Source organism: Malus sylvestris, chromosome 15, assembly GCF_916048215.2.
Source record: "Malus sylvestris chromosome 15, drMalSylv7.2, whole genome shotgun sequence".
Classification (NCBI taxonomy): domain Eukaryota; kingdom Viridiplantae; phylum Streptophyta; class Magnoliopsida; order Rosales; family Rosaceae; genus Malus; species Malus sylvestris.
This window is the reverse complement of record NC_062274.1, coordinates 15,514,172-15,576,191: the sequence shown is the minus strand read 5'-3', so window position 1 is coordinate 15,576,191 and position 62,020 is coordinate 15,514,172. Positions and strand designations below refer to the sequence as shown.

General features: G+C 37.4%; 3 protein-coding genes, 2 long non-coding RNA genes and 2 pseudogenes across 9 annotated transcripts; 3 read left to right on the top strand and 4 right to left on the bottom strand.

Annotated features, from left to right (window-relative positions):
* Window positions 1-4,820: 4,820 nt before the first annotated feature.
* On the top strand, window positions 4,821-5,588 carry LOC126605612 (kinesin-like protein KIN-14Q). Its single transcript, XM_050273035.1, has 3 exons — window positions 4,821-4,936; window positions 5,043-5,141; window positions 5,230-5,588. The coding sequence occupies exons 1-3, from the start codon at window positions 4,840-4,842 to the stop codon at window positions 5,448-5,450; spliced, it is 417 nt and encodes a 138-aa protein (XP_050128992.1). The 5' UTR covers window positions 4,821-4,839; the 3' UTR covers window positions 5,451-5,588.
* A 2,604-nt stretch (window positions 5,589-8,192) lies between these two features.
* LOC126605602 (arginine--tRNA ligase, chloroplastic/mitochondrial-like) lies at window positions 8,193-16,901 on the bottom strand. 5 transcript variants are annotated; one of them, XM_050273011.1, is made up of 17 exons: window positions 16,779-16,901; window positions 16,354-16,424; window positions 16,021-16,157; window positions 15,786-15,861; window positions 15,572-15,673; window positions 15,231-15,446; window positions 14,793-14,873; window positions 14,549-14,632; window positions 14,305-14,409; window positions 13,565-13,597; window positions 11,101-11,246; window positions 10,820-10,904; window positions 10,425-10,611; window positions 9,052-10,270; window positions 8,659-8,728; window positions 8,438-8,527; window positions 8,193-8,333 (listed from the first exon to the last, which is right to left on the bottom strand). In XM_050273011.1, exons 1-14 carry the CDS (start codon window positions 16,870-16,872, stop codon window positions 10,140-10,142), a joined length of 1,548 nt encoding a protein of 515 aa, XP_050128968.1. In that variant the 5' UTR covers window positions 16,873-16,901; the 3' UTR covers window positions 8,193-8,333; window positions 8,438-8,527; window positions 8,659-8,728; window positions 9,052-10,139. The 5 variants fall into 5 exon arrangements, with proteins under 5 accessions (XP_050128968.1, XP_050128971.1, XP_050128970.1 ...); XM_050273014.1 differs by having other exon boundaries at window positions 16,354-16,428; window positions 16,779-16,900; XM_050273013.1 differs by lacking the exon at window positions 9,052-10,270.
* A 6,852-nt stretch (window positions 16,902-23,753) lies between these two features.
* Window positions 23,754-24,812, top strand: LOC126605614 (uncharacterized; annotated as a pseudogene).
* A 1,085-nt stretch (window positions 24,813-25,897) lies between these two features.
* On the top strand, window positions 25,898-26,556 carry LOC126605610 (protein OXIDATIVE STRESS 3-like; annotated as a pseudogene).
* Window positions 26,557-27,152: 596 nt separating this feature from the next.
* LOC126605619 (uncharacterized) lies at window positions 27,153-30,925 on the bottom strand. Its single transcript, XR_007617015.1, has 4 exons — window positions 30,498-30,925; window positions 27,946-28,120; window positions 27,699-27,834; window positions 27,153-27,521 (listed from the first exon to the last, which is right to left on the bottom strand). It is a non-coding gene; the product is annotated as an uncharacterized LOC126605619 (long non-coding RNA).
* A 9,025-nt stretch (window positions 30,926-39,950) lies between these two features.
* Window positions 39,951-44,456, bottom strand: LOC126602715 (uncharacterized). The gene is made up of 7 exons (XM_050269609.1): window positions 43,714-44,456; window positions 43,555-43,641; window positions 43,398-43,472; window positions 43,133-43,217; window positions 41,801-41,895; window positions 40,237-40,281; window positions 39,951-40,009 (listed from the first exon to the last, which is right to left on the bottom strand). The coding sequence occupies exons 2-7, from the start codon at window positions 43,637-43,639 to the stop codon at window positions 39,951-39,953; spliced, it is 444 nt and encodes a 147-aa protein (XP_050125566.1). The 5' UTR covers window positions 43,640-43,641; window positions 43,714-44,456.
* A 6,710-nt stretch (window positions 44,457-51,166) lies between these two features.
* LOC126605617 (uncharacterized) lies at window positions 51,167-52,550 on the bottom strand. The gene is made up of 3 exons (XR_007617014.1): window positions 52,341-52,550; window positions 52,082-52,123; window positions 51,167-51,384 (listed from the first exon to the last, which is right to left on the bottom strand). It is a non-coding gene; the product is annotated as an uncharacterized LOC126605617 (long non-coding RNA).
* Window positions 52,551-62,020: the final 9,470 nt, after the last annotated feature.

Here is a 62,020-nt window from a genome sequence, read left to right as displayed (position 1 = left end):
GGGAAATATTCGTTTTTCTTTTGCTGGAGAAGAAAGGTGAAAGAACTGCTGCATGCACGTGATGCTTAAAGGCTCACGATCCATGAATGGTTTTCTTTCTTCACGTACGGCCATCACTTCTTTACAAAGCTTGGCCAATATAATTGGGTTTGGTTTTGTTTTATTTTGATGGATTTGATGGGACATTGGAACCCATTGATGTGCAAAGATGACATGAAAGGGCTGTTTCCCCTTCGTGCGACCGTGCGTGCATGCCGTATTTTCTGCACGTATACATTGATTATGCATGTTTGCTTCGTTATACTTTATATATGTTGCTTCATAAAAATCAGAGTTTATGCGTTTGCTTAATATTTTCATTACCATTTAGCGGTCAAATATGATCAATTATTCTCTCTTTTTGGTTGCATATTTAACTGTTAAATAGTAAAAATATTAAGTAAATACATATAGCATAGTTTAACCAGTCCCCATAGTCATATTTTCAATAGAATTTACGGACCTAAATGAAGCACCTAAATTCCTTGTTTTCAGGACTGATTGGGCAAGGTGATCAATCGGTAAAATCACCCGTGTTTCCGTCACAACTAAAAATTTCTTATCATGTTAATGGCCTGTTAAATGTAAGGACACGTGTCGAAATATTAGATAAGGAGACATAAATGGGACATGCATTAATTTCTGAACAGCAGACCCGTAGCCGGCGAGGCATGTGATTCAACAGCTCAGGAGATCCTATAATTACTAATATTTTAAATCTAGGGAGTGAAAAAAGGAGTTTGTAGCATTAATTACTAATATTTTTAATATAAACTCTATTTTTATTGGTCCATTATCATTCCGACTCCCTAAATTAGAGTATGATCGCAACAGACTTTTCTTAGGAATCTCATAAAATAATTTTTTTTGTCTTTTTATTTTTGGGAATCTCCTAAAACTCAATATTTCATGATTAAATTAAATCCCAAAAACTTATATTTGGACCCTACATTTCATGATTAAATTCAATTAAACCTCAACTAAAATGCCTCAATTAATCATGTTGAACTTGTACTCATTCTTTCATTCGGTTGGAAATGGCCTTAGGATTCCATTACATATTGTCCTCATGCAATAAGTTTCCTTCATGGTAAGCAGAAAGCACTGCATACACAACTCACAATCGCGTTTGGAATCACTTTCCCAACAGTTGATTAGGGAGAAGTTTGAGAAGCACCATTCCATTTTTGGTTCTACACATCACATGCACCCTAAAGCTAATCTAAACAAAAGGATAAAAAAAAGTACTAGAGATAAAAACTAAAAAATATATGATTCTCACAAACCAATTTCAAAATCATTGAATTCACAAACAATTGAAAGAGGCAACTCACCTAACATTCAAACGAGCTCTCCTAGCTTGGATAATTGAGGTGAAAAACAAGAGTTCAAAAGATATACACTCATCCTTGTGGTGCTCAGGCTTCCATCTCTAATAAATTATTTTATTTCTTATGTCAAGAAAAAAAAAACCCAAATTATTTACCCCAAAAATAAAGAACCAAGATTTATTTATATATTACATTTTACTATCTCTTAACTTTGGTTCATATAACAAACTCGTTCACCATTTTTAAAATTACAAGATCAACTTAGGTCATATAATTCAATGTTTGAGAAGAGAACCAAGCAACTTGGGATTCCATTCCATCCATGTTGGCCCTCATGCCATAACTTTTATTTTTTTATTATTTATTTTCCAGTAATCAACAAGCACCACATGATACCGTGGGCAACACACACGGAATCACTTTTCAGATTTTGCACGAGAATCTTCAATGGTTTTCCTAAATATATAAGGTTCTAACTAATTTTATAGAGAACTTGGAATGGTGCCTCTGACCCCAACAAGATACCTTTGTTATCACTAAAATTTGTATCTTATTCTAACCCAAGGAATCCAATATAAATGTGTATTAATTAATTAGAGTATTTGATATGTAACTACAATAAAATAAACATTACTTAGTTCATGTTTGGCTTAGAAAGAAAGAAAACTATGGATCACCAAGAATTTGTTTTCAATCAATGAGGTTGGGATTCAAATCCAAAGCTTTTTTTTTTAACACTAAACGTCGAATAAAGAAGCATCGGAAGATCTAAAATATGTAGAAAACTAAATTTGAAATAAAAATTATATCAATGTTAGACATGCGTAAGGCCTAAAATATATGTCAACAACTAATATTTGAGGGCCTAAAATATATGTGAACAACCAATATTCCCCACCCCCGCCCCCCAAAAAAAATATCATTAAAGAGGGCAAGTAAATTCACTTCTGTTACAGTCCTTTTTATTGATCATTTTTTGAGTTAATTACACAAACATCCTCTGAGGTTTATTCTGTTTTCACAAAATCCCTTCACATTTGATAAGTAACATTAACACCCCTTGAGGTTTTAAAATCGGTCATTAAAAAGACAAATTTACCCTTTTAATTAATTACTTAACAAAATAAAAACTATTGGAATCCAAACATCTAACCTATGTTTTTCCACCACTAACATCAACATGCACTCGACCCACAAACCCATTCTCGTCACTTCTAGCAACCCCCTCCCGATCTTCTTCTTGGTTGAATAATCCCAAAAGCTTTGAACAAAAGAGATGGCGAGGTGGACGAGAAGATTTTCTGGAAAGTATGAAACTAAGATAGTAGAGCGAGAGAGATGGTGATATCAACAAGAAAATTTCAGAATGAAAGAGTTGGCGATGTCTTTAATGGCATTAAAAAGAACATGAACGGAGGAGGTAGCGGAGAACTGGTCGTGATATCCAGTTTCATGAAGAAAATCGGTCCTTTTTCGTCTTCTTCTAGTGTAATTAACCCATATATGTATGCTGACTTTAGTTCCAACCCCTGGTAATTTTAATGAAAGCCATGAGATGATGAGAGTGCTCGGATCTCCTGCACTAAAACCATTAATAGGTTAATAGTTGTAGCCCATATCATTCATTATTAATTCTCAACAAATAAACTCTCTGTGGCATCATAATAATTATTCCCAATTGAATTGATTTATGAAAGTTTTTTATTTTATTTTTCAAGTAGTTAATTATAGGGGTAAATACATCATTAAGGAGTGATGTGAAAACAGAATAAACTTTAGGGGGTGTTTGTATAATTAACCCCTCAATTTTCGTTTCTTGATTCATCACTTTGTATAATGTTGTATACGTTTCTTTTCTCTGCTTTTCTACTTTTCACAATTAATTCCATTATCTGCTTTGATAAATTCTGAGAGAGAAGCAATGAGAATAGGCTCAGTAATGCTCATGAGTTATGGCTAGCAAAGTGGATCTGACCATAAAATTTAGAGTTGTTAGCTAGTATATTAAATTCAGTATACATATTCATGGAATAATGATCCTTGTTCCTATATATGCATAAGGGAAATTTTATTAGAACTCACATAACCTATCTCCACATCCAACTTAGTATATTAAATTCAATTACATATTCATGGAATAATGATCATTGTTACTATATATGCATAAGGGAAATTTTATTAGAACCCACATAACCTATCTCTACATCCAACTTAAATTGTAAATGGAAATTGTCTTTTTTACCCTGTCACATAATTACCATCAAGTACAAAATGAAATTAACACTAAAATTTTATGAAACCCCACACCTATTAATCATACCCCTACCATACAAAATCACCATTTTTAGAAAACACTATCAATAGCGACAGTAAACTTAGACAAAAACACTGAAAAGGAGGAGAAGTTGAAGAGAGAGATGTTTGTGAATGTTGCAGAGAAATAGATGCATCATTTTTGGATCATGGCTATGTGGTCTCGAGGAGAAGCAATTTGATCGGGCCTCTTGAGCTTCGAATTGTGAAGAATGGGACTTTCAAGAAAATTTTGGAACATTTCATAAGAAATGGGTCTGCAATGAGTCAATTTAAGACCCCTAGTTGCACTAGCAACAAGGAGCTCTTGAGCATTCTCAGTTTTTGCACTGTTAAAAGGGTTTACAACACTGCTTATGCTAAATAGCACGTAATTGTATTTGGCAAAAATGCATGTGGCGAGTCAATCTCTCATGAATCAGTAAATGTACGTATAGAATTCAAAACCAACACTTCAGATCGATGTTCAATAAAGTTCAACAAATTCTCGAATGTCATACTTGTAATTTTAGGGTTCCTGTGGATGTGCTGTATCGATAGATATACCTTCAAGTGAAAAATTGAACTGATCAGTTCTTCAAATTATTAACGTTCAATAAGCCAATAACATATAGATCATTTTCTGATGTACCCAAATTCAAGCTAGTTAGCCATGAGCGATTTTCGTTTTTTCTTTTAGATCCAATTCAATTTGAGATTTTATTTTATAAATGGGTGCAAAGATAACTTTACATTTTGAATTGGGTTTGGGAGGGTAGTTTAGGTAATAAATTTGGGTTTTAAAGAGATGTTAATTCTTTAATTAAAAATAATATGGGTGTAGAAAATAAGTTGGGTGTAGAAAGAGGTTATATGAGTTCAAATAAACTTTTCCTATGCATAATTTAATTACGATACATATGTTCAGAGTTAGGCCAAATCGGATAAATGATCTATGTGATCATAAGGTATTCGGAAGATAGCTCATGTGCTAACAAAACTCGGATTTAAACCCATGTGGTGCACTCCGTTAGCAAATTTAGTCCAAAAGTGATTTTTCCGTTAACTGTCCGTTAATTCATGGGTAAAATTGTACTAAGTTGTAAATAACAAGATGCCTTTTGACTACACTAGATATGATTGCAGTGGTTTGAACTCTTTGATCATTAAACAGATCATGGAGATGGACCACATCAAGCTATCAGAGGAGGCACGGGCATATAAGAAGTGCCTTGAAGATATGAATGAAATGAGGTTTACCATTCATTCCACTTGTAAGTTAGACATGCTAAACGCTTTCCAGGTGACGACATTTTTGAATTTCAAGATAAGATATTTGTTTTTCTTTATCTGATCCTGGCTGTTTTATTTTTGCAATAGTAAATCAGCAAGTAAATTTGCATAATGATCTGAAGACTAAGTTTATTGAAGGGGCCAAAGAACGGAAAGAGCTCTACAACAAGGTGTTAGAGTTGAAAGGTTAGGAATTTGCTATTTTTGATTTGAAGAGGGCCAAAAGGGTATCAGACAGAAGGGCGTTTCTAACATTAATTTTTCTCTCTTGTAGGAAACATACGGGTCTTTTGCCGGTGCAGGCCTCTAAACAATGATGAAGTTGCAGCAGGAGCTTCAATGGCTATTGATTTTGAATCTGCTAAAGATGGTGAGCTCACTGTCAAATCAAATGGGGTCACCAGAAAGACCTTCAAGTTTGATGCTGTATTTGGTCCTCAAGCAGAACAAGGTATGCAGACAATGATAGATGAGCTTTTTGTTTGGACAGTATAAAGACGAGGAAGAAGAAGGTGCACACGTCAAAGTACAATTTCACCCATGTATTAACAGATAGTTAACGGAAAAATCACTTTTGTACTAAATTTGCTAACGGAGTACACCACAGGGGTTTAAATCCGAGTTTTTTTAGCACATGGGCTATCTTCCGAATACCTTATGGGTGTAGAGAATAAGTTAGGTGTAGAAAAAAGTTATATGGGTTCAAATAAAATTTTCCTATTTATAATTTAATTACGATACATATGTTCAGAGTTATGCCCTAAATTCTAATTTATGTAATAACTCAATATTAATTAATTAATTAATAAAAGAGTAATTTTTATTCATTTATAAGTTTAGTTTTATATTATAGAGATATTATACCACGAATGAGTCCATAAGACTTAAGATATGGAAGCAATCTTGAGGAGTTTGCTGGTGGCGTTTTCTCTTGATGTTTTGATTTCAAATTTCAATAATAAAAAATGCACAAATGAAGCTTACCCAAATGGTGATTGGTCCTCTCAACGAGGGTTTTGTGGTAAAGGTCGAGGACGCTGGCCATATACGCAACCTTATCGCCGGTGATCTTGTCATTGGCTTTGGGCTCCATCACGGCAAGGCACATGGTCTGCACGTTCAACCGAGCACTATCTATTTCTCCTGGTTGCCTTTGTGGTCAACGACAAATTTTTCGATGAGATCGCAGTCGGCGGTTCTGGATACGACCAGAGATAGAGGCTTCCCAACCACAACCAAATTTGTAATGTTGAAAGAGCAAACGATCGAGAGTTAGACAAGCTGCAACACAATGGAAGGGAGAGTTTGGAGAGAGAGTGGGTCCCGTGCACAGCACGTTAGTAACAGACAACTTGACATACATGGAGGCGAAGGTATGACAATGCAACGCATTTGTAAGTTGATGTATAGGCCATCTTCAATCGATGGCTGGCCAGATGGCTTGTTTTAGCCTTCTGGCCCTCCAAGATCCTCCAAGATATTAATATTTTAACGAACAGTACAGGGCCATATTTGCCTCCGTCTCCAACCGAGGGGCAGAGGGCCAGAGGGCTCGTTTTAGCCCTGTCACAAAAAACCGTCTCCAACCGAGGGCCAGAGGGCCATAAGGCCAAACATAATTTATTATTTAAAAACTACAACTTAAAATAAAATGAAACAAATTTTGTGAAATAGAAGTTAGAGGAAAAAATGGAATTTAAAAAAATATATATGAAACAAATTTTGTAAAATAAAAGTTATAGGAAAAAATAGAAGTTATATGAAAAATTTTGTAAATAAAAAACAATAATAAAACGTAAAAAAATCAAATCAAATCAAATCAAATCAAATCAAATGCAACGGCTAGTCAACTAGCCGTTGCATTTGAATTTTTTCTTAAGAAATCTTGTCAGTTATAACCGACAGCAATACATTTATATTATTTAGTATAAATGTATTACTGTCGGTTATAACCTACAGTAATACATTTATATTAAGTAATAGAATGTATTCCTGTCGGCTATAACCGACAGAAATAACAAAACATCAAAAAAAAAAAATGGCCAGCCCTCCGACCCTCTCCGATTCCGTGGGGCCCTCTCAGATTCCAGAGCCCTCTGGCCTAGTCCTCGGTTGGAAACGATTTTCCGGCTATTTTCGGCCCTCTGGAGCCTTCGGTTGGAGATGACCTAACATTACAATGTTCAAAAGATGAGATGAGTTGTTATGTGACCTAAAATTGAGGTGGTAAAATATAATCTACCTGTTTATTTATTGTTGTTTGTGGGTGCGTGGAGGTTTTTGATTGGTTAGAGGCAATCCAATAAGAACAACCAAATGTCGTATTTACGCTTCGTTTAGAACTGCTTCTTTAAAACACTTTTGTTTAGAAGCACTTTCAGTAAAAGCACTTCTATTAGAAGCAAATTTGTAAAAATTAAAGTGCTCTTGAAAAGCTTCTTAGAAGAAGCAAATAATTTGCTCCCGAAAGTTCATCTCTTTTTCTCCCAAACATGGTTAGTAGTGCTTGTGATGATCTAAGAGCGCTTAGTTTAATTTAAAAGAACAAAATTGTACTTGGGCTATAAGCATAAACAAAAACACAACTGAATTTGTGCTTTTCAGGACAATTTAGCTGTATGATTTGTGGCTGTTTTTTGGATGAGGAAGAAGAGTGTGGGAAATGCAAAGCAACAGTTGGCGAAACTGTTAATAGTCCCCGACGAGCAAGATGTCGTGCCAGTGATTGCTGCTTCAACTGGGAAGTTTGGCGATTATCAATGTTATAGGCAATCGTGAGTTGATAGCATTGAATAATGACCGGTGTTTCATTTTATAGGCAATCGTGAAAAATCTTCCTGGTAGGTTTAAAAGTAATATTCATGCTCTCTTTTTTAATCTTACACTCTTTATTTTTACAGTTTTTAAATTGAATAAATTAAATAAAAATAGAACGACACAAATACTAAGAGGAATGCAACAGAAACAATTGGAAGCGTGAAACATGCTGCTTAAGTTTAATTATGGGAGCCGCATGATTCCCCTGTTTGCCAAATCATAGCCTTCAATTTTTATCTACTTTTTGTCTATTTGTTGATACGAAATTACAAATTATGTCGTTTCACTGTAATTTTTTTGTGAGATGCAAAACGTGAGAAGAAAATTCAATTCAACACTTGGTCCTTTTTCTTTTCATATTTTTAACACACTGAAATTTGGAAGGATAGAAATGTAATTTAAAGAAAATAACAATAACACTTTTCACCAAAAATGTTATCAACTGAAGATCTGATTACAATTTTACAGCGCATACGGAAAACAAGCATTCAAATATCCCCGTCTACTAAGATGGCTACAACACTATTTTTGTCCATCATGATCCAACACGATTTCCCCCGTCTGTTTCAAATAAAAATAAAATTAGACCTCATCCACCAATTTCCAGTGGCGCATAGGAATAAATAAGCGCAGATAACAATGTGGAAAAATGCAGCTGAACTTACTTGTTTCAATTCTTCTATGTTTTTGCCAGATTTCCTTATTATGGAACAGAGCCGAGCATGAGCATAGAGTAAGTAAACAGCAGCGTTTCCCTGCTCAGGTAGTTTCCGAACCGTAGGACAGAAAGCATTAGTAACATAGTTTAATACATATAGGACAAGTAATTAGAACAAGTCAGGAACAATCTTAATGCAAAGCCTTCGCCAAATACTAGTTGACGCACCTTATCACTTAGCATTTGATCAAAATCAAACGTGTAATTGGTTAATCTATTGTTCTTCAGATCAGCATACCTGTCCAAACATTAAGAATATAAAAGAATTATGTCCCATTCTAGGAACAATCTACAGGCTGGACTAAGTATGAAATTATTCATATACATTCTCTCTAACTGTTTTTGTAAATGGATACCATGGAGTTTTTAACCATTCCTAAGGTTCTTCAAGAAATACTACATTGATATATCCATTCACGTTCAGGATGCAGAAAATCTGGGGCAGTAGTCACAGTTTATACTTTATCGTAAAATTTACCTAGGCTATCCCACCCCAATCCACTATGAAGATGATAATTACAACATAACCAGGACAAACTTAAAAAAGTTTAGGGAGCTTACTTAAGGTACCGTTTGGTACGCAGACGGGACGGGACGGGACGGAACGAAATGGAGGTTCGTGTTATGTTTGGTATGCATAGGACGGAACGGTTCGGATTTCGTGTTAAATGACTAACTTAGCCTTGTTTGTACAATTTCTGCAGCGTCGTCGTTTTCCTTCATTTTCTCGGCAACCAATCAGACCCCCAAACAATTTCTTTCTCTTCAAATCAAACACAGAAAAATCCCAAAATTCATTTCAATCAATTTCTACAGCTTCGTCATCGTCCTCCCTGCAGCGTCGTCATCATCCTCCGTGCAGCATCCACCTTCTTCCCTCTGACCCACCAAACTGTTTCACTCTCTCTCTCCCCAACCTCCCTCTCCAAATCGGGCGACTCCGTCCTAATCCAATGGTCTGGCATCAACTCGCCCTCCCGACTCGACTGGCTCGGCATCTACTCGCCCCTTTCCTCCCACCACGACAACTTTATAGGATACAGTTCCTCTCCTCCGCCCCCACATGGAAATCTGGGTCGGGCTCCATTTCCCTCCCTCTGGTCAATCTTCGATTCAACTACTCCTTCCGGATTTTCCGCTGGAACGGGTCCGAGGTCAACCCCAACCTCCTCGACCAAGACCACAACCCCCTCCCCGGCACCGCCCACCTACTCGCCACCTCAGATGACGAGCTTAGCTTCGAATCGGGTCGTGTTCCGGATCAGATCCACCTCGCTTACATGGACGGAGATGACGAGATGCGGGTCATGTTCGTGACGCCAGACGACGCCGGAGAAGAAGAGGGTTTGCTATGGTGACGTTGTCGTCGTCGTCGTCGGATGGGTTTGCTGGGATTGGGTTAGCAGTTGGGTTGCTGGGTTTGTGGTGGAGGAAGAGGAGGGCTACGGGAGAGACATGGGTAGAAGAGAGGGGGGTTACGGGAGAGAAAGGGAGGTAGACAATGTAATTAATGAAAAATAAGAGGGGTATTGTTGTCCAAAAAAATATAATTTTGTGTCCCATGGGATGGAAAAACCCGTTCCAGGGGGCGGAGGGGGAACCAAAATCTAACCCATTTTCGTTCCGTGGGACGCGCGTTCCACATAATTTTAGCGCACCAAACGTGGGACGGAACGCATCCGTCCCACTCTGTTCCGTCCCATCCCACGTACCAAACACACCCTAACAGCACCGTAACCAACAGACTCAGCAATTTGATTAAGCTCCTGCTCAGTCCAGCCTGAATTTTAAAACATAATTACCCACTTCAGAAGATTTAGAGGTTAGGAGATACGGAATACTAATCTATGCTAAGATGATAAATACAATTCCCTTCAGGATATGTTCTACATCCCTTCAGAATATGTTCGAACATAGGTCATAGGATATCATACCACGTTCAACAAGAACCTTTTTGCTACGATCCTTGGCTTCATCAAGCAAATCAACCAATCGGACAACCTCACTAGAGCGAGTACGAAAGCGTTTTCCGTCTTCTCCAAGAACAAGACCAAAACCAACATAGGCAACCTTTGGTTTTAAGGCGCCATCAGTTGGGAGCCAACCTGCACATTTAGCTGCCTGAAACAAAACATCAAATTATGTCCAACCATATAATTGCATCGTATTACTATTACCGTAAGCCTTAGAAGTGAGAACATGAACTTGAAACCACATAAGAGGATTTATGCTACGCTATAAATAATTACAACAATAACATAGACCAGAAAATGGACGAAACACCACAAATCAGGGTATGCAGAGACAGGTCACAGTTTTAGCAACGTACCTCAAAAAACATATTAAAATGCTGCTGCTGGCCAACATCAGTAACATATATGATCCAATCCGCTTTCTCCTCATTAAGGCGATACCTATACAACCCATTGCAGGTAGAAACGTCAGTAAGAAACTAAGAATGACAACTTATTCTCAAAGGGGCACAGTATGAAGATCAAGAAGAACTATAGTCAAGAAACACGGCTAAATGACTGGCCATAACATAATAGCTTTGACTCATAAAATCCATGAAAATTATCAAAAAAAAAAAAAAAAAAAAACAAACCATACCAAAGAGCTGCTAAATCAGTTGAAGCATAGTTGAAACCACCATCGCTCTTGACAACAATAAGAGGGATGTTAAACCCTTCCAGAAAGATTACACGAGCACCCTGGCTTTCCTCAATTAAGCCTTTATCACTCAATTCTTTTAAAACCTCAGGAATATATGGGTTATAAAAACTCTCTCCCTGTCAAAAACGAAAAGTAAAAACGAACATATATGACTTTACTGCTTACTCTCAGCAACTAAAGATGCAAAATTAAATCCAACAAATATTCTATACTATATACAGTTATTACAAACAAAAATAATCCATGTTGCATTTCAACCACATTTCAATATAAATGATTCCAATGTTTTAAATAATTCAGGGCACAAAAGTAAACATTAAGATCACAGGCCACAAAAGTAAAAACATTATATCACAAGTAGATTGTATACAATAGCAGAAGCAATGCACACTTTATAATCAACATTGCATCTGCAAATGCACAGCACAGGGCAAACTTTAAAATATTATTCTCATCACAGCTATTGGCCGATCAAAATATAAACGAAATTCATCTTTAGTGTCTTGCAATAATAATGTTTCAATATGGCATCATCTTGTTGTAACTTGAAATCACGTAGTACTACAAGTACCAACCAACTTGATGGACCAAACCAGGTTTTCCTGTAGTGCACAATCTAGGAGGAAAGCAATAGTACTTAATCTTCAAATGTCTCACTCATAAGAAAAGCTTACGTGCAAAAGATGAAGTGCTATTATAAAAGCTTCTGTATGAAAAGGACAGACATGGCCGTCTCATATTTTTTACTTTGCATCTAATTTCAGTAAACCTGTTGTTTCTTATTCAAAGGGATACAAGAATATCAATAGCCTGCCATAAGAATATCCAGCGAAGTTAGAACATACATTTTCCTCTAAATGAACTCCAAGGCGTTCATAGACCTTGTGAAATTCTTTACGGCCGATTTCGCAGATTTTCAGCCATGCATTTCTGTACTTGGGTTCTCCACCCTGCAAATTGAGTTGAATAACAACCAAGTTATGAAGAGAAACACAAAACACATTCTCCCATACTTTTGAATTTTTACTAACATCATGGATAGAGAGATCAACCTCGTGTTCTTTGTACATCTAAAAATGCATAACTCACCTGAAGGGAAACCACTGCCCGTTGTGCTCTCTCCTTAAAAGCAGGATCATCATCAAATCTCTGTTTTGATGCTTTATAGAATGCCTAACAAAACACCATTCATTTAAAGCCACTAACAATCATTTTCACTTTATTTTCTGATTCATCATGCCAAAGGAAGTTTACCCAACAAGAATGCACATGATAAAATTTACCTAGGCTATCCCACCCCATCTATTATGAAGATAATAATTACAACATAACCAAGAGAAACTTAAAAAAGTTTAGGCAGCTTACTTAACAGCACCATAACCAACAGCCTCAGCAATTTGATTAAGCTCCTGCTCAGTCCAGCCTGAATTTTAAAACATAATTACCCACTTCAGAAGATTTAGAGGTTAGGAGATACGGAATACTAATCTATGCTAAGATGATAAATACAATTCCCTTCAGGATATGTTCTACATCCCTTCAGAATATGTTTGAACATAGGTCATAGGATATCATACCACATTCAACAAGAACTTTTTGCTACGATCCTTGGCTTCATCAAGCAAATCAACCAATCGGACCACCTCACTAGAGCGAGTACGAAAGCGTTTTCCGTCTTCTCCAAGAACAAGACCAAAACCAACATGGGCAACCTTTGGTTTTAAGGCGCCATCAGTTGGGAGCCAACCTGCACGTTTAGCTGCCTGAAACAAAACATCAAATTATGTCCAACCATATAATTGCATCGTATTACTATTACCGTAAGCCTTCGAAGCGTGAACATGAACTTGAAACCACATAAGAGGATTTATGCTACGCGATAAATAATTACAACAATAACATAGACCAGAAAATGAACGAAACACCACAAATCAGGGTATGCAGAGACAGGTCACAGTTTTAGCAACGTACCTCAAAAAACATATTAAAATGCTGCTGCTGGCCAACATCAGTAACATATATGATCCAATCCGCTTTCTCCTCATTAAGGCGATACCTATACAACACATTGCAGGTAGAAACGTCAGTAAGAAACTAAGAATGACAACTTACTCTCAAAGGGCCACAGTATGAAGACCACGAAGAACTATAGCAAAGAAACAAGGCTAAATGACTGGCCATAACGTAATAGCTTTGACTCATAAAATCCATGAAAATTATCAAAAAAAAAAAAAAAAAAAAAAACAAACCATACCAAAGAGCTGCTAAATCAGTTGAAGCATAGTTGAAACCACCATCGCTCTTGACAACAATAAGAGGGATGTTAAACCCTTCCAGAAAGATTACACGAGCACCCTTGGCTTTCCTCAATTAAGCCTTTATCACTCAATTCTTTTAAAACCCCAGGAATATATGGGTTATAAAAACTCTCTCCCTGTCAAAAACGAAAAGTAAAAACGAACATATATGACTTTACTGCATACTCTCAGCAACTAAAGATGCAAATTAAATCCAACAAATATTCTATACTATATACAGTTATTACAAACAAAAATAATCCATGTTGCATTTCAACCATATTTCAATATAAATGATTCCAATGTTTTCAATAATTCAGGGCACAAAAGTAAACATTATATCACAAGTAGATTGTATACAATAGCAGAAGCAATGCACACTTTATAATCAACGTTGCATCTGCAAATGCACAGCTAAGGGCAAACTTTAAAATATTATTAAATATTATTCTCATCACAGCTATTGGCCAATCAAAATATAAACGAAATTCATCTTTAGTGTCTTGCAATAATATGTTTCAATATGGCATCATCTTGTTGTAACTTGAAATCACGTAGTACTACAAGTACCAACCAACTTACTGGACCAAACCAGGTTTTCCTGTAGTGCACAATCTAGGAGGAAAGCAATAGTACTTAATCTTCAAATGTCTCACTCATTAGAAAAGCTTACGTGCAAAAGATGAAGTGCTATTATAAAAGCTTCTGTATGCAAATTACAGACATGGCCGTCTCATATTTTTTACTTTGCATCTAATTTCAGTAAACTTGTTGTTTCTTATTCAAAGGGATACAAGAATATCAATAGCCTGCCATAAGAATATCCTGCGAAGTTAGAACATACCTTTTCCTCTAAATGAACTCCAAGGCGTTCATAGACCTTGTGGAATTCTTTACGGCTGATTTCGCAGATTTTCAGCCATGCATTTCTGTACTTGGGTTCTCCACCCTGCAAATTGAGTTGAACCACAACCAAGTTATGAAGAGAAACACAAAACACATTCTCAAATACTTTTGAATTTTTACTAACATCATGGATATAGAGATCAATCTCGTGTTCTTTGTACATCTAAAAATGCATAACTCACCTGAAGGGAAACCACTGCCCGTTGTGCTCTCTCCTTAAAAGCAGGATCATCATCAAATCTCTGTTTTGATGCTTTATAGAATGCCTAACAAAACACCATTCGTTTAAAGTCACTAACAATCATTTTCACTTTATTTTCTGATTCATCATGCCAAAGGAAGTTTACCAAACAAGAATGCACATGATAAAATAATACAATATAAGCATTTAAATGACTAAAATGTAAGGAGAAAACTTTCACTCACCTGTAGATCACCAATAGCCGATTCATTAACATCTTCTATGATTGGGAACTTTTCAAAAAGGAACTCAATCAACATACCGAACTGCAATAGACACAGAACTTACTTGAGCCACATCTTAGTGATGGAAAAAACGAGTGCTTCTCTACCAAGCATATTGAACAATGAGCTAGAAAGACATAATAATATCTACCTAATGGCTGTATTCCCAGCTTCAGAAGGTTGTGATAGTTACACTAATGAAGGGTATAAAAACACCTAGATGCGTGTATGTGAACATAACATGTGTCTGTGAGCCTGGGTGTGTATATAGAAAAGGCAAGTGCCAAATGTTAGATGGTGGGGAAACTTGAAATGTCCAAGTTTAGCAATTTTTTTCTCTTGGAATCTGAATTAGTTACATATGCTATCAAACTGCATTACCTAAAATGAATACATCACCTGTGTCCCCCAGTCACCAACATGATTTCGTCGAAGAACTTCTACATTTGAAAACTCGAGAATACGGGATAGCGTATCCCCAATAATAGTTGACCTTAGGTGACCCACATGCATTTCTTTAGCTATATTAGGCGAGGAAAAGTCAACCACAGCCCTTTTGATCGGTAGCTGTGGCGCCCATTTCTCGATACCATCAATAAGCATCTTTTGTATTCTCTGCACCAACAATTATTCACAGTTAAGTCCAATAAAGTAAGAACTTTATATCCGCCCACACCAAAAATATTGAATAAATAAGTTATTTAGTATAATTTACAGTCACATAAAAGTTCAAACAATACCTTAGCCAACCATTTCTTTGACAAGACAACATTCACAAATCCAGGTCCTGCTACAGAACAAGATTCTATGACCTCCGAATCAGGAAGATTTTTCATGATTGCCTATAAAATGAAACCCCAGCCATTATTCAATGCTATCAACTCAAAGCCTAAATAGAAACCCTAACTATCTAAGTTCAATGTAGAGAAGTAAAGGAAAGGTGAACGTTAGTACCTGCCCAACAGATGGAGGACCCCTGAACTCACTCCCCTTTCCTTTTATTTTAGACCATAGACCCATGGCATTGTTACTGCACCAAAGAAGGACTTACCCATCAAATAGAAGTAGGTATAAAGCATGACTTACAAATTGAAATATCTTTCAAGTGACAGAAACAAATAATATAGATTATTTACAGTTGAAAAATAAATCTAATGTTTACAATTTAGAATTAAAGACTATAATGTACCATTGATAATCGCCAAACTTCCCAGTTGAAGCAGCAATCACTGGCGCGACATCTTGCTCATCAGGGACTATTCTCCTGAGCGACACTTCAAACAGTTTTGCCAACTGTTGCTTTGCATTTCCCACATTCTCTTCTTCCTGAGCCAAAAAACAGCCACAAATCAGATACAAGTATACAGCTAAATTGTCCCGAAAATTCGATTACTGCTCAAAACATAATAGCGGCACCACAAGCTACACATTGCAAGAATATTCTCACAGACAAACACACACACAAAAATGCTAAAGCAAAATTGGTAAAAAGTAAATGTTATGAGTAAAAAGAATAACTTACAGTTGCCATTGTCGATACTGAGTGGGACTTTGCTGCAAAAATAAGCTCTCTAGATGCTACCTTCAATAAGTCTGTCTAGTTTCACAATGACCACATCAAATTACAACAAAAGCTATGAATTTCGAACTTCTCATATCAAATTAATGAAAACCCAAAAAACACCAAAGAAAAATTGGGTTAATTAAAAACATTAAAAGCATAAATCTTGTGATAAGCACAAAACTGGGTTCAGCATTCATGAACTTATGAAAGAGTAGAATAAACAAAAAGCATCAATCTTTTCATATACCTATATATATATATATATATATATATATATATATATATATATATATATATATATATTTATTTATACGCACAGACATATATTGTCAGTGCCCGCATACGTAGAAACAAGAGAGAGAGAGAGAGAGAAGAGGTCTCACCGGTGGCGGGGAGGGAAGGAGAGGGGTGGTGACAAGAGAGTCGACAGAAGGAAGGAGAAATCGGCGCAATCAGGTTTAAGTGGGTACCAAACATATTACTCCTTTTTCTTCTTTTTCTTTTTGTTTTCCCTCGAATATTTTCTGTGTTACTGTTTATATATTCGTCTTTTTTGTTGCCTAATTTTTACAAGTTGGGAGAAAATGTCCCTTTGCTTGGCCAATGGGACGCTGCCAAGTCAGTAAACAGTAGATTATGGTCCCACACGTTGAATGGGCTTTGGCAAGTAAAGCTGCTTGGTCTGAAATTTAGAGTGTGGACTTTGAAATTGGACTTGGAGTACACTGCAATCCTAGAAAAGCCCAAGTTCAGATGTATTTTTGTTTATGCTTGTAGCCCAAGTACAATTTCTGGTTTTTTTAATAAACTTAAGCACTTTTAGATCATCACAAGCATTTCCACCCATGTTTGGGAGAACAAGTTAGATGTACTTTTGGGGGTAAACTTATTATTGCTTCTTCTAATAAGCATTTCAAGAGCACTTTAATTTTTACGAATTTACGTCTAATAGAAGCGCTTTTACTGAAAGTGCTTACAAACAATTTTTTTTTTTTTTAAAGAAGCAGTTTCAAATGAAGCGTAAATACAACATTTAGTTGTCCTTATCTGATTGTCTCTAACCAATAAAAAACCTCCACGCACCTCAATTTTGGGTCACATAACAAACTCATATATCGTCTTTTGAACATTGTAATGTCATACATCAACTTTTGAATTCGTTGCATTGTCATACCTCCTCCTCCTTATATGTCAATTTATCTATTAACTGCTAACGTGATAGGTGCATGACCCACTCTCTCTCCAAACTCTTCCCTTCTCCTGTGTTGCAGCTCGTCTAACTCTTGATCGTTTGCTTTTTCAACATTACAAATTTGATTGTGGTTAGAGAGCCTCCGCCTCCAGTTATAACCAGCACCGCCGACTGCGATCTAACTCTTTCTCCAAACTCTCCCCTCCTCATCTGTATTGCAACTCGTCTAACTCTTGATCATTTGCTCTTTCAACATTACAAATTTGGTTGTGGTTGGGGAGCCTCTGCTTCCGGTTGTAATCAGCACCGTTGATTAGGATCTGATCGAAAAATTTGTCGAATACCACAAAGGCAGCCAAGAGAAACAGATGGTGCACTCATACACGTATATGGTGGGCTAGCCCCACTAACTTCGTATATGTATGAGTGCAGGCATGCATGAATGAGCTTAATTAATGATTACGTAGTGCATAGTAGAATTATCGAAGTTTGATAATGGCTTCAGTTTTCTGGTCAACGGTTGAAATGATCTTGCTCAGTTTCTTTGGAAATTTGGTTTGTCTCTAGATTGGAGGTAGAGTGCATGGGACATGCAGGGCTTTTGTGCAACCAAAAATGGAATGCTTCCTTCCTCCTCGAACAACTCCCTAATATATATATCTGAACTCTCATTCAAACTTTTATATGGTAATTAATCCAAATTTTTCTTCTTCTCTTCCTAACACATGATATTCATATTGTTGAGTTTTGGTTTCAATATTTGTTGTATATTTCATTATGAAGATTACAAGAGAATGAATGCAACTCTTATAGAGAGCCAAAAGAAAGCTACAATAGATTGTAGGATAACTACACAAACACAATCCCTAAAATCTGCCCTAACAAGTGGAAAAGCAAAAACCAAATTACAAGTAAAGAAGCTTTTACAAGCAACTAAGAAAGGTTGATGTAAGGTGAATGACAAGCTATGGAAAGTGATTAGTGAATGACAAGCTATGGAGAAACGGTTGATGTAAGGTGAATGACAAGCTATGGAAAGTGACTGGTGAATGACAAGTTATAGTGAGGATGACAACTCATACATACAACCCATCCATACAAACCGGTTTCAATACACCCCCTCAAGCTGGATCAAGGGGATTGATTGATCCAAGCTTGTACAACAAACGCTGAAACTGAGTAGAGTCTAGTGCTTTTGTGAATAAATCAACAAGTTGATCGTGGCTGGGTGTGAACACGGTGTCTATCACATTGGATTGAACTTGAGCACAATTATAATGGCAGTCAACTTCAATATGTTTGGTCCTTTCATGGAATACTGGATTGGAGACAATGTGCATGGCAGCTTGGTTATCACAATACAAGGACATATGTGCCATGCTTGTGAATTCGAGCTCGGAAAGAAGACCTTTCAACCATATGAGTTCACATGTTGTTGCTGCCATAACCCTATAATCAGCTTCGGCACTAGATCGAGCAATAACAGTTTGTTTCTTGCTCTTCCAAGTGACAAGGTTCCCTCCAACAAATGTGCAAAAACCTATTGTGGATTTTCGATCAAGGGCATTTCTAGCCCAGTCAGCATCTGTGTAGGCCAAGATGTGATTTGACCCATTGTTCTTCATAATTATCCCCCTTCCTACTGAGCCCTTGAGATATCGAAGTATTCTCTTGACGATTTCTCAATGAACTAGAGTATGAGAGTGCATGAACTGATTGGCTAGGCTAACTGAATATGAGATATCAGGCCTAGTAATGGTGAGATAAATAGGTTTCACAACCATTCGCTGATAAACACTAGGGTCCGAGAGAAGTTCACCTTTTTCATGCCACTGAAGTTTGCTAGCTAGGGGTGTCCGAGCTGGTTTACATTCCATCATGTTAGCTTCATCTAGAAGATCGAGAACATACTTTCTTTGATTTAAGAACAATCCATTTGAAGAGGTAGCCACCTCAATTCCAAGAAAGTATTTCAAGAGCCCCAAGTCTTTAATGGCAAATTTTTTGGTGAAGTGACTGCTTAAGCGTCTTGATTTCACTTATATTGTCACCTGTAATAATTAGGTCGTCAACATATATAAGCACAACCAATTTGCTAGCAATACTACTTCGAACAAACAAAGAAGAGTCAGCATGACTCATTTTGAACCCTGCAGCTTCAAAGACTAAACTAAGCTTCGAATACCAAGCTTGAGCAGACTGTTTGAGACCATATATGGCTTTGTGAAGTCTGCAGACCTTGTTGGGTTCATTTTCTTTTGGATGACCAGGAGGCAACTTCATGTACACTTCTTCTTCAAGATCCCCATGAAGAAATGCATTCTTCACATCCATTTGGAATAAGGGCCATGCATTATTGACTGCCACATACAACAATACCCTCACTGTGTTCATTTTGGCAACATGAGCAAAGGTCTCCTTATAGTCAATGCCATAGGTTTGAGTAAAGCCTTGAGCTACTAACCGTGCTTTGTGTCTTTCAATGCTTCCATTGGAGTTGAATTTGGTCTTATATATCCACCTACTTCCCACGACCTTCTTGCCATTTGGAAGATTCACCACACTCCATGTCTGGTTGTCATTCAGAGCTTGAAGCTCTTTAGTCATAGCATTTTTCCACTCAAGCATGCATGTGGCTTCATGAAAATTCCTTGGTTCGAAAGTGTGGGACAATTTGTTAAGGAAAGAAGTATGAGAAGATGAGAATCTGTGATAAGAAATGGCTGCAGAGATAGGATGCCTTGCAGTGTAAGTAACATACTTTTGTAACCTCACTGGTGGATGTCTATCTCGTGTAGGATTTCTTCTTGGTGCACTTATAACTTGCTGATTTGGTTGAGCTTTTGATGGTCCAGAGGAGCTTGGCACTGCATCAATTACACTTTCAGTGAGTTGAGAATTATCAGTACTGTTATGAGCAGAAGTGACTTCATGAATTTCTGCTAGAATAGGTAGTGGAAGTAGGTCCATAAGATCTTCCATATTAGCATTAGTCTCCAACCCTTTGTGGAAATAAGGTGAATATTCATCAAATCGCACATCTCTAGAGACTGCCAGCTTCCCTGTGTTAGGGTTGTACACTTTGTAACCCTTTTGAGAACTGGCGTATCCCATAAACACACATTTGGCAGCTCGAGGATTGAGTTTGTCCCGATGGAGAGCTTAAATGTGCACATAACAAGTACAACCAAAGGTCATGAGGTGAGACAAGTTTATAGGCCTGCCCTTCATGACTTCAAAAGAAGATTTAGTATTCAACACCCGAGTTGGCAGTCTATTAATGATGTACGTGGCAGTGAGTAGAGCTTGAGACCAAAATTTCTAGGAACATTCATTTGGATCATAAGTGATCGAGTCTTCTCCAATAAGTCTCGATTCTTTCTCTTTGCCACACCATTTTGTTGTGGTGTACCAACACAGCTATTTTGATGCAAAATGCCATGATTGCTCAAGTAATTACTCATGTTATTGGAAGTGTACTCGGTACTATTATCTGATCTTAACATATATAACTTAGATGAAAATTGATTGGTGATTAGGTTGTGAAAGTAGCATCAAACAAATCACTTTTAAGTTTTAAAAGATACAACCAGGTTACTCTAGAATAGTCATAAAAAATGTAACATAATATCTATACCCATCAAAGGATTCTACACGAGAAGGACCCCAAATATCAGAGTAAACAAGCTCAAAAAGTTTACTAGTTCTAGAATTAGAGGAAACAAAATGAAGTCTAGTGGCTTTTGACATTTGACAAGTTTCACACTCCAGTGTGTTTTTACAAAAAAAGGGAAACAACTTGGTCATCACATGTTCTGAGGGATGGGCAAGGCGTTGATGCCAGAGTTGGTGTTCCTGAACTTGACTTAAGTTGACATTGAGCTTTTTGACAAAATTGGACTCATTTGAGAGATAGTAGAGTCCATTCAAGAAGAACCCTTCACCAATCTTCTTCTGAGTAACTCGGTCCTGAAACATAACATTGTGAGGGGAAAATATGGCAAGACAGTCTAAGGTTTTTGTGATTTTTCCTATTGACAAGAGTTGAAAAGGAAAAGAAGGTACATAGAGAGCAGTGGAATCAGTATGCTCACTTAGCAATCTAATATTTCCTTTCCCTAGAATAGGTTCCCCTTTCCCATTTGCAATAGATACATGAATTGGATCAATAGTTCTTTGAAAATCGTGGAGACTAAAGGGTTTATTAGTTATATGATCAGTGGCACCAGAGTTAATAATCCAAAAATCATGTGTAACATTTGCATTAAGAGCAGTGGAAATGGCACTGATAATACCTGGAATATTACCTTTCGATGTGTTCTCTGAGTCAGCCAAGAATCCAGCAAATTTCCTTAGCATTGCAGTAGGGTTTTCAGGTGTCATTTCATCAGGTTCAGTGCTTCCTTGCTTCTTTTAAAGAAAAACAGCAAACTCGTTCATCAAGGACACATGATTTGTTGAGAAATTGGTCATCCCATCAGTTGAGGAACAAGCTGAATGAAATGCTTTTGGAGTGACTCCACCCTTCCCATCTTTGATCATCCTGCATTCCCTATCAAACTTAGGCTTTAACTTCGGATGAAGAATCCAACATTTTTCTCTCAAATGTCCTTTCATGTTGCAATAAGAACATTTCCAGTCTGCTTTCTTGCCAAGCACCCTATCACCAGTTGCTTTGTGATTTGTTGTGAAAACCCTAGCTTCAGAGGTGGATTTGGGCTCAACGTTCATCACCCTTCATCGAGTTTCCTCTCTTTGGACTGCATGACACGCACTGGTAAAAGAGGGCAGTTCTTGAGTCATTAACAAGTGACTACGCAGGTCTTCATATTCCGCTCCCAAGCTTGCTAAAAGTTGAAACACCTTGTCTTCATCAGCCCTCTTCAGTAGCATAGCGGAATCAGTCGTGTGTTGATGATACATATCGAGTTCATTCCACATGGATTTCATACTTCCAAGGTGTTGAACAAAGGAGTGATCACCTTGCTTTAAACTAGCCACACTCTTCTTCAATTGAAAGATGCGAACGAGTTGTTTTGGCTGCCATACATGTCTTTGACAGACTCCCATAGGAGAAGGGAAGACTCTGAGTAGCTGAAAAGCTCAGACAGTTTTGGCTCCATGAAATTAAGTAACCAGGACATGATCAGCTGATCAGTAGCATGTCATGCATTGTAAGTTGGTGAAGTGGATTCTGGGGGCTCAGAGCTTCCATTGATAAACCCTAGCTTCGATCTTCCTTCTAGAGCAAGTGACACATCTCTTGACCAAGGAAGGTAGTTGAACTCGTTCAGTAGCACCGAGCAGAGTCGTTGATTTGGATTGTTCTCAACCCCTTGGGTTAACTTTGGGGAGGAGGATGAGGCACTGTCGGCACTAGACACATTTTCTTCTGCCATCTCTATCGATGATGAGCAAATGAAGAAGTAAAAAAAAAATGAACAGAGTCAGGACCCTATGGTTCCTGCTCTGATACCATGTTGAGTTTTGGTTTCAATATTTGTTGTATATTTCATTATGAAGATTACAAGAGAGTGAAGGCAACTCTTATAGAGAGCCAAAAGAAAGCTATAATAGATTGTAGGATAACTACACAAATACAATCCCTAAAATCTGCCCTAACAAGTGGAAAAACAAAAACCAAATTACAAGTAAAGAAGCTTTTACAAGCAACTAAAAAATGTTGATGTAAGGTGAATGACAAGCTATGGAAAGTGATTGGTGAATGACAAGCTATGGAGAAGGTTGATGTAAGGTGAATGACAAGCTATAGAAAGCGACTGGTGAATGACAAGCTATAGTGAAGATGACAACTCATACATACAACCCATCCATACAAACCGGTTTCAATACATATATCACATTACATTGACACACACACACACACAGAGTCTCTCTCTCAATTGCTCTCTCTCTCCCTCTCTTATTGTTCTCTCTATTGTTCTCTCGTCCTCTCTATGTCGACATCCGAAATTCAAGTTGTCGATCCAACTTTGGATCCCCTTTTCAATTTTGTTGATCAAGTGGCTGCTACATCAATTAACTTAATGAAAGAGATGAAGAACAATGTAAGCTGTAGCTAGTGTTTTTTAAGTCCTTTGTATCTTCACTTGAATTACTTATTTTCCGTGGTTTGATTTTCTAAATACTGAATACTTTTGTGTGTTTTGGGCAGGTGCTTATCAATGATAAGTTTAGCAGTAATGTGCTAAAAAAGGAATTCCTTGACCTTGCCAAGGATTTCATTGCCACCTCAAAGTTTTCAATAGCTAAGGTTGCAGAGGAGACTCATACCTTATATGAACCGGACCTTGCATCAGCAAAGCACCACACAAAGGTGCTATTAAAAGCATCCAATAATTTAGGTGCCGAGGCAATGGTGCAATACTCTAGCAGCAGAATGGGTAACATGGATGGTGCCCATGAAGCTTTGAAAATTTTAATAGAACAATATGATCTTCTAAACGTATCCCTGCTCCGATATTTTGCGGTGATAAGTTAATTTGACACATTTCAATTGCTAACCAATATGTTATGCTTTTAATTATTCCATTTTTGTTGTGAATATATGTGATTCTAACTAACCATTTCTATGCAGCTGGAAAAGGAGGACCTAAATTTCAGCAGCGAGCAGCACATATGCATGGACGCATACAAAAATTGTATTCAAAGTCAAATAGGACTCCGATGGACGAAGAATCAATTGGTTGCTAAAGCTATTGAGAGAGAGAGGCAAGGTAGGCAACCTCATTGGAGCAGCAAGCAGAAGCTGAAGCACAAGAAGCAGAAGCTGCATCACAAGCAGAAGCAGAGGCTAAAATGGTTAGAAAAGCCAAAGAAAACAATAACTCAACAAGCTGAAGCTGCTGCCGCAGCACAGCATCCGACGTGTCGTTCATTTGAGGCTGAAAGGGTCCGTAAGGTGGCCACTGCTGACGGCCCATCTGCAGATCCAAGGAGAAAGTCATTTGGGGGAGGCGCATCTACTGCACTCTTTTGACCGACTGTTTTGCTCACCAATAATATTATGTGAATTTCATGCAAAGTCTGAAAAGTGATTCCTTGTGTGTTGCCCATGTTGTCATCTGGTGCTTGTTGATTACTTGAAAAAAAAAATTATTGCTTGAGGACCAACATGGATGGAATCCAGTTACTTGGTTCTCTTCTCATACGTTGAATTATATGACCTTAAGTTGATATTGTAATTTTAAAAATGGTGAACGAGTTTGTTATATGGCTCAAAATTAAAATGGTAAAATGTAATATATAAATAAATCTTGGTTATTTATTTTTTGGGTAAATAATTAGGGTTTTTTTCCTTGACATAAGAAAGAAAATAATTTATTAGAGATGAAAGCCTCAGTAGCACAAGGACAAGTGTATATCTTTTGGCCTCTTTCAGTGTTTTTGAATTCAATGATTTTGAATTTGTTTTGTGAGAATCATATACTTTTTTAGTTTTTACCTCTAGTACTTTTTTTTTTATCCCTTTGCTTAGATTAGCTTTAGGGTGCCTGGGATGTGTAGAACCAAAATAGAATGGTGCTCCTCAAACTTCTCCCTAATCAAGTGTTGGGAAAGTGATTCCATGCGCGATTGTGAGTTGTGTATGCAGTTACCATGAAAGAAACCGACTTCACTTACCGAGATAAAGCTTCATTATTGTATGAAAGTTTGTGTTCAGAGATAAATTTAATAAATTAATATAAGTAGCGTAGAGAGAATGTTGGTTGCATGTAAAAGAAACAAGTATTGGGTCAAATAAAGTTTTCCTAATGGAAAATTGAATAACAAGTACTATACGTGCATGTTTGTGCTGATTTTCCTGTCAATATTCTGGCTGTTTAAGTTAAGGAGATGTTATTTCGCACACGGTAAAGTCTATGAAGATTCAATGATGTTGAAATTGGTCAATGAAATGATTTTACCTTTGGTGCAAGTTTTTTACCCTTTTACGTAGATTAGAGGTAGAGTACATGGGACATGCAGGGGTTTTGTGCAACCAAAAATGGAAGGTTTCCTTCCTCCTCAAGGATGTGATGACAAAATCTGGTATAAAGCCTTATATTTAATTAAAATTAATACAAAAATATAACTAGAACAGTCAGTGTTATCCATCTCCTCATTAATAAACGCAACACCGCCAAGTATTTTATGGAAGATTTTTGGCATATATACATACACGTATATATACACACGCACACACACACTCACAGAGATGCTTATATATATATGCTCCCTTGAACAGAAACCTATTGGAAAATTGTACTGTATCGTTCTGCAGAATCTTCAACGTTAAGATTGCAAGAAATGGGTCGTCGTGAAGGAGAAATGAGGGCATCGGGATCAAGATAGAGAAGAAAATCATGCTCATCAAGTTAGAAAGGAATTTTGGGTTTTCAACGAAGAACACGAAGAAGATATTTGTGATGACCCAAGATCTTTTGAATCTTCTTCCATGGAGAATTCTATGAGCTCAATGGAATCATCTTCTTCATCTGACTTGGTGGAGGATGCTTCTTCAAATTCTTCTACATCATCGTCGTCGAACGGGCCGCTTTACGAACTACCTGACCTAATGATGCATCTTCCTATCAAGTAAGGAGCCGAGCGGATGGTTTTTCTGTTTACGCTGATGATTTTCCATTTAGTACTATATAAATTTCCATATTATTATATGGTTTGTTTATTAGGGTTTCTTCCATTTATGCAGGAGAGGTTTATCAAAATGTTACGAAGGAAAGTCACAATCCTTCACAACCCTAGCAAGTGTGACGAGCTTAGAGGACCTTGCAAAAAAGGTGGCACCTTATAGGAAGAGAATGAAGGCATGCAATAACTTTGGTGGCGGTTTTGATGGTCACAAATCACCATATCTTTCTCCAAAAGCTATTATTTCTAAGAAAGATTCAAGAGGAAGAGGATCTTTCTTGTATTCCATTAGTAACAGAGGAAAATTGTTGGATTAATTTATTAGTTAATTTCTAGTAAACCAATTATCAGACGTTGCCATTCACATTACTTTACATATAGTCCATGGCAAACCCCAAAATTGAGTAGCGAGGGCGTGAAATAGAGGATGAATAGAGAGGTGAAAAGGATCGGCTAGACGAAGAGCACGCAAATCGCTATGTTGACTGGGTTGCTGTGGTAAGCTCTGTACGTAGAAAGCAAAGTGCTTTTTGAGATCAAAAGGTCCGGTCTTCCCCATTTGAGATTTTTCTGAGAAAATTAGGACCTTCTGTTCCGAATTTTGTCGGGAATTTTTTTGTGGTTGAAGGGGGATGGCGATTTCTTTGGCCGGAGGAAATTGGGTTTTGGGATTTCAGGGATTTTGAGTAAGTCGGGGTAGCGAAATTTGGAACCAAGACGGCAAATTGAGGAGGAAGGGTGAATCCCAAAAGTACACTTCCTTAATTAAGTTCTTAAATTAAATATTTAATTAAAAAAATCCAACATAACAAAATAAATTACCATTAGTTGGCAATTTTTTTCTTTAAATTTTTAAAATAAAATAGTAGAAAATATTTAAAACAAAATTAAAGAGCAAGGTAAACAGGTAAAATTAAAGAGAAAATTGCCGCATGTGTGAGGGTGTGGCAAGAAACTAGGATGATATTAAAGCAAAGTCGAAATTAACGACTACTTGACAAATTTACTTTCGAAATTTTCCAAAATCATGCACGATAAAGTTTAGTCGAATATGATGAAAATACAAATTAAATTAACAACCAACATTGTACGTAATATACTGAAACACAAACAAATCGCCGTCGCGCGTTTTATTTCAGGGGTTTCTTGATTAGTACTTTGAGATTGATCACCAGATTTTTGCGGTATGTTATATATTCAGGTCCTTCACTTGTAATATCTTGCAAATTGCCACCAATAAAAGTCTCTGCTCCAGATAAGTCGTCAACAGTGCAACTGCAGCCTACACCATAACCACAACAATGCATGAAAGATCATGAGTTCAATTAACGTCATCGTAACTATGTACCAAAAGCGAACAAGACACTGTATTGAAATTAATTCTTTATACTAATATGTATTAAAAAAATAGTTAATCAATACGCTGCCTGATTAAAATAAAAAGAGAATAATTAATTACCTGCTTTGGACTGGATACGACAACACAAATTACCGACCGAGTTCCCCGCCTATAATGGCCTCATGGATTGCTTCCTTATCAAATTTTCAGGATGCTTTAAACCAGCTGTATAGATTACATCTTTGCGTTTGACCTTCTGCATATATATTAATCAAGTACAATTTGTAAACCATTTCATTGAGGAAACTACATAAAGGTTCATGCATGAGCTTAATTAATCAGTACAAGAAAAATAATTTCACTTAACCGAAGTGGTAGACACCATGGTTTACAACACTGTCGATGAAAACTTGCGGGACAGTCGGAAAGAATGTTTTCCGGAGATCCGAAGTGGTAGGCACATAATTTTTCTGGTGTAGCGCCACTATAGAGTAACATTGTTTAGGAGTTAAAGCGTGAACAATAATTTCTTCCATCGTTACCTGTAGTAATTATTTATACTTGATAATATTAGTCTTCTTGTTGACAAATCAAAGAACTACAAAGAAAAACTGATTGCAAATCATCTTTAGCTTATTTCACTGACACAAAATTAGGAAAGTAAATCTAGTAAATAAATCAACTCACTAATTAACTCTTGATTCCAATTTCCAACACTTTTATGGCGTGTTTATGCATCCGGAATAGAGGTAGAAGAGAGGGAATCAAATTCTTCCACGGGTGATTCCGGCGTTTACCAAATTTTGGGAATGCAAAATATTAGTGGCCTCCACCCAAAATCAGGAATCAAACTCCTGATATTCCCAGAATTGAATTCCCAAGTTGGATGAGGTATTTGAATTCCGGATGAAAGCCAACATCCGGAATCAGAATTTTCTACCGAAACTACCCTTATGTGGAAGAATTCTTCATTCACTGACTGGAAGGACCTCGTGGATGCCCAATGCTACTGTCAGTTTCATCAAGGCAAGTGCAGAAGTTTCCTCGAGTTGTTTTCGTTTCGATGTTTGCGTACTGCACCTGCACTGTTGGTGTGAAAATCGCGCGGTGTTATGCTGGAAATTTCTGCTGTGAAAATCGCAGCACCTCCCAGACGGCCAAAGTGCCAATACCCATCACCAACCCACCCCAAAAATTTTACCCAACAGATCTAGATCCAAACCCGAATGGAGGGAAAGAGAGGGGGAGAGAGAGAAAGAGAGATGCAGAGGAAGGTTGACGCGTCGGGAGCAGCAAGAGTTGGTGTTTGGGGATGATCGGAGAAACAAACTGAGGAGGATGTAGAGGGAGAGTTTAGAGGGTTCTGGTGGAACCTTGGAGGTTCCAGAAATTTCTGTTGAGTTTTAACTCTTTAAAACACATATACTAGTGTGAAATCGTATAAAAAAATAAAAAATTGTCTATTATAAATTAAGGATATTTTAGTAATCAACCTAGTTTTCATTCTGATTGAAGTGAATTAGTAAACAACTTATATGGACTCAACATCATTTATACTCCGAATCAGGATGAGGAAGAGATTTGGAGCCTGAAGTTCCATACCTAAGTACTTGGCTCAATGCACTGGACCCGACATCTCATTCGCTGTTAATCTTTTGGCTATATACAGAAATGCGCCTACACGCAAACACTGGAATGGTGTTAAAGACATTTTCCGCTACCTTAAAGTTATGATGGATTTGGGCTTGTTCTACACCCATGAATCCTCGAGAGAAGCTGGTGCCCGCTCGGTCCCCAGGTTGATTCTCGCCTCGTTGGTTACGCAGATGTTGGTTATCTATCTGACCCACATAAGGCATGTTCTCAAACGGGCTATATCTTTACCGTTAGAGACACCGTTATATCTTGGAGGTCTACCAAGCAAACGCTGGTTGCGACTTCTTCGAACCATGCTAAGATTCTCGCCCTACATGAAGCCTCACATGAGTGTTTTTAGTTGAGAGCAGTCATGAAACATATTCGAAGCAGTAGTGGTCTTACTTCCGTCGTTGACCTTCTTACGATGATCTTTGAAGACAATGTAGCATGTATCGAGCAGTGAAAGAAATGATACATCAAAGGAGATAACACCAAACACATAACGCCAAAATTTTTTTATTCTCACCAACAACAATAACATCACAACATTGAAGTCAAGTAAATCCGTTCCCAGGACAACCTGGACGATCTCTTTACCAAGTCATTGCCCAAGTCTACTTTTTAGAAGCTCGTTGAAGGAATCGGTATGCGTAAATTATCTGAGTTGAATTTCTTGTAGTTCTCTTATTTGGAAGTTATGTCTAACTCAGGGGGAGTATTCAGAAGCATACTCACTTGATCTTAGTGTACTTTTTTCCCTACAATTAGGAGCATTTTTCCCACTGGGTTTTGGCTACCTAACGACGTCTTGATGAGGCACCCATCCTGGGATGATCATCTCTATTGAGTTCGCTAATTTCATCCCGTTTGATGTTTGTTTTAGACATTATGCAAACTTCTCACTTTTCTCCTTAGTCTATGGGGTTTTACCTACCTTAGGTTTTACCATAGCGAAGTTTTGTGAGTTTTACTACTAATGCATACTTTCTTTTAAATTAGAGACTCGCATTCACCTATTGTGCCGACGACCTCATCAACTGTTCTACCACATCTGCTGAAGATCTGATGCGATGTTTTGTTTGAGTATTTACACACTCAAGGGGGAGTGTTCCAGTCCTATTGGATTAGGAATGTGATTATGTAAATCCTAGTGTATCTAGGGATATCTTTGAAAATTCCCTTTAGTAGTTAATATCTTATTAGAGTTGTAATCTTATTAGGGTAAGGATTTAACCTATCCTACTACTATAAATAAAAGCACAATGGGGTGATACAACACACCTTAGAATTACACCTCTCTCTTGCTGCCGGCCCTCTCCCTCTCTAGTTCTAAATGCAGTTCAGTAAATTAAGCCTACAAAAATGATATGGTTTTTAGTTAGTTTTCAAAGTATTGGAACTTTTTTCATTAGTTTTCCTTTTAAAAAAAATGTGGGAAAGCATTCTGAATTCTCAAAAATGCCCCTTCATTTCTTTCACAATAAAAAAAAAATTGAGGCAAATTAGTAAAAAAAACCATAATTAAACAAAAAACTGTGTTAAAAAAAATCTAAATAAGATGTCTATGCGTGCTGAAAATTACTGTTTTTATAGTGAGAAACCAATTAAAAAACGATAAAAAAAAATTGGAAAAGAAGACGGAAGAGTTAGGGAAAAAAAATAGAGAAGAAGGTTAAGGACTGTTTCCGTATGACCATTTCATAACTAGTTTTCTCCTTACATTCCTATGTTCTCATTACATTGTTTTTTTTTTAATTTTTTTTTAATTTTTTAATTTTTTTTATTAATAATGAGCATGTGACTAAATTATATACATTTGTGTGATGCATTGTGGTATAATCCGAAAACAAGGTTCCGAAAATGACATTTCAGATTTATTTCCCAACTATTAGGATAGCCTTCATGTTTCCGGGCAGTCATTTATGTTTAGTATATGTTGTGTATCAAGCTCCAGTATGCCTAAACTATCTTAATTAAAGTTAGGGTTCTTCTTTCTCTTTATGAGCCTATCATAGAATGCAAGACCAGAGATCAAATGGCATGCTTTTTGTACAAATTATTGAATCCAACCGCTGTCAAATGGCATGCTTTGTGGACGTCGGGACTCGCCAAGACCGCTATTAGTGCTATTCCATCTCTTTGGGCAATTGCAGCGTCTCATCAATGCTAAAGTATAACGCCAGGCTTGCTTCATCATAGGAGTTTTCTTTTCTTTGACGGCGATAGCTTTACCTTTTGAAGGCTTTTTTATCTCTACTTCAACCATATGACAGGCAACGGTAGTGCACCGTTGGAAGAAATCATTTCGGAAGTACTTGTGCAAGGAGACGGGAATGCGCGACTCTTGTTCCATATGTTCCCCATCGTAAGTTGGCTTAGCAACTCTTACGTTTCTCTTGGGCTTCCTATTGTTGCAGCAGCGGTGCTTTTCGCCTATTCCACCTTTAGCTTTGCGGCTTGTGGTCTTGGCTTCCTTGTCTTTTTGTAGGTCACCAATGTCCACCCCTCTTCATCGTCGGTAAGTGTATTTTGGTCACTTGCCCCCATCGATGGTTGTGTAGAAGGTGTCGTGTGGCTTGGGTATAGATGAGAATGAGCATGCGTTACTTGGAGAGGCATGTGATTGAATGATCCAAACACAATTGTAGTAGTGTCTGTTGCGACTGTGTCTTCAAGGTCGAGTTCAATTTACCCTTGTTGTGCCAACTTTATGATAAGCTCATTGAGGACGAAGAACTTGCCAACAGAATGACTTACGATATGATGATATTTGCAATACCTAGGATCGTTAACGCGATTCATCTCTTCGGGGCATTTGCACTCAGGTAGCTTGATCACCTTTTTCTCCAACATGTCCTCTAGCATTGCGACCATGTCAGAGTCTGGAAAATGGTAGGTCTTCTGCTCCAGCTCTCTCAAGGTGTTTTTGTACTTGTTCTTAGCGTTGGTAGCGGGAACAGTTTGATCATTTCTTGGTGCCATTTGTTTTTTTACGGATTTTGAAGACAAAGATGAGAGGCAGAGATGTCCCACTGGGTGTGCCAAATTTGTAAACACAAAAATTATGTATCCAATGAAACGAAAACACGTGTTCAAAGTAGATTTGTATTGATTTGAATGTGTAGGTTACAATCTTTGTTTACAATTTTCCTCTGATTCAGTCTTCAAATTTGATGTAGAAACGTGATTGTTGATCCAATGGTCGCGATGACTTGATCTCTGACGAACGGTTGAACAATTACTTCAAGTTTTGAGCTTGAAAACAACGCATGGATGATCTTCACCTTAAGGGTGCGACAAAGGGTAATGTTTGATGCGGGATTTCGTTGCTTCAAGGGCATTGGCGACTTGATCTTGAAACAAACGTTGCTACAAGTTTATAAGCTTGCAACAAAGTCTTAAAGGAATCGACACGACCGCTTATTGATTCTTCAAGGAAGTGCTTCGGCTTTGGTTGAATGTTCTTCGAAGAGAGTTTTGGCAGCGCATTAGTCTTCAAAGGTTTGGTTGAGGTTCTTCTATGTAGAGATTTTTCGACCCTTATGCTTGTGAGAGGACCTTGTATTTGTAAGCTTCTCAAGGCTTGCCTTTGGGTTGATTTGGCTTTGATTTATGTCTTGAGAATTTAGGGATGTTTTGTGTCTTAATTTCAGCCACTTTACTCCCTTGGCCGAAATTATAAGGCCTTGTTGCCTATTTTGTGAACAATCTTCAATTCTTGCTTGTTTTATGAAGATGCCTTAACTTTCTTTCCGGTTTTGAGAGTATTTTGATCCCTTGCCGAATTTAAAAGGAATTCTCCCTTGTTTTGCTGAGTTTTTAGGGGAAGTTTTCTACTTCTTTTGCTTGATTTGTGCCACATGTCATTGATGACTTGTCAATTTGTATTGAGTCATATGTCATGTGGAGCTTTGTGATGCATAATTTGTATGCAACGAAATTTATTTGCCTACATTATTCTCTTCTTTATTACTATAAATAAAGGCATTATGTGGGGGAATAATACACATTCCTCTACACATCCCTACAAACACATATCTCTCCATTATCTCTTTGTGCCACCGGCCCTTTTTCCCTGTTAATTAAATATAGGCCATAACATATTATCAGCACGCTCCTACATATGTGCTTAAGAATATGACGAGGAAGCTTTTCTACATTAAACCAGTTCATCCATATCATCACGCAATCAGGTTCTTCCAAAACAATGATTTTTATCTCGATATTTTTGCATCCCTAATAACATGAACATTCATCATAATGCATGACCCAACTTTACGTTTTTCGAATTTTAAATTCTACATAAATTGTGTATGCATTATATTCATAATTGTTGAATTATGTGAATTTGATATTTGCCATGAATTGCATCAAATATATGTTCATTCATTAAAATTATATATGCTTTGAATTAATTGAAAAAAAAAGAAGAAAAAAATGGAAAACTCTTAGGGTTCTTCGAACCCATGACTTGTGACGCATACCCAAGCTCACACGAGTTTTCTTTGGGCCACGATGCACTAGAGCCGAACCCATGCTCCATCTGAGATGACACCATTTTGGCAACGAAGCCACCACCTAGTGCCGCCCGTAGTCCATGGTCTCACCATCGTTTTACTAGGACATCCACAACTTGAAATCGTGCTTTTTGGGACTCAACCTTCGTCAAAGATGATTGGTTTCTCAGACAAACCGATGAACATGAGTGAATTTTTTGACGGATTCTTTGAATCCTTAAGGTTTCTCAGACCCCCCATCCCGGGACGTCGAAACTTAGGTTTCTGTCCAAAATTTAGGATCTAATTGAACCCCCGTGCATCATCGTGCCGTGGACGACCGAGGGAAGTCGCCTGAAGCGACACCACATAGTTTTCTGGTTCAAAATCCAACACCTAGCACCGCTGGGGTGCCCTGGGTTTTCCAGACCCGAGCCTTAGTGGGCCTCAAACCTCGGACCAACATCACACATCACCTTTTTTTACTACCATGGCCCATATCCAATAGAAGGAGATGAATGTATCGTTGGAGGACAACCAAGAATCTCCTGCTAAAAAACTACCCCCAACAGATAAGGCAAGAAAACTAGACATTTGAGAAAATGTGAAAGAAACTTATCCCCAATAACTTATGCCTTGAAGAAGCATTACCAAAATGCAAATAATTGTAATCATCCAATGGAAAAACTGGGAGGTTATTTCTTCAAGTTTATACATTTTGAGTTAACGAAAGTATAAAGTATAACAGAGTTGTATATGCGGCAAAGTGCGATGACTTTGCACCAAGGATTGCAAATCAACTATCTAACCTGACATAGATCATTGCCCTCAACCATAAACATAAAATTTTGAGAAAGAATATACTTTTCTTTTGCTCAATCAATTTTCTCAAGGCTCCATGAACTTTCGATCTGAGGGTTGCTAGTGCTGATTCGAGGATTGCTGAGCATCGCACATCACCTTTTTGGGCTTGTTGTTTGCCTTTACTACCCAGCCTGCGAAACACCAACCAGATCAGTTTTTGTGTCCCCCCGTGTAAGCATCACACTAGATTAGAGCCCTTATCGGGCCTTTACTTTGGGCTTGCGCCAACAGCCCAATAATTTTATGATGCTGGGCCTACTTGCATGCTATGCCCGAGCCTATTCCAGCCCATTCTTGGGCCTGGGCTGCACAATGTTGATGTTCCTTTCGAGTGCAAATATAAGGATAATATAACGGCATAAGTAAGGGTGTCAAACCACAAAGACTGAGAAACAACTTAGTAAAACCTTTGACTTTTGCAAATTAGCATTAGTTAAAGACTCCTTATGACTTAAAATAGAGGATTTGAGTAATTTTGAAAAAGAAATAAAGACAAAGAAAAAGGGAAAATTAGAACCATCTTAAAATAAACCTAAGACATGAAATAGGTTAGAATCGTTTTTAGGACTTAAATCTAACTTCAAATAAATAAAGGTCTTCCCCTAAACATTTCTGAATCAGTGATATGATCTTTTAACTTATCACTTTCAAATGCACAACTAAGATGTTCACATATCTAGCACGGCATATAACTGGATTGTATGAATCATCTCTTACTTTGCATGTTAGATGCATGACATATACATAAAACTTATATTTATAGGTGTAACTTAGCATGGCATATACTCAGATTTAGCACCTAGAAACTCATTAAGAACGAAGAGGATTATGAACATCACATGAACCCTGGAACATGGCATTTATCCTAGAACTTTATAGAATCAATTTACATGATTAGTTCTGAACCTAACCACATGTTGCTAATGAATGAAAGAAGATATGGTAGTCATCATTAACATTCCCAACAGAAAACAAACATAAACAAGGTAGCTAAGCTTGAAAATATGTGCTCGAAATGATTGAAATAGAAAACTGATTCTAGCTTGCAAATGAAATTAATAAACTAAAGCTGCATCATAACATTAATTCAATTATGTCTACTGCTTCAAAGCAGCCATAAGTATCCATAAACTAAATTAAAACATAACAAAATACATAAAAAGTTAAGAATGCTAGAACCTAGAAACTGTTCAAGGTTGAAGACTCATGCTCTCTCCAAATTATGTGTTTTTTCTGTTTTTTTTTTTCTCTTCTTTTTCCTTCTGATTCTGTGTATTTTTCTCCTATTAAAAGGCTTAGGCTTTTTCTAACATCTGACACATTTACATCCTTAAATTGACTGTCAGTTATAGCTCATTACAATCAGCTTTTAGTATAGGAGTAACAGAAAACTAGCTGTTATTAGAATTTGTAACTGCACAGCTCCTCTTGACTGTCATAACTTCTTGTCGAAACCTCTAAATCACAAGTTGTAAAGACTATCAGAAAGAAGACTTTTAAGGCTTTCCAACCATATACGGCCAATTTTCTAATTCGTTCTGAGCACTTCGGGGCAAAGCTCGCAAGTTGACCGTTCTGCAAGGGCATTTTCTAGCAGATCTTAGGTTACTTGTGGGCTATGATCTGATCTTGGACGAGTTGGGCTTCGAACTATCCATTATAGGCTCTTAAAATATTCAAAATAAGATGATTTCTTCAAGCCTTACTTTTATCCTGAAATACAATACAAACAACAAAATATCTTGTGATGCATAGAGATTTTAAGTAAAAAACCTAAGTAAAAGAGGGCATATAAATATAACTTTATGTACTCAACACACGACTTCAATTTGCTTAGCCTACCCGTGGGCAGCCCATGTTTTTGGGTCCCAAGCTTCATTGTTTATTTTTTTTAGACAATTTGAGTTCTATACTTTTTTCACCCACACTTTAATTTTGGCTTAAAGCCCAAATAATTAATTCAATTATAATTATATACCTGAAGTTCTATTTGCATCTTTGCTTGGTGCATATTTTTGTATATATATTTGTGTGTCTGCAAGAATATATGAACCTGCAGTTCATAATTATTTCGAAAATTGAAGTTTCTAAAAACATGTCTTGTTTGAAAACCTGAAGTTTTCCTTAAAAACATCACCCATGAAAATATGAAGTTTTTTCTTCCAAATTTAAACCAATACATGTCTTTAGAGCCTGAATGTTCTATTCCTATGTAAATTGATTGATTTTTTCTCCATTACACTAACCACATCTTGTCTATATCTTTTGTGATAGGAATATGTCGAATTTGAACAAACTCGACTTTATCGCTTTGGAGGTATCTGGAAGAAACTACCTCAAGTAGGTCGAAGATGTGAAGCTCCACCTCACTACAAAAAATTTACGTCCTGTTATTGAAGATGAGACGGACAACCTAGTTAGCGAAGCTGAGAAAGCCACTGCTATGATCTTCATCCGAAGACATATTCACGACACCCTGCAAACCAAGTACCTTGCTAAGGAGGATCAACGAGCACTATGAGTCGTTTTAGCCGCCATTGCTCGATCTAATTACAGAGCCCTAGATGATTCTAAAATCTGTAGAACCCGTATGCGTGGTCGCACTCACCTATTTGTTATTGGCATGCAAGGCACTGGTAAATCCTCTATTAGAATACTAGTATGCCTTCAATTTTTAACTTATCTAAGTTTGTAAATTTTTGGATTGATTGCTGGAAGGGTTGTTTGTTTCTTTTGCATTTAAAAAATTAAGATGGAGATGTCCCTTTTCACCGAGCGAAACAACATAGGCATAGTTGAGTTATCGATTGTTGACTTGGAGCAAGTTGTTATTATTAGTTTTGTCATGGATTCTTCTGAACCAAAGCTTAAAGAAAATGCTGGGTAGGTAGATTGTGTTTTTTTTTTAATTTAAATTGATTTAATTTTGTTCTGTAGAGAAGAATACTCTGTTTCATTTACGGAATGTCCAAAGAAGTTGAAATTCAATTTGTTTTGAAAACTTATAAAAAGTTGCTCTGTTAAACAATGAACCTCAAATTGTATCTGAAATGTTGCCTCATTTCCACCCTGTAGGTTTCTATATAGTCTTTTAGCAAAGATGAGTGAGTTTGGGAAGACGAAAACAAGCATTCTTGTCATCTTCAGCAAGCTAGATTGCCTAGTGACTCACTCGAGAATGGTTTTAACTTCATTTTTTATGGATCGACTGTAAGGATTGCGTGTTTAATTATTTTTGTTTTTCTTTGTTAATTAGATCGACTTCATATTTGTGTTTAAAAATATTGTTAATTAAATAATGATTGTGGTATACAAAAAGTCAAAATAGTTAAACACGCGACCCTTACAATCAATCCATAAAAAATGAAGTCAAAACCATTCTCAAGTGAGTCACCAAGCAATCTAGCTTGGTGAAGATGACAAAAATGTTTTCGTCTTCCCAAACTCATCCATCTTTACTAAAAGACTGTATAGAAACCTACAAGAGTACAAAATGAGGCAACATCTCATATACAATTTGAGGTTCATTGCTTAACATAGCAACTTTTTATAAGTTTCCAAAAAATATTGAATTTCAACTTCTTTTGACAAATAATCAGATTCCGTAAACAACGTAGAGTATTCTTCTCTATAAAACTAAATTAAATTAACTTAAATTAAAAAAAAAAAAACACAATCTACCCACTCAGCATTTTCTTTAAGTTTCGATTAAGAAGAATTCACAACAAAACCAATAATATCGGCTCTCTCGACTTGCTCCGAGTCAACAATCGATGACTCAACTATAACTATGTTGTTTTGCTAGGTGAAAAGGGACACATCCATCTTAATAAATGCAAAAGAAACAAATCAATAACCCTTCCAACATCAATCCAAAAATTTACAAACTTAGATAAGGTAAAAATTGAAGACTTACTCGTATTCTAATAGAGAATTTAACAATGTCTTCCTAGGGGAGTGAGACCACGCAAATAGATTCTACAGATTTCAGAATCATCTAGTGCTCTGTAATTAGATAGAGCAATGGTGGCCATGTCGGGTCCACAAAGTCCTCTCCCTTAACAAGTTGGACTGGTCCACATGAATCATCAAAATGACCTTCCTTGATCCAGTTAAGGATTGCTTGACGGTTGGTTCCCTTATTTTCGATTAATTTTCATGTTTTGCCATCTATCCATCTCTCTCTATCTCTAACTTTTTGAAGGATCTAAATATATATATCTTTCTCTTCCAGAACTAATCAAATTAAGCAGATAATGAATTAACTGTGAAATATTAAAAAAGAGAGAAAAGAGCAACATAAACAAAATTATCCAAAGTGATGATTGAGAAAAGGAAAATGAGCAGTAAGTGATTGTAACATAAAGAGAAAACTAAGCACTCGATCGATGCTCTCTACCACTAGATCTGGGGAGAGAGAGAGAGAAAGAAAGAGTCTGCCATACAAACTGCGAAAACTAGTTCAGCCATACCCTAGCAGTAAATGATGCAGTAACTACTCTCATCTACTAAGAACAAGAACCAAGTCCTAGGACAAGGGACATTGAGTAGACGATGATGAAAACATAACAAATCTCGCTACTATATTATTATGGTATTTTCCTTTTACTTTTTCTAGGGTTTAGGGCTAATAACAAGCCAACTAAAATCCCTTAAGCTCAACTAAAAGCATTTTATTTTAAGGAAAAATTAGTATTCAGTTTCTATCGTTTTTTTACTAAGACCTTATCAGTTTTTAAATTTTGATTAAAGTCCCTAGCATTAATATTTTAATGAACTACATGTCAATTACACAATTTTTTTAAATAAAAATTAGTAATTGATTTAGTTTTTTTGTACTCACATCCTTATTAAACTCCTAATTAATTTTCAACTCAAAACATTTCCAAAAAAAAATTAATTAATTAAAATAAGTTTGTAGCCATTAAAAATTGTATGTAAGATTGTATTCAAAACATATGAAAGATCGTAAGATAGAAGATTAATACTATTTACATTCAAAATGTTAAAAAAAATTTATATACAAAATATTTAACAAATACAATCCACATACAAAAAATCGTAAATTTTTTTTCTTTCTATTTCATGCATTATGTTTGATATATACACAATACCTAACCTAAGTTCCAGATATAAAATGTGTATATAGAATCTAAATAGATCTTAATCTGTTAATCCCTATAATAATTGGGGTTACTAATGTAGTGTTAAGAAATGATTGGACATAAGAATATGGGTAAACCTGTGACAGAAGACATACTTACAATAATTCAGCCTTCAATCTTAAGGTCTTTCGGATTGAAGAGCTAAATCTTAATGCAAGCTTTCTGCAATTCACATGACTTGCACATTTAAGGCATGCTCGAATCTTGATCTAAAGTTGGTGGTGAGTCGATTGGTTGTCACCAACACTAAATGGGAATTCATCAGAACCTAGAAATTTAAATAAAGAATTTTACAAAATCAATATTTACTAAAACCCAATTTTTTTGTTTATCATGTATTATGGCTTGCCAAAGACTAAATTTAAAAAAAAAAAAGCAAAATAAAGAGTCAAAACTCAAAGTCAAAAATCCATCTTCAAAGTACTATTAAATGCCAGCATTTACCCAATTTTAAGAAATTGAATGGTTAAAATTTAAATACCATGATCAATTCACCTTCCTTAATATTTTCTAAAGTTTCCCCGCACCCTTCTTTAACCGCTGCACACAAAAAAAAACAGCACATATTACTCTTTAAATACTAAAATTGAAGATCTTAAATTCATAAATTATCCAAGACCTAATAAGCTCGTCAAAATAAGCATCCATCATAACAATAGCACTCAAATCGTGCTCCTTTGTTTCCCAACATTTTCTCATCAACCAAGCAGAGGAAAATTATGTTCAACTAAATAGGTAGCAGTTGTGAGTTGGGTTTCACCTCTTTAAATTCATAATATTTTTAACATGCATGTCCATCATTATTTCTTTAATTTGCTTTCAAAATGGGGTAAGATCATGTTAGTTTAAAACTACTGTTAACATGTTATCATTCAATATAGTATAATAACATGGATCAAACAATTAAGTTCGTAAACCAAAAAAAAAAAAAGATGAGAAATTAATGGAAAAATTATTAGTCTGACATGATAAGTTGCAAAACCTACATCACCAAATCGTTTTGGCTCAATGCTAATAAAAGCCTAACATGACTAAGTTGTAGTGCAAAGAATCATAAGTCTTGACTCCCTTGGATGATGAAAACGCTTATAATCACAAAGTTCTCTGAATTTGCAGAAGATATATACCACATAATTAGACTAAAAAAAACTGATTTTCAAATACATACCAAAGTTGAACTCTTTCTCTAACCAGTATCCGATGACTAAAAGGCTCAACATATTAGCCAACAAATAGAAAACACCCCATGTAACCAATTGCAAATGATGAGAAGCCACCCCTGGTGTCTGTCACCACCTTCTTTACATCCAAAGCCCCCATCTTCTGCAAACTAAACCAACCAAAATCCTACACAACACCATGTTATACTTGCAATCTCTGTCAACTAACAAACTTTAGAGCAAAAAGAGTCTTCTCCACTTGGGATTAAAAACATCCACCAAATGATTTCGGATCAGTCCCCAAACTTGTAAAACATGTTTTTATGCAAACAAGACAACGAAAAGTACAAAAAACTTAAAACCAACCAAGTGGTTTTCTTAAAGCAAGAAATTGGAGCTACCACAAACAGAATGTATCAAATTAACAATATGCAATCAATGAACTATTTCATAAGAAAAATAGCTAAAGGCTTAGACCCAAATGAGATTAAATGTTAGGAATTCACAAAACAAATTGAAAATCTAATTCCAAAATTCCAAACACCCACCAAATGGTTTCGGATAAAGTTCTAAAGTCGAATACATGTTACCGATACATAAGGGTAGATAAGAATGAGAAGTATGAAAATTTTAAAACAAAGGGCCAATCGTGCTCTTTGGCAAATTACATTTTGAGTTTGGCTGTTTTTCAGTTTCACTCTACCCTTATATTTGTTCTTCTTTATGAGTAGACCTTCCAACCCAACATCTATTCACAAATATAATTGTCCCTAGCTACACCAACACGAATCCAAAATCACATATATTCTCTAATGTAAACTAATTCATAGCTAATTAACATGTTCAAATCCTAATTTTCTCATACGATTATGTACCAAAAGGATTAGGAAAATCTTTACCTTTACCAAACTGATGTTTGGATGCACCTCGTCTAGAATTTGATGACATTATACCTGAATCAGAAATTTTAAAAAAAAAATTGATGACATTATACCTGAGTCAAATATTTAAAAAAAAAAAATTATTTGATAACATTACACATGTAAAACCCAAAAAATAAGTATATATCACTTCCTGAAAAACCCCAAAATCAGAAAATTAAAAAAATAGAAGTTGATAACATTATACCTGAAGAAACCCAAAATTTCCAGTCGAAGGAAAATTAATACAACGTCCGGAAAAAAATAATCAGGAGATAAAAACTCAAATACCAAAACATAGTATCAGCAAAATAATCATATAAATTGTGATTTAGGTGAAAATTTAGGAGGGTAAAGATTGGAAACGCAGAGAGAGAGAGGGAGGCCTTGTATTGCAGCCAATCTGAAATGCAATCCTCCTTGTCCCATTGGCCCTTGACAAACTTCTTTGATTACCACTACACAAAGAGACAATATCTCTTGAACCCTTTTCAGAAAATGAAAAATGGATTTGAGAGAGAGAGAGGAGAGAGAGAAATTAGGGTTTAAGAGGTAATTAAAGGAGATTGCATTGTGTTCATTTTTTCATTTGTTTTTCTTTTAAACTCACTCTTAATCAGGATTTCCTCTTTATCATGTTCTATAGTCTTTATTGTATATTATGCCTACACTATATCCCCATTTCAGTAAGAAATTGAAATTGGAATCAATATGCTTTTTGAGTAAACATGGTGTTTTCATTACATCTTTTCATTAAATCTTCCATAGATTAATACACCCATGATCAAAATGGTCTACACGAATAGCCAAAGATTGACATAATTCACGTCCTCTCTCTAGCTAAAGAAAAACCTCTATATTTTTCTTTTAAAAGCTCCAATCACATTATCCAAAACAATATGTAAAAAAAATCCGAAATGAATACAGGTGAACCACAAAAATAAAAACTGAAATTCAAATACTCGGAAACAATGAACTACATCCCCCATTCATGCACATTAACCACTTCTCTCTTTATCTCCCCCTCTGTCTGACTAAACCAAAACCCTTAATCTCTTTTCAATACTGCAATAACATAACTGAACATAACATGGAATGAAAATCATTTACAACATAGAACAAAAGAGACTAACTTATGCAACACCACCTAAAACGCACAAAAAAAAGGAAACAACATTCTCCAAATACACAAAAAAAATTAAGAACAAATGGATTTGCACAGATTCAACGTTCACAATATACAAAATTCAACCTCCACAATATACAAAAAGTAAAAACAAAATCCTCAATGGAAAATACTAAATTATTTACCTTGTGCACAAAGGCCTTCGAAGTCTATACACCAAAAGCCCAAAAACTAACAGCAAGGTCTCCTGATCATACACCCTAGCTGGATCTGACAATATAAACAAACTCTCAAAATCACAGAATCAAAATTGAAACAGAAAAGCCATCTGTAAATTCAAAACAACATGCAAAATCACAAATACAAATTTCAAACAAAAAAACCATGTGGACATCGAAAATCACAAAAACAAAATTCGAAACAGCTACACGGAGAAGTCACGAAACTCACCAGAACACGCTAGATTTCGTGGGTAAAAAACTGATCCTGATCGAATCGAAAATTTGATGAAATAGCCGATGAAATCTGTAGCCACCGAGAGGTTTTAAAATCACCAAAATTTGAACAAATAAAAGAGAACTCAAAAACAATATGCTGGAGAACTGACCAGGAAACCCAAGGTTTCTGCACGATTGACGATTTCCTGAAAACCAAGCTTTTCTAGGTTTAAACTTTCTTCCCGAAGGCAACATATCTAACATTTTATGGAATGAAAATTCGATCACGAATTGAAAAAAAAAAAAGTGAGAGAGAGAGAGAGACGAACCTTCATGCGGAGGCTATCGATCCGGAGCTGGAGAGAGATCGAGAAATCTGGGCTCGAGACGGCAGATTTTTGAAATGAGAATAGTAGAGCTAACATGCGGTTTATATAGAGATATTTCAGGGTTTGTGTCCGTGTGAGCTACCACGTGCGAAGCAGATGTGTGATGCCAATGTCACCAGGTCAAAGGTTCGAAACACAAGGACTGCACATTTGTGTTTTCTTTTTCAGCCTTTGCCCAGCACCTCTTTTCATGCCTCTAGGTCACCATTTCGAATCCTATCAGGTGCACTCTTTTCCTTTATTTTATTAATTGTTTTCTTTTCTTCATTTTTTGTTCTACTGTTTTCTTTTATTTCTTTATAGTTTCTTTTCTTAATGGACATGGTGAAGATTACTCCTATAGTAGAATCTTTTCTATTTATTTTTGCTTAGACACTAATTCATGAGTTATACTTTGAAAACTTTGCATAATCACACCAACATGGTTTGTGGGAAGTGTGATTGGAAGACCTACTTTTTGTCTAAGTCATTTTTATTTTTAATTTTTGTTTGAAGTAAAGTAAAGTTACTTATTGTTATAAATAAAGTAATAATTGTTCCACCCGAGGCTTTACTTAGTAACCGGACCAATCTTACCTAATCAGCAGTAATTATTGCTTCCAATGATGGAACTTTCGGAAAAATGTTTTAATTTTTAGCGTTTTCTATGGATTGTGACTTGAAGGTGAAAAGTTGTTTATGTTAATTTTCGTTTAGAAGTTTAGTTTGCTAGTTTTATTTTTCTTTTTGAGTATTGTTTTTGCTTGAGGACAAGCAAAAAGCTAAGGGAGTGTATTCAATTGAGAATTTGAGAAATTTTAATGGATTTATAAATCTATGAATTTTTATGGAGTTTAATTGATTTATAGAGATTCCATATAAAATTTTGATTCAATTCCCTCGAAATCTCATGGAAACATGTGAGATTTGTGGATGCTTAAAATATACTACGAAATCTCTCTAATTCCCTCTAATTCATCAACTTTCTCAAATTCATTAAAATCAATTTCTAATTGAATACACCTGGATTGTTATAAACTTCTTTAAAATCCTAATTGAATACACCCAGATTTCTAAGGATTTTAATAAACTATCCTAAAATTCTAATTAAATACACCTTGAATTTTAGATAATCACTTAAAATCCTGATTGAATACCCCTAAATTCATTAAAAGAATTAAAATCCCTTAAAATCCTAATTGAATACACCCTCCTAAGTTTGGGGGTATTTGATGAGTCTTTTCCAAAATTGTTTAATTTAAAAAAACGTTTTTCTTCTTTGCTACCATTATTTCCAAATTCCAAATTTCTTTTATTGTTAATTTAATCTTTTCAAATTCAAAAATTTCAAATCTTTGATAAAAATCTGTTTTAATAATTAATTAAGAGTTAATTTAATTACGAATTAGTCAAACAATCTTTGGGGACAACGATCTTGCATGAGTGACTATACTACAATTACCTTGTATTCTTGCAAGTATTTTCAATGATTTTAACCCTATTTGCGTAGGTACTAAAAATCCTATTAGTATATAAGCCCAAATAATATATGTAAAGGTTGATGTTCTTTTACTGTTCACACTAGGGATGGCAACAAGGCGGATTGGGTTCGGATGTGACATCCCCATAATCGAACCCGTTTGTTTTCCCCGTACTCGAAATTGAAAAAAAAAACCAAATGGATATTCCCTGTAACCGAACCCGTCAGATAACGGATTCCCCATCGGGTAACAGTTTTCCTCGTTTGTTTTCCCATGATGTTCCAATTTTTCCCTCACGAGTCACAACCATCTTAACACCCCTCCCCTCGTCGGAAAACTGGACTGGTTCAGCGGCTTCATCCTCCCCCCGTTGCTCTGTTTCTACTGCTACGCAGCATAGCTGCTTCTTTTTTTTCAAGCTTTGCCAATCAGAGCAAAGCTGCTTTTGCTCAGTCTCTCTTTACTAAATTCTTTTCTTTTTCAAGCTTTCTTAATCAGAGAGCAAAGCTATTTTTGCTTCCCCTCCTCCAAATCTCAATCTCAACGGAACGGAAAACCTTGCAAAGATGGTGTGGGGTCTGAAGGGTGTGGTTTGAGGGCTTGCCAGAGACGGTGGGGTGGTGTGGGTGGTGGTGTCGTGTGTGCGTAGCTAGAGAGAGGTGAGGGTATTGAGGAGGGTGTAATGAGGAGAGGGAGAGAGAGAGTTGCGGAGAAGAAGTGAGGTAGGGGAGAGAGCACAAGAAGAAGAGAAAGGTGAGGGATGAGGGAGAGAAGATGATGGTGTGGTCCTTGTTTTGCATGTGTGTACGCGTGTGTGTGGTGCTCGGGGAATGGAGAGGCACAGAGCACAAAAATGAGTGGAACGTGGAGAGAGAGTGAGGTGTGTTCTTTTATAAAAACATATATATAATAAATATTTATATTTTTTATTAAAGAATGAAAACAGGGTGGGTTTGGGTACGGATTCGGATCGGATACTCCTACAACCATAACCGAACCCGAAACCGAGCAATTTACCAAACGGTGACCCGAAATTTGCTACCCAAAACAGAATTGTTCTGGTCGGTTAACTGCGGGTATCGGATTTCACGGATTAAATTGCCATCCCTAGTTCACACTCGATATTGAAATGGGTTGATTCTTTTGTTGTGTGTGTGTGTGTGTGTGTATATAATTGCAGCTTTTTACCATGTTTCTTTTTGCTTTTGTAATCTTCACAATAACCAAACATAATTTCATGAATGCAAATTTAGTTTTTGTACTTTTTGTTTGCTGATTATTCCAATTTTTTTTAGTTCTTTTTGGGTTTATGCTAATTTGGTTTCCGAAATTCATAGCTTTTATTGCAACTTAATGTAAGGGTAGAGTTCAAGAGAGCAAAATGCGTTTAGGAACGTGGAATATAGGAACCTTAACGGGAAAATCTATGGAAGTAGTGGAAGTTATGGTGAGGAGAAGGATAAATATTATGTGCCTACAAGAAACTAAGTGGGTTGGTAGTAAGGCAAAGGATCTAGAAAACTCAGGGTTTAAACTTTGGTATTCGGGCACAAATAGAACGAGAAACGGTGTTGGCATCATCGTGGATAAGACCTTGGTACAAGATGTTGTAGATGTCAAGAGGGTAGGAGATAGAATCATGGCAATCAAGATTGTAATAGGACAAGAACTTATCAATGTGATTAGTGCGTACGCACCTCAAGTAGGGTTGGATACGAGTTCGAAGGAGAAATTTTGGGAAGATCTTGGAGACTTGGTGCAAGGAATTGCTCAGACGGAGAAGTTATTTATAGGAGGAGATTTAAATGGACACGTGGGCAGGGAGACAGGCAACTATGGAGGTTTTCATGGTGGCCATGGTTTTGGGGAGAGAAACGAGGATGGGGAAGCTATCTTGGATTTTGCAATGGCATATGATCTCTTCTTAGCCAACACCTTCTTTAAGAAGAGAGAAGAACATGTGATCACCTACAAGAGTGGGTCGTCAAAAACACAAATAGATTTTCTTCTAATGAGGAAAGGGGATCATATAACTTGTAAGGATTGCAAAGTTATACCAGGAGAGAGCGTGGCTAATCAACATCGCTTGTTGGTGATGGATGTACATATCAAAAGAGTAAGACAAAAGAACAAGACTTGGAAGTGCCCAAGGACTAGATGGTGGAATCTAAAAGAAGAAAAACAAGCCATTTTCAAAGAGAAGGTAATCACCCAATGTGTGTGGGATAGAGAGGGGGAAGCTAGCCAAATGTGGGATTCCATGGCTAGTTGTATCCGAAAAGTAGCAAAAGAGGTATTAGGAGAGTCCAAGGGCTTTGCCCCACACCAAAAGGAATCTTGGTGGTGGAATGAGGAGGTACAAACAAAGGTGAAGGCTAAGAAGGAATGTTGTAAAGCCTTATACAAGGAGAGTACCGATGAAAATGGTGAAAGGTATAGAAAAGCGAAGCAAGAGGCGAAGAAAGCTGTCAGAGAAGCTAAGTTAGCAGCTTACGACGATATGTATAAACGACTAGATACCAAAGAAGGAGAGTTGGATATCTATAAACTATCTAGAGCAAGGGAAAAGAAGACAAGGGACCTAAACCAAGTGAGGTGCATCAAGGATGAGGATGGAAAGGTTCTTGCTACAGAGAACGCGGTTAAAGACAGATGGAGAGGTTATTTTCATAATCTCTTCAATGAAGGACATGAAATGAGTGCTTCTTTAGGGGAGTTGAGTAACTCAGAAGAGTGTAGAAACTACTCTTTTTATCGTCGAATCCGGAAGGAAGAAGTGGTTGTAGCTTTGAAGAAGATGAAGCATAAAAAAGCAATAGGCCCAGACGATATACCAATCGAAGTGTGGAAACTTTTGGGAGAGACAGGTATAACATGGCTCACTGACCTTTTCAATAGGATTTTGAAAACGAAGAAGATGCCAAATGAGTGGCGAACGAGCACTTTGGTGCCTATCTACAAGAATAAGGGCGACGTACAAAATTGCATGAACTATAGGGGTATTAAGCTAATGAGTCATACAATGAAGCTCTGGGAGAGAGTCATTGAGCATAGATTGAGGCAAGAGACACGGGTTTCGGACAACCAATTCGGGTTCATGCCAGGGCGCTCAACCATGGAGGCAATCTATCTCTTACGAAGATTGATGGAAAGATATAGAGATGGGAAAAAGGATTTACACATGGTCTTTATAGATTTGGAAAAAGCGTATGATAGGGTCCCAAGAGACATTCTTTGGAGGATTTTAGAGAAGAAAGGAGTACGAGTAGCATATATCCAAGCTATAAAGGATATGTATGAAGGAGCAAAGACTGCCGTAAGAACTCATGAAGGACAAACCGAAAGCTTTCCCATAACTGTAGGATTACATCAAGGCTCATCCTTAAGTCCTTACCTTTTTGCGTTGGTAATGGATGAGTTAACAGGACATATTCAAGATGATATTCCTTGGTGTATGCTTTTCGCAGACGATATAGTGTTGATAGATGAAACTCAGGAAGGGGTAAATGCAAAGCTTAACCTTTGGAGAGAAGTGTTGGAATCTAAAGGTCTTCGCCTAAGCCGATCAAAGACAGAATATATGGAGTGCAAGTTCAGTGCAAATGGAGGCCAAAACGAGTTAGGGGTGAGGATCGGAGATCAAGAAATACCAAAGAGCGACCGTTTTCGTTACCTAGGATCTATCTTGCAAAAGAACGGAGAATTAGACGGAGATCTCAACCATAGAATACAAGCTGGATGGATGAAGTGGAAGAGTGCATCCGGCGTGTTATGTGACCGCCGTATGCCACTGAAGCTCAAGGGAAAATTTTATAGGACGGCAATAAGGCCGGCGATGCTGTATGGCACAGAATGTTGGGCGGTGAAACATCAACACGTACACAAAATGGGTGTAGCGGAGATGAGGATGCTTCGTTGGATGTGTGGGCACACGAGAAAGGATAAGATTAGGAATGAGGATATCCGGGGTAAAGTAGGAGTAGCCGAAATTGAAGGAAAGATGAGAGAAAATCGGTTACGGTGGTTTGGACATGTGCAAAGAAGGCCTACTGACGCTCCGATTAGAAGATGCGACTATGGGACAGAGGTTCAGGGCCGAAGGGGTAGAGGAAGACCTAGGAAAACTTTGGAAGAGACTCTAAGAAAAGACTTAGAGTACTTGGATCTAACGAAGGACATGACACATGATCGAGCACAATGGCGTTCTAAGATTCATATAGCCGATCCCACTCAGTGACTTGGATTTTTCAAGTCTCCAACCGAGAAGTTTTCCTCACTCGGAAAATTAAGGGAACATTACCCCAACCTACATGCTCCACTCAGAAAGCTTCAACATACAAGCTTCAACAAAAGAAAATTCAAAGAACTTAGCGAAGAAGGCTTTGGTGTATCTAACACAATACGTTGAAATGAAGGAAAGCTTATTTATTGATATCCCCGATAAGCTACAAATATGTACATATACATGAGTCAAAATAAACACACAAGAGGGAGCCTTCACAAAGGTTGCTTAGGAGAAGTCTCAGCAGTCGGTAGAGCCCCAGAAAGAGAAGGCACCGGAGGGGGATCATTTGGAGCCTCAGTACTGGACAGAACCCTAGAAGGAGGAGGCATCAGAGGTTGATCATTTGGAGCTTCATTACGCGGTACAGCCCCAGAAGACGAAGGCAATAAATGCCTTTGGAACAAACCCACAAATCTCTGATGATCAAGTAAAACCTGACCATCAGTTTCCTTCATCTGGTCAAGCTTCCTCTTCATGTTTGTAGCATAGTCATGTGCGAGCCGGTGCAACTGTTTATTCTCATGCTTGAGCCCTCTAATCTCCTGTTTGAGACTCATCACTTCAGCCGCCAATGATTCAACTTGGCGGGTTCGAGCAAATAGGCGTTGGGCCATATTAGACACAGAACCTGCACACTGAACACTGAGAGCCAGCGAATCCTTAACAGCTAACTCATCAGACCGTTTGGAAAGTAGTCTGTTATCTTTGGGAGTGAGAAGGTTCCTGGCCACCACCGCAGCGGTCATATCATTCTTCATCACGGAATCCCCAACGATAAGAGGACCAGTAGGGGAGACGAAGGATGGGCGCCATATGTTGTCTGGAGAAGGCGGGGCTGCCTCTTCAACAAGGTTCAAGTCAAAACGACGGTCGGAGGGGCCAGACATTTTCAAAGGTGTTGAAGAGAGAAGAGGTCGGACAAATCAAGATCTTAGAAGTGCAAGAATGAAGCTTCTACTGGTGGAGATTCAAGTGTGCTTTGGAACTTAATGCCAGCCCCTATAAAAATCTGCACTCGACGGAGCTTCAGAAATCGAAGAGGCGCCTGCTCAGAAATCGAAGAGGCGTTTGCTTTCTCAAAAGCTGGGCTGCTTAGAGATCACGAGGGTTGATCTCAGAAATCGAAGAGGCGTTTGCTTTCTCAAAAGTTGGGCTGCTCAAAGACCTCGAAGGCTGATCTCAGAAATCGAATAGGCGCTCGCTTTCTCAAAAGATGGGCTCCCCAGAGACCACGAGGGCCGATCTCAGAAATCGAAGAGGCACCTACTTTTCCAGCCTTGTCAGCACCTGTCACACGCACACTCAGCTTTGCGAAAATTATGGGCATTCTGTCGAAGACTTCTGGGGAAGTAGAAAACACATGAATCTTACTGTTCAATCACCCACTTCCCACACGCAACAATAGCTCATGGGTACCACAGATAACTTTGCCAAAGTTCTCTGCCAAAGTTCTCTGCCAAAGTTGAGCACGTGAAGCTTGCAGCTCCTACTACATCGCTCTGACCAAGAAGGGTAAAAGAATAGCAAAGAAACAGCACTAACAAAGTTTAGACCCATAAATTTTGAAGGTCTAGCTACCATATTATTACCCACAAGGGTAAAGGAACAATACCACTGCTGGATAATTGGAAAGTCCTTGTGTGTCAACGTCTGTGCTTCGTGGCAAGGTAGACTAGCAAACATGCCCAACCTTTACTCACATTCGAGAAAACACTCCCAATAAGATTGCTTGCTCCAAAATCGAAGAGGCACCGTCCTCCGAATCTCGAGAGCCAGACTCTCAACATGACTACTTTCTTAAAAATCGAAGAGAGGGTAAAGGAACAGTACCATTGCTGGATAATTGGAAAGTCCCTGTGTGTCAACCTCTGTGCTTCATGGCAAGGTAGACTAGCAAACATGCCCAACCTTTACTCACATTCGAGAAAACACTCCCAACAAGATTGCTTGCTCCAAAATCGAAGAGGCACCGCCCTCCGAATCTCGAGAGCCAGACTCCCAACATGATTACTTTCTCAAAAATCGAAGAGACACTGCTCCCCGAATCTTCGAGAGCCAGACCCCCAGCATGATTGCTTTCTCAAAAATCGATGAGGCATCGTTCTCCGAATCAATCGAAGAGGCGCTCGCTTTCTCAAAAGCTGGGCTGCTCAGAGACCACGAGGGCCGATCTCAGAAATCGAAGAGGCACCTACTTTTCTAGCCTTGTCAGCACCTGTCACACGCACACTCAGCTTTGCAGAAATTATGGGCATTCTGTCGAAGACTTCTGGTGAAGTAGAAAGCACATGAATCTTACTGTTCAATCACCCACTTCCCACACGCAACAATAGCTCATGGGTACCACAGATAACTTTGCCAAAGTTCTCTGCCAAAGTTGAGCACGTGAAGCTTGCAGCTCCCACTACATCGCTCTGACCAAGAAAGGTAAAAGAATAGCAAAGAAACAACACTAACAAAGTTTAGACACATAAATTTTGAAGTTCTAGCTACCATATTATTACCCACAAGGGTAAAGGAACAATACCACTGCTGGATAATTGGAAAGTCCTTGTTTGTCAACCTCTGTGCTTCGTGGCAAGGTAGACTAGCAAACATGCCCAACCTTTACTCACATTCGAGAAAACACTCCCAACAAGATTGCTTGCTCCAAAATCGAAGAGACACCGTCCTTCGAACCTCGAGAGCCAGACTCCCAACATGACTACTTTCTCAAAATCGAAGAGAGGGTAAAGGAACAGTACCATTGCTGGATAATTGGAAAGTCCCTGTGTGTCAACCTTTGTGCTTCGTGGCAAGGTAGACTAACAAACATGCCCAACCTTTACTCACATTCGAGACAACACTCCCAACAAGATTGCTTGCTCCAAAATCGAAGAGGCACCGCCCTCCGAATCTCGAGAGCCAGACTCCCAACATGATTACTTTCTCAAAAATCGAAGAGACACTGCTCTCCGAATCTCGAGAGCCAGACCCCCAGCATGATTGCTTTCTCAAAAATCGAAGAGGCATCGTTCTCCGAATCTCGAGAGCCAGATACCACAGACCACTTTTTCAAAGTGCTCTGACAGAGTTAAAACATGTGAAACTGGCAGCTCCCACTACCGTGCTATGACCAAGCAGGGTAAAGGAATAGCATTACTACTTGTTAGGGAGACTCCTATATATGTCGACCTCCATCCCCAACAGACATGCAGACCTGCAAAAATGCTCAACCCTTCATCATATCTGAGAGGGCACTCCCAACGAAGCCTTTCGAAATATTCAGCTTTCTTTCCCCCCGATAATACCTCTGCAAACAAGCTATACTAGAGCAAGAATATCTCATATCATCAGGGTTAAAAGCAAGAGTATCCCATATCATGCTTTTTCCCTGTCTTTTCCTTTGGCCTTGTTTTTACCTGCAAGACAAGGAGAAAGAGAGCAATCAGTCAGCACTTGGAATCAAGCTTCCAGCCAGGAACTGACTGCCTGGAACCCCTTACCTGATTACTTACCTGGCATTGCTCTCGAGTACTCATCTTCAACATCTTATGTTTCCAGGGAAGATTCCGCATCTGCTTGAGGAACAGATAGGGCAAGTGCGAAGGATACAAGGAAGCATGTGGAGACAAGCGTAACAGCACACGTGCCGATACATCCATTACTCTGTCAAAAGCAAAAGTATCCCATATCAGTAGGGTGGAACGTACTCTAGATTTGATGGACTTGTTTTGACCCTCAAATTCTTCAGTCAGCCTTATACTCTGGAGGAAACCAGAAAACCCTCCAGCTCAGTTCAAGAATAAGCCTGTGGAAAGTTACTTCTTCAAAAGCAAAAGTATCTCATATCATCTCTTCTCATTTTTCTTCTCTTTATCCTTCATGCTGCTGCAAGATGGGGAGAAGGTGAACAATCAGTCGGAGCTCTGATTGCTTACCTTGTCTGTCACCTCTTTCAGCAGACCCCCTAGCTCGGCGACTTGGGGGACTCTTACTACATGGTTTGTATCGCGCTTGACCAAGCCTGAAACTACAAGTAAGCTTCAAGTGAAATTGATACATTACCTTGTGCATCTCCACCAGTTAAAGATACCACCCCTGGATGGAGGAAGAGTACTTCCAGAGAAGATGTCACATCTACCTATGAGACAGATAAGGCAAGTCAAGACGACACCACACTCCGATACTTAGAAGTTTCGTGATTACGAGATCATTCTCCCACAATATTTCCTAATGTCATTTGTACTAAATCATTCACTTGTACTCACTAAAGGAGAGCTTGAACCTATGTACTTGTGTAAACCCTTCACAATTAATGAGAACTCTTCTATTCCGTGGACGTAGCCAATCTGGGTGAACCACGTACATCTTGTGTTTGCTTTCCTATCTCTATCCATTTATATACTTATCCACACTAATGACCGGAGCAATCTAGCGAAGATCACAAAAAGCGACCGTTTTCGCTACCTAGGATCTATCTTGCAAGAGAACGGAGAATTAGATGGAGATCTCAACCATAGAATACGAGCTGGATGGATGAAGTGTAAGAATGCATCCGGCGTGTTGTGTGACCGTCGTAGGCCACTGAAGCTCAAGGGAAAATTTTATAGGATGGCAATAAGGCCAGCGATGTTGTATGACACAGAATGTTGGGCGGTGAAGCATCAACACGTACACAAAATGGGTGTAGCGGAGATGAGGATGCTTCGTGGGATGTGTGGGCACACGAGAAAGGATAAGATTGGGAATGAGGATATCCGAGGTAAAGTAGGAGTAGCCGAAATTGTAGGAAAGATGAGAGAAAATCGGCTCCGGTGATTTGGACATGTGCAAAGAAGGCCGAATGACGCTCCGGTTCGAAGATGTGACTACGGGACAGAGGTTCAGGGCCGAAGGGGTAGAGGAAGACCTAGGAAAACTTTGGAAGAGACTCTAAGAAAAGACTTAGAGTACTTGGATCTAACGGAGGACATGACACAAAACCGAGCGCAATGGCGTTCTAGGATTCATATAGCCGACCCCACTTAGTGGGAAAAGGCTTTGTTGTTGTTGTTGTTTGTGTGTTTGTCCGTGTGAGTGTTGGTTTGAGTGTTTAATGTTTGGGCCTTTGGAGTTGTATCTGATTTTGTGACTCTTGTTTTCCGACTCAGGAAGAAGAAAATTTGGTGAACGTAAAGTGAGAGTTGGCGAAAACTGTTTGATGTAGAGCCGGTGTTGTTGCTTGCACTGGAAAATTTGAGAGTAAGTTTTCATTCTTACTGATGTTTCTACTTGCAATGTGTTGCACAGGTGTCGCCTTAATGATGAGAAAGCTGATTGGATCATATATGTTACCGATGTTGGCCAGCAACAGCATTTTGATATGCTTCTGAAGGTACGTTGCTAAAGCTGTGACCTGTCTCTGCATACCCTGATTTGTGGTGTTCGTGCATTTTCCGGTCTATGTTCTTGTTATAATTATTTTAGGGTTGCGATGCAGATACGGATGAACTTAATTTGGTGTTTTGTTTCAGGCAGCTAAACGTGCAGGTTACCCAACTGATGGTGCCTTGAAACCAAAAATTACCCATGTTGGTTTCGGTCTTGTCATTGGAGAAGATGGAGCCAAGTGAGGTGGTCCGATTGATTGATCTGCTTGATGAATCCAAGGATCGTAGCAAAATGTTCTTATTGAACGTGTATGATATCCCTTGACCTAAGTGGGTAATGATTTCTTTAAATCATAACCAGGTAAGGGTGAAGAGTGGACTGACCAGGAGCTTGATCAAACTGCAGAGGCTTTTGGTTACGGTGCTGTAAAGTAAGCTGCCTGAACTTTTATAAGTTTTTCCTTATTGAAAATTGTAATAATTATTTTTGTCGTGTTCGTAATGAATGGGGTGGGATAGAATTTTAGGAGAGCATATAAACTGTGACTAGTGCCACAGATTTTTCTGTTCCGGAGCGTGAAAACTTCATGATATCCAGATTATGGAAACAACCTGAGAATATAATGTATATGAATAATTGCATGCTTAGTCCAACCTGTAGATTGTTCGTAGGACGGGACTTTAATTAAGTATGCAACTTTTTATCTATAATGTTAAGTGATGCTACATTTTCATTTGCCTTACCTTCCAAGGAAAATCGTAAATGAGTTGCACATATATGCAATTTGGTTTTGGTGAATATGCTTGAGGTTTTGTTGAAAACGATCACAACAATCTTAATTTATCTTCATCAATTGCATTCTAAAACTGTGCAGGTTGTCAGTTCTTCGGAGGACTATGAAGCAACAACCATTCAGCTTGGAATCGAACTGGTTTACAAAAGGGATGTGCTATCCCACACACCCTATTTTACTTCTCACGCACCCTTGATAATTTTTGTCCGTTGATCTTCTTCAATTCATCCGATCAAACGGCCGAAAATTAAAAATGTGTGTAAAAAGTAAAATGGGATGTGTGGATATCACACCCCTTACAAAATATGATGGTGGACGAAAAGTGTTGTAACCATCGTAATAGAGATTGAATGCTTGTTTTCCGTTTGCACTGTAAATTCTACTCATAATTCAATTGACACATTTATTTTCTTTTAAATTACGGTTCTATATTTTATTTCTTCTTATATTTTGTAAGAATCCGATCCAACATGTTATTTTCCAGTCAAATTCAAAGTGTTGCAATTAGAACCTTGTTGTCCTCCAAGTTCTGAAACTTTGGAGTCCTTGTCTTTTGATGACCACATAGTTAGTCGGCCAAAATGACCCGTTTAGCTCTTATACCTATCTTTGAGTTTGAGGATATGCTTGTTTGGTAAGGGAATGATATTATGACTAACACTGGCTGGATAGTGGAAGTGGAGCTTCGTTTGGAAGCTTCGCGTAACTCCTAAAATTAGAACCTTGTTGTCCTTCAAGTTCTGAAACTTTGGAGCCCTTGTCTTTTGATGATTGGTTTTTATTCAATCTGAAAAGAAAATGTACTTTCCAGCATAAGTTGCCTTGGAATGTTATGTTTGCAATTGTTTTGTGACATTGTTGGAAATGGAGGTGCAATCATGCATGTGTGTTAATCTTCCTTGTTTTGAGCCTCCTAATGTCAGTTTCAATATCATTCTATAATTTGCAAAAGGATACTACTGATATAGTGCTAATTGCCACCTGGATTTGCATCGATCATAGGCTATGTGAAGGATCGATTAAAGTAAAGCTGTTTGTTTCTCGAGTTATATGCTAGGCTGCTAGCTAGATTTATGTAGTCATCTAATACACTCTCGCAACTGCTGGTTTTCATTGGCAACATTCAATTGAATGTGGGAAGTTGACATTCTTCTCAAGCTGCATATTGTGATGCTACTTGCAAATTCCTCTCTCACTCTCTTGCACACTTGCGTCGTTGTTTTCATTTCGCGACCGCCCATGTTTTTTTTGAGACGTTTATTTATGGTTTTTTTTTTCTTTCAATTTATGTGTTTTGTTTTCTTGTATTAGAAACTCTCACATTCAAACTCTACAACCAAAATATACTATTCAAACAACTTAACAAATCTCATCACTTGAAATCCCATCACTTTTTAAATTTGTAATATAGAAACCAAAAGAAAATAAAATAATATAAGAAAAAAAATGATGGGATTTCAAGTGATGAGATTTGTTAATTAAGTTTCTTGTTTAATAATTCATCAGTATGTTTTAGAGATTGGGTAACTTAGCTTGCTCATGATTCCGCCAAGTTGACTTTTGACTTGGTGTTGACAACTATATGGAGCATTTGGAGAGCTCATAATGATCTTTTGTAGAAAGGTACAATCAATCATCCACGTAATATGGCTCTGGGAGCCGAGGAATGGATACTTGCTTTTAGACACTATCACTCCCCTAGCAAAATGGTATCGATGCAAACCATACAAAAGTGGTCTCCTCTTGACACAGGTTTCTTAAAGTGTAACTTCGATGGTGCTTGGGATGAGAGATTGAGGAAAGGTGGCGTTGGGGTGATTATTAGCAACTGTAGTGGTGAATTCTTGCAATTTGCTCAAGAAATAGTTTCATGCAGCTCAGGGATCTTTTTCGAAGGGGATTCCAACTTGACCCTTACGACAATGAATGGGGAGGGCGATGATCACTCCATTTTGGGTCCTATCGTCAATGATAATTGGGTTCTCCTGTGAAGTTTTGTTCATGCAACGACAAGCTTGATTCAAAGTGAGGGGAACGGTGCAGCCCATCGTTTGGCTCAGGCGGGTTTGTGAGGAACAAGGGAGTTGATTTGGGTTGAGAACTCTCCTAATATGCTTGTTGATAGAGACCCAGCTTCTGAACGCTATGTGGGATTGAGCTACCGAGGAGCTTCGAGTAACAGGTTGAGCATTTTGGCAGAACGACCCAAATCGTTGCAGCAGCACAACGCGCCACATGTTGAAGATCCCACGACCCAGCTGTCTCTCTTAGCTGCTTTTTTTTTTTACTGGTTTTCTCGGCTACCAAACATTGACTGGAAATAGTGTTTGATTTGTTGTTTTCTGGGTTTTTTTTTTTTTTTTTTGGGAAAGCTTAGGTTGTTGGGTTTTTGCAGATTTTGCAGATTCACGGCGGAAGTGAAAAAATGAAAGAGAACCGACATAACTTTTCGTATCGATTCCCACAGACGACGCCAAATGTTGATGCACAAAACCGGAAGTCTTGGAACAACATAAATCCGACCATGAATCTGCAAGTAATGTAAATAACACAAGATGTATCGTGGTTCACCCCAAGGTTTGGGTTACGTCCACACTGATATTGTATTTCTGAGGGAGAGAGAGCCTCTGTAATGAATCTGAGAGGCTTTAAGAGTGAGAGCTTGAAGGGGTGAGGAGCCTTAGGAATTGGCCTCCTAATTGTGAGGGTAATGAGTCCTTTTATAGAATAAGGGCTCCTCACTTATTACATATTTGCCCCTTCCTTGATTACATAATTACATTTGAGTCCCCCGAGTATTTATACGAGATCTAAATACAGAGGCCTTAAGTATGGTATAAACAAATACTATCAGAACCATGCCCAGATCGTCCCTTACATCCCCTTCCATTCTTTTTCCTCTTCTTCTTCCATATCTGCCGTCCTCCACTTGTTTCATCCGAAGATAAAACTCACGGCTAAAACACTCACTCCGAACCCATGAACCTGTTATTTGCAGGCCAACCGTCTGCAGATCCGGGAAGAAGTGACCCGCGCCACTCATCCATATGCGCAATCCGACTAGAACGTGTCGCCTGTTCCATACGCCATGCATGCGACATCTTCTCTAGTCCAAAACCAACTCACGACAATCTTCTCCAGCTGGGATACAAAATTAGATCTCAAGTTTTCCATTGGTATCACCAAACAATTTCCATTGATAAGGAGTACTAGGCCCAATTCATGATTTTTTTTCTACAAATCATAAGCAGATTATACAAACAAAAAAATAAATAATTATTATTTTATCTTTTATTTATTATTAGGAATTTAAAATATTAAGGTTATTTTAGGAATAAAGGTGGGTGTAGAGATAGTATCTCATTGTTTTTACTTTTAACAGTGGGTGACAAAATAAGTGGGGTGGGAAGATAAGAAAATGAGGTGGGCTTAATAGCACTCTCTTTTTATACCCAACTTAAATTTTAAATGTTAATTGTCTATTTTATTATATTGCATAATTACTATTAAATACAAAATGAAATTAATAATAAAACTCAAATTTATCAATAAACTCAAATACTATAATTAAACCCTACGATCACTCTTTGTTTATCCTACGTTCATTTTGGCTAAAACCCTAATAGCTCTCATAGAGAAAAACAAGTTTTTTTTATTGATGGATGATGATTTTGAAATTTTGAATCCCCCAACCAAGGTATGACTCAATTTATGAATTTTTTGTTCGTTTGATTTCCAATTTTTAGAGTGTAGAAGTTACTTTACTGTAATTTTTTTCAACAAAATACAACGAAAGCATCCTACCTTCCGGCTAAAACAAACAACAACGAAAGCATATGTTTACTCCTCAGATTTTGTTATACGTGAACATGATAAAACAAAGATATGAGCATACTTCGTATGCATATTAATAGGATATGTCTAATTAAGTTGTCCTCGTGAAATGATTTTCTTGTTGCGTATTAATACTTTCTTGTTTGTGGCTGCTTGTTTAGACCCCTTTTGAATATCTGGACCCTGTGATAAGGGTAGATATACAGAAGGTAATTTTTTCTTCAGCTCTATTTTTCTTTTATACTTTATTCCTTTTCCCATACATCTCTAAGTATTGTAAATTCTGCAGATATGGGATGGAGTACCAAAGCCCCAAGCCCATAAAAGTACCACCTTGAGCGAATTTTTTACTATGAGATCTCTTATACTCTTCTCTACTCTCTGGTCATGTTTGCTTTGTATAACGTTCTTATTAGTCAAAGCCTATTGTCTCTGGTACTTCATTTTTTAATATAAAGGTAGAAGTAGTTGCTTTGTCCAGTTACGAAGAGAATGAGGAGAAGTTTAAGGAGGAGGTAACCCATTTATTATTAGAAAGTCAAGTGGCACAGCAGCAGCTTTGAGTTAAAAATTCAATGGGTGTAAAAAAAATTCACATATTGAATTGAGTTTATGGGGGTATATTAGGTATTAAATTTGGGTTTAAAGAGATATTAATAGTTTACTTAAAAATCAAATTGATGCAAAGAGTAAGTTTGGTGTATAAATAAGTTAGATGGGTTTAAATAAAATTTCCCATAAAAGAAATAAAAAGTAGAGAGAGAAAGAAGAAAAAAAATAGGAGTAATTAGGTTTTCATCCTTATTTTTACTACTCTATTGATTAAAACCTTATTACTTTTCAATTTTTGATCAAGGTCCTTTGTATTAATAATATCATTAATTATTTCAATAATAAAATATTTTTTATTTATAAATATATTCATTTAATATTAAAAATGTTACAATTAGTATATTTATATTTATGGCTAAATTTTTTATCATATATTTTTATTTTTAGTTTGTACCCATTTTTAATTTGCAACCCTTTTTTAATTTGTACCAATTTTCCTTTCAATTTTAATTTGTACCCATATATTAATTTCTTTTTGTGCCCATATTTTTTAAAGTTTTATTTGTATTGTACCCATATTTTTTTATTTATTTGTACCCATTTTTATTTTTGCTAAATGTACCCATTTTGAAGAATGTACCCATGTTTTGATACAATAATTTTTTGGTTATTTTTTATGAATGTACCCATGTTTACACACACACACACAATAGTATATTTATATTTTAATATTTTTAATCCCACAAATTATGTTTTTATTTAAAATCTCATTAATATAAACAACTATAAATTTTAATTTTTAATTTAAAAAATATAGTAACGTACATAGAAATAAATTATCAATTAATTTTAGGGACTTGGATCAAAAATTGAAAACCAACAAAGTTTCAGTCAAAGATTGTTCATAACTAGGGACCGCATCCAAAGTCTCCCAAAAAAATATGAGAGAAGGGGAGGAAGGAGAGAATCCATGATGAAAACCTAACCAATTTAGCTAGTATTATTTTACTTTAGGGTTTAGATCCTTTAGACCAACTCCAACCCTAGGCTATTTGCCAAATTTCCCTCCAAAATTTCCCCCCAAACACCACCCAACCCAAGCTAAAACATTGGGCTAAAAGCCAAATGCTAAAGTTGGGCCAAATTCCCCCCAAACACACGTGGACTCGCCTGATTTTGGGCCAGTCTCAGCCCGGTCACTCGCAAACGCGCCCCACGCGGGCTGGTTGCCATCACGTCCCGACAGCATGGGACCCCAGCGTCAGGGCCATGTCGCCCACTTGCCTGAGCCCAACGACTCTTTTCCGCATCTGATGGCCATCTTTTAAGGACCGTTGGACCAACGGTCCAGATTCAAATTTCATTTTTAAAAAATATGTTATTTTAAAATACATTGAATCCAACGGTTGAGATTGAATATACTCAAATCTAACGGTAAAAAAAAGATGTAACGGCACAAATTAAAATCCAATGGCTAAAATAATTAAATAAATTTATTTAACATAAAATTTACCCAAAAACTCTATAAATACCTATGTATTTGTTAAAACATCCACACAAAACTCAATTTTCTCCTAGAATTCTTCCAATTGATCTTTCTACCATTTCTTTCCATTTCCAAATTGTTCAACATGGCAAGAAAGCATGTTAGAGGTCGTAATTGGACCTGCGAGGAAGATGTTTCTTTATACTTGGCATGGGTTTCTGTTAGCGAAGATGGTGCAGTTGGCACAAATCAAAATAAAAAGGTTTTGTGGGATAAAATCATTGCAAAGTTTCAAGAAAACTACAACGGCGAAGGGCAGGACAGTGGTGGTGTTTATGATCGGTGAAAGACTATCAACAAAGCATGCACTTTATGGAAGGGAAGCTTGGAGAGAGCCATGGTTGGCATGCCTAGTGGAAGGAGCGCCATAGAAATTGTGAGTTTTTTTCTTGATATTTTATTTGTCATGTACATAATATTATTTT

Coding starts and splice junctions, on each gene's coding strand:
- LOC126605612 (XM_050273035.1), top strand. CDS start 4,840: ATGGAGATGGACCACATCAAGCTATCAGAGGAGGCACGGGCATATAAG. Junction 4,937..5,042: donor GTTTACCATTCATTCCACTT/GTAAGTTAGACA, acceptor TTTTTGCAATAG/TAAATCAGCAAGTAAATTTG. Junction 5,142..5,229: donor CAAGGTGTTAGAGTTGAAAG/GTTAGGAATTTG, acceptor TCTCTCTTGTAG/GAAACATACGGGTCTTTTGC.
- LOC126602715 (XM_050269609.1), bottom strand. CDS start 43,639: ATGTTGCCTTCGGGAAGAAAGTTTAAACCTAGAAAAGCTTGGTTTTCA. Junction 43,218..43,397: donor ACGAAATCTAGCGTGTTCTG/GTGAGTTTCGTG, acceptor TTATATTGTCAG/ATCCAGCTAGGGTGTATGAT. Junction 40,010..40,236: donor TTTAGAAAATATTAAGGAAG/GTGAATTGATCA, acceptor TTAAATTTCTAG/GTTCTGATGAATTCCCATTT.
- LOC126605602 (XM_050273011.1), bottom strand. CDS start 16,872: ATGTTTGGTACCCACTTAAACCTGATTGCGCCGATTTCTCCTTCCTTC. Junction 14,874..15,230: donor TTGGTGACTGGGGGACACAG/GTGATGTATTCA, acceptor TGTCTATTGCAG/TTCGGTATGTTGATTGAGTT. Junction 13,598..14,304: donor GAGTTCATTTAGAGGAAAAG/GTATGTTCTAAC, acceptor CGTTTTTGACAG/GGAGAGAGTTTTTATAACCC.